We start from the raw sequence: 72,089 nt of genomic DNA on the forward strand, positions 1-72,089 counted from the left end.
CATTCTATTTACTGTCATTCTAAAACGTTCTCATTCTATTACATATCAATTCTAAAACTGTTCTTATTCTATTTCCTGTCATTCTAAAACTGTTCTCATTCTATTTCCGATCATTCTAAAACTGTTCATTCTATACTATATCTAAAACTGTTCTCATTCTATTTCCTTGTCATTCTAAAACTGTTCTATTCTATTCCTATCATTCTAAAACGGTTCTCATTCTATTACGATCATTCTAAAAACGGTTCTCATTCTATTATTACCTATCATTCTCAAAACTGTTCTCATTCTATTTCCTATCATTCTAAACACTTCTCATTCTATTCCTATCAATTCTCAAACTGTTCTCATTCTTTACCTATCATTCTAAAAAACTGTTCTACATTCTATTACCTATCATTCTAAAACTGTTCTTATTCTATTACCTATCATTCTCAAACTGTTCTCATTCTATTTACTATCATTCTAAAACTGTTCTTATTCTATTACCTATCATTCAAAACTGGTCTCATTCTATTCCTATCATTCTCAAATGTCTTATTCTATTACTTATCATCCTAAAGCAGTTCTCATTATATTTCTATCATTCTAAAACTGTTCTTATTCTATTACCTATCATTCTAAAACTGTCTCATTCTATTCCTATCATTCTAAAACTGTTCTCATTCTATTTCCTATCATTCTAAAACTATCATTCAAAACTGTTCTCATTCTAATTCCTATCATTCCTAAAACTGTCTCATTCATTTCCTATCATCTCAAACTGTTCTCATTCTATTTCCTTTCATTCTAAAATGTTGTCATTCCATTTACTATCATTCTCAAACTGTTCTCATCATTTTCTATTATCCTCAAACTGTTCTTATTCTATTCCTATCATTCTAAAAAGTTCTCATTCTATTTCCTATATCTAAAACTATATTCTAAAAATGTTTCATTCTATTTCCTATCATTCTAAAAGTTCCATTTATGTCATCATTTAAAACTGTTCATTCTATTCCTTTCATTCTAAAACTGTTCTCATTCTATTACCTATCTTAAACTGTTCTCAATTCTGTTTCACCATCATTCATAAAACTGTTCTTATCTATTTCCTATCATTCTAAAACTGTTCTCATTCTATTTCCTATCATTCTAAAACTGTTCTTATTCTAATACCTATCATTCTAAAAAACTGTTCTCATTAATTTCTATCATTCTAAAACTGTTCCTCTATTCTACATTACACCTTATTCTTAAAAACGGTTTCATTCTAATTTCCGATCATTATCAAATGTTCGCATTATATTTCCTGTCATTCTAAACTGTTTTTTATCTATTACCTATCATTCTAAACTGTTCTTATTCTATTTTCCGATCAGTTCTAAAAACTTTCTCACTTCGATTACTGTCATTCTAAAACTGTTTTCATTCTATTTCCTATCATTCTCAAACTGTTTCATTCTATTACCTATCATTTTCAAATTGTTCTCATTCTATTCCTATCATTCTCAACTGTTCTTATTCTATTACCTATCATTCTCAAACTGTTCTTATTCTATTACCTATCATTCTCAAACTGTTCTCATTCTATTTCCTATCATTCTAAAACTGTTCTTATTCTATTACCTATCATTCTAAAACTGTTCTCATTCTATTTCATATCATTCTCAAACTGTTCTTAATCTATTACTTATCATTCTAAAGCAGTTCTCATTCTATTTCCTATCATTCTAAAACTGTTTCTCATTCTATTACCTATATCTCTAAAACTATTCTCATTCTATTACCTATCATTCTAAAACTGTTCTCACTCTATTTCCTATCATTCTAAAACTGTTCTTATTCTATTTCCTATCATTCTAAAACTGTTCTCATTCTATTTCCTATCATTCTAAAACTGTTCTTATTCTATTTCCTATCATTCTAAAACTGTTCTCATTCTATTTCCTGTCATTCTAAAACTGTTCTTATTCTATTACCTATCATTCTAAAACGGTTCTCATTCTAATTTCCGATCATTATCAAACTGTTCGCATTATATTTCCTGTCATTCTAAAACTGTTTTTATTCTATTACCTATCATTCTAAAACTGTTCTTATTCTATTTCCGATCATTCTAAAACTGTTCTCATTCTATTACCTGTCATTCTAAAACTGTTCTCATTCTATTTCCTATCATTCTCAAACTGTTCTCATTCTATTTCCTATCATTTTCAAATTGTTCTCATTCTATTTCCTATCATTCTCAAACTGTTCTCATTCTATTACCTATCATTCTCAAACTGTTTTTATTCTATTACCTATCATTCTCAAACTGTTCTCATTCTATTTCCTATCATTCTAAAACTGTTCTTATTCTATTACCTATCATTCTAAAACTGTTCTCATTCTATTTCATATCATTCTCAAACTGTTCTTAATCTATTACTTATCATTCTAAAGCAGTTCTCATTCTATTTCCTATCATTCTAAAACTGTTCTCATTCTATTACCTATATCTCTAAAACTATTCTCATTCTATTACCTATCATTCTAAAACTGTTCTCACTCTATTTCCTATCATTCTAAAACTGTTCTCATTCTATTTCCTATCATTCTAAAACTATCATTCTGAAACTGTTCTCATTCTAATTCCCATCATTCTTAAACTGTTCTCATTCTATTCCCTATCATTCTAAAACTGTTCTCATTCTATTTCCTTTCATTCTAAAACTGTTCTCATTCCATTTCCTATCATTCTAAAACTGTTCTCATTCCATTTCCTATCATCCTCAAACTGTTCTTATTCTATTTCCTATCATTCCGAAACTGTTCTCATTCTATTTCCTATCATTCTAAAACTATCATTCTAAAACTGTTCTCATTCTATTTCCTATCATTCTAAAACTGTTCTCATTCTATTTCCTATCATTCTAAAACTGTTCTCATTCTATTTCCTTTCATTCTAAAACTGTTCTCATTCTATTTCCTATCATTCTAAAACTGTTCTCATTCTATTTCCTATCATTCTAAAACTGTTCTTATTCTATTTCCTATCATTCTAAAACTGTTCTCATTCTATTTCCTATCATTCTGAAACTGTTCTTATTTTATTCCTATCATTTTAAAACTGTTCTCATTCTATTTCCTATCATTCTAAAATTGTTCTCATTCTATTACCTATCATTTTCAAATTGTTCTCATTCTATTACCTATCATTCTCAAACTGTTCTCATTCTATTTCCGATCATTCTAAAACTGTTCTCATTCTATTACCTATCATTCTAAAACTGTTCTTATTCTATTTCCTATCATTCTAAAACTGTTCTCATTCTATTTCCTATCATTTTCAAATTGTTCTCATTTTATTACCGATCATTTTCAAATTGTTCTCATTCTATTACCTATCATTCTAAAACTGTTCTTATTCTATTTCCTATCATTCTAAAACTGTTCTCATTCTATTTCCTATCATTCTCAAACTGTTCTCATTCTATTTCCTATCATTCTAAAACTGTTCTCATTCTATTTCCTATCATTCTAAAACTGTTCTCATTCTATTTCATATCATTCTCAAACTGTTCTTATTCTATTACTTATCATTCTAAAGCAGTTCTCATTCTATTTCCTATCATTCTAAAACTGTTCTCATTCTATTACCTATCATTCTAAAACTGTTCTCATTCTTTTTCCTGTCATTCTTAAACTGTTCTCATTCTATTTCCTGTCATTCTAAAACTGTTCTTATTCTATTACCTATCATTCTAAAACTGTTCTCATTCTATTTCCTATCATTCTAAAACTGTTCTCATTCTATTTCCTATCATTCTAAAACTATCATTCTAAAACTGTTCTCATTCTAATTCCCATCATTCTTAAACTGTTCTCATTCTATTCCCTATCATTCTAAAACTGTTCTCATTCTATTTCCTTTCATTCTAAAACTGTTCTCATTCCATTTCCTATCATTCTAAAACTGTTCTCATTCTATTTCCTATCATTCTCAAACTGTTCTTATTCTATTTCCTATCATTCTAAAACTGTTCTCATTCTATTTCCTATCATTCTAAAACTATCATTCTAAAACTGTTCTCATTCTATTTCCTATCATTCTAAAACTGTTCTCATTCTATTTCCTATCATTTTAAAACTGTTCTCATTCTATTTCTTTTCATTCTAAAACTGTTCTCATTCTATTTCCTATCATTCTAAAACTGTTCTCATTCTATTTCCTATCATTCTAAAACTGTTCTCATTCTATTTCCTATCATTCTCAAACTGTTCTTATTCTATTACCTATCATTTTCAAATTGTTCTCATTCTATTACCTATCATTCTCAAACTGTTCTCATTCTATTTCCGATCATTCTAAAACTGTTCTCATTCTATTACCTATCATTCTAAAACTGTTCTTATTCTATTTCCTATCATTCTAAAACTGTTCTCATTTTATTTCCTATCATTTTCAAATTGTTCTCATTCTATTACCGATCATTTTCAAACTGTTCTCATTCTATTTCCGATCATTCTAAAACTGTTCTCATTCTATTTCCTATCATTCTAAAACTGTTCTCATTTTATTTCCTATCATTTTCAAATTGTTCTCATTCTATTTCCTATCATTTTCAAATTGTTCTCATTCTATTACCTATCATTCTCAAACTGTTCTTTTTCTATTACCTATCATTCTAAAACTGTTCTTATTCTATTTCCTATCATTTTCAAATTGTTCTCATTCTATTACCTATCATTTTCAAATTGTTCTCATTCTATTGCCTATCATTCTCAAACTGTTCTCATTCTATTTCCGATCATTCTAAAACTGTTCTTATTCTATTACCTATCATTCTAAAACTGTTCTTATTCTATTTCCTATCATTCTAAAACTGTTCTCATTCTATTTCCTATCATTCTAAAACTGTTCTTATTCTAATACCTATCATTCTAAAACTGTTCTCATTCTATTTCCTGTCATTCTAAAACTGTTCTTATTCTATTACCTATCATTCTAAAACGGTTCTCATTCTAATTTCCGATCATTATCAAAACTGTTCGCATTATATTTCCTGTCATTCTAAAACTGTTTTTATTCTATTACCTATCATTCTAAAACTGTTCTTATTCTATTTCCGATCATTCTAAAACTGTTCTCATTCTATTACCTGTCATTCTAAAACTGTTCTCATTCTATTTCCTATCATTCTCAAACTGTTCTCATTCTATTACCTATCATTTTCAAATTGTTCTCATTCTATTTCCTATCATTCTCAAACTGTTCTTATTCTATTACCTATCATTCTCAAACTGTTTTTATTCTATTACCTATCATTCTCAAACTGTTCTCATTCTATTTCCTATCATTCTAAAACTGTTCTTATTCTATTACCTATCATTCTAAAACTGTTCTCATTCTATTTCATATCATTCTCAAACTGTTCTTAATCTATTACTTATCATTCTAAAGCAGTTCTCATTCTATTTCCTATCATTCTAAAACTGTTCTCATTCTATTACCTATATCTCTAAAACTATTCTCATTCTATTACCTATCATTCTAAAACTGTTCTCACTCTATTTCCTATCATTCTAAAACTGTTCTCATTCTATTTCCTATCATTCTAAAACTATCATTCTGAAACTGTTCTCATTCTAATTCCCATCATTCTTAAACTGTTCTCATTCTATTCCCTATCATTCTAAAACTGTTCTCATTCTATTTCCTATCATTCTAAAACTGTTCTCATTCTATTTCCTATCATTCTAAAACTGTTCTCATTCCATTTCCTATCATCCTCAAACTGTTCTTATTCTATTTCCTATCATTCCGAAACTGTTCTCATTCTATTTCCTATCATTCTAAAACTATCATTCTAAAACTGTTCTCATTCTATTTCCTATCATTCTAAAACTGTTCTCATTCTATTTCCTATCATTCTAAAACTGTTCTCATTCTATTTCCTTTCATTCTAAAACTGTTCTCATTCTATTTCCTATCATTCTAAAACTGTTCTCATTCTATTTCCGATCATTCTAAAACTGTTCTTATTCTATTTCCTATCATTCTAAAACTGTTCTCATTCTATTTCCTATCATTCTGAAACTGTTCTTATTTTATTCCTATCATTTTAAAACTGTTCTCATTCTATTTCCTATCATTCTAAAATTGTTCTCATTCTATTACCTATCATTTTCAAATTGTTCTCATTCTATTACCTATCATTCTCAAACTGTTCTCATTCTATTTCCGATCATTCTAAAACTGTTCTCATTCTATTACCTATCATTCTAAAACTGTTCTTATTCTATTTCCTATCATTCTAAAACTGTTCTCATTTTATTTCCTATCATTTTCAAATTGTTCTCATTTTATTACCGATCATTTCAAATTGTTCTCATTCTATTACCTATCATTCTCAAACTGTTCTCATTCTATTTCCGATCATTCTAAAACTGTTCTCATTCTATTTCCTATCATTCTCAAACTGTTCTCATTCTATTTCCTATCATTCTAAAACTGTTCTCATTTTATTTCCTATCATTCTAAAACTGTTCTCATTCTATTTCATATCATTCTCAAACTGTTCTTATTCTATTACTTATCATTCTAAAGCAGTTCTCATTCTATTTCCTATCATTCTAAAACTGTTCTCATTCTATTACCTATCATTCTAAAACTGTTCTCATTCTTTTTCCTGTCATTCTTAAACTGTTCTCATTCTATTTCCTGTCATTCTCAAACTGTTCTTATTCTATTACCTATCATTCTAAAACTGTTCTCATTCTATTTCCTATCATTCTAAAACTGTTCTCATTCTATTTCCTATCATTCTAAAACTATCATTCTAAAACTGTTCTCATTCTAATTCCCATCATTCTTAAACTGTTCTCATTCTATTCCCTATCATTCTAAAACTGTTCTCATTCTATTTCCTTTCATTCTAAAACTGTTCTCATTCCATTTCCTATCATTCTAAAACTGTTCTCATTCCATTTCCTATCATCCTCAAACTGTTCTTATTCTATTTCCTATCATTCTAAAACTGTTCTCATTCTATTTCCTATCATTCTAAAACTATCATTCTAAAACTGTTCTCATTCTATTTCCTATCATTCTAAAACTGTTCTCATTCTATTTCCTATCATTTTAAAACTGTTCTCATTCTATTTCTTTCATTCTAAAACTGTTCTCATTCTATTTCCTATCATTCTAAAACTGTTCTCATTCTATTTCCTATCATTTTAAAACTGTTCTCATTCTATTTCCTATCATTCTAAAATTGTTCTCATTCTATTACCTATCATTTTCAAATTGTTCTCATTCTATTACCTATCATTCTCAAACTGTTCTCATTCTATTTCCGATCATTCTAAAACTGTTCTCATTCTATTACCTATCATTCTAAAACTGTTCTTATTCTATTTCCTATCATTCTAAAACTGTTCTCATTTTATTTCCTATCATTTTCAAATTGTTCTCATTCTATTACCGATCATTTTCAAACTGTTCTCATTCTATTTCCGATCATTCTAAAACTGTTCTCATTCTATTTCCTATCATTCTAAAACTGTTCTCATTTTATTTCCTATCATTTTCAAATTGTTCTCATTCTATTTCCTATCATTTTCAAATTGTTCTCATTCTATTACCTATCATTCTCAAACTGTTCTTTTTCTATTACCTATCATTCTAAAACTGTTCTTATTCTATTTCCTATCATTTTCAAATTGTTCTCATTCTATTACCTATCATTTTCAAATTGTTCTCATTCTATTGCCTATCATTCTCAAACTGTTCTCATTCTATTTCCGATCATTCTAAAACTGTTCTCATTCTATTACCTATCATTCTAAAACTGTTCTCATTCTTTTTCCTGTCATTCTTAAACTGTTCTCATTCTATTTCCTGTCATTCTCAAACTGTTCTTATTCTATTACCTATCATTCTAAAACTGTTCTCATTCTATTTCCTATCATTCTAAAACTGTTCTAATTATATTTCCTATCATTCTAAAACTGTTCTCATTTTATTTCCTATCATTTTCAAATTGTTCTCATTCTATTACCTATCATTCTCAAACTGTTCTCATTCTATTTCCTATCATTCTAAAACTGTTCTTATTCTATTACATATCATTCTAAAACTGTTCTCATTCTTTTTTCTGTCAGTCTTAAACTGTTCTCATTCTATTTCCTATCATTCTCAAACTGTTCTTATTCTATTACCTATCATTCTAAAACTGTTCTCATTCTATTTCCTGTCATTCTAAAACTGTTCTCATTCTATTTCCTATCATTCTCAAACTGTTCTTATTCTATTACCTATCATTCTAAAACTGTTATCATTCTATTACCTAGCATTCTAAAACTGTTCTCATTCTATTTCCTGTCATTCTAAAACTGTTCTCATTCTATTTACTGTCATTCTAAAACTGTTCTCATTCTATTTCCTATCATTCTAAAACTGTTCTCATTCTATTTCCTGTCATTCTAAAACTGTTCTCATTCTATTTCCGATCATTCTAAAACTGTTCTCATTCTATTACCTATCATTCTAAAACTGTTCTTATTCTATTTCCTGTCATTCTAAAACTGTTTTCATTCTATTTCCTATCATTCTAAAACGGTTCTCATTCTATTACCTATCATTCTAAAACGGTTCTCATTCTATTACCTATCATTCTCAAACTGTTCTCATTCTATTTCCTATCATTCTAAAACTGTTCTCATTCTATTTCCTATCATTCTCAAACTGTTCTTATTCTATTACCTATCATTCTAAAACTGTTCTCATTCTATTTCCTATCATTTTCAAATTGTTCTCATTCTATTACCTATCATTCTGAAACTGTTCTCATTCTATTTCCTATCATTCTAAAACTGTTCTCATTCTATTTCCTATCATTCTAAAACTGTTCTCATTCTATTGCCTATCATTCTAAAACTGTTCTCATTCTATTACCTATCATTCTAAAACTGTTCTTATTCTATTACCTATCATTCTCAAACTGTTCTCATTCTATTTCCTATCATTCTCAAACTGTTCTCATTCTATTCATAGAATATTAATATATTCATATTATATAGTATGTATGCACTGTGCTGCTTGTTGAGTTTTGTGCTGTTCTTCCATGTTTCTTGTTTGTGATCTTATGATTTATGTCCAGGGCCATTAAACCGGGTTTATGTTTGGACCTTTTGGCAGTTTTTGTTAATAAGCTAGTTTCTGTAGCTTTTCGCATAAATATTCATTTGTATGTATTTGTGTTTTGTGTAATTGTTTAGTCTAAAAAATACTGGTTAAACGAAAGGAAAACACTCTTATTATGTACCAGTATAGTGTAAGTAAGCACAATACGAAAATGCAATGTTAATAATACGTTACTCACATTTAAATATCTTAAGTGCTTTAACGTTAGCCGATCAATGCATTTTTGTCATGCATAATCTAGCAGATCTGGCAAATTCTATTTAAAGCTATTATTTTTCATTTTCTTTATTTAGCATTCGGAAGCGCACGCCTGCCAAATGGGATGGAAACAGCTGGGCGGGGTCTGTTACAGCCTGACGGCCGGCACATTCTCATGGACGGCTGGAGACAGCTACTGTAAAGGCATTGGTGGCAGCCTCGCATACATCACCGGTAACTAAAAATGTGATTGTATACCTCAGACCTAGTGATTATTCATTAAAACAAATATGTGCATATATAGCTTTGAAAATATCGAATCTAATTGAACCTATGTTAATAATTTCACTTCTACCCCTTTATAAGGGCCCTGATTACAAACTTGCTGAACTCTGTCATATGTATGTCTCCACAGGCGATGCCATCAGCTTCATACGCGGCATGCTCTTTAAACACGTCTTGAACGACACGGGAGTGTGGATTGCGTCGCCCGGAAACCAGCATGGCTGCTACGTCATGACGGGTCCTGCCGGGGCGTTCGGAAACAGGTCGTGTGAAGAGAATCACCGTCTCGTCTGCCAGATATCGCCGTGATCGCGGGTCGTGTATAGCTGACAATTAGATTTTTTTTGTATTTTTTATATGAACTCTGATTGAATTGATGCACAAATAATGATTATGACTTTGTTATTTTTATATTACAAACGTCCTTTATTCATTTTTTTTTTAAATCCTTTTAATATTTTTTTACAGTTGTAGTATATAACGGAAACTGTTGTCTGTTTCTAAAGTTTAGCAATTTCGGAATAAAATCAACTTTTATAAAGCAATCCTTTCGTGTATTCGTGTGAATTCAAGAATATTGGTTTGAGGTTGGTTACGGTTCACGGGGTGTCATCTATGATTAGTGATGCGATCTGGTGCATTTCGGAACTCTTGATTACTTATACAACCATTAAATAAACTCACAAGTTGATTTAAATAATACTACATTTGCAGTATGAAATAAATAAAGACAAGATCCCAAAACGCATTAAACTTACAAACTTAAAACTTACAGTAATTATTACACAATTAACATTCTACCTTATCATAGTTTAGCAACGTGCTACACCTCTATCGATGGTTTACATTATTCTATCACCAAGTTGACCTGCAACTGACGCCGGCTGTATGGCCGTAATTGATGAACACCGTATTGTATCAGCAGCGGCCACCGTCCCTGACCTTCCAGATGATTATGATGATGATGATAATGATGATGATGATGATGATGATGATGATGATGATGATGATGATGATGATGATGATGATGATGATGATGATGATGATGATGATGATGATGATGATGATGATGATAATGATGACCTAGACGTAACAGTGGAACATCAGCATAGTATAATACACTTTGCATTCAATAAGCTCTGGGCGACGCAAGAAATTACTGGACTGTAGAGATAATCCTAAGCTATTCTGGGATAATATCAAACGTGCCAAGGGGATTACTCTAAATTCAAATGACTTAGTTTCTAGCGGTGAATGGTATACATATTTTGAAAAACTCTTCTCGATCAACATAGACAATAATAATGCTAATACGTTGAACGAAGATTTTGCCCCTTTACAAAGGGAGGTAAATTCAAATGTGTTAAATCTACCAATTTCCCATTGCGAAATTTTACACAGTATTCGAACATTAAAACAAAATTGTTCGACAGGGACTGATGGCATAGGAATAGAAATGTTCAAATGTACTATTCATAAAACATTGTCTTACCTGCACAAACTTTTTAATGGGATTTTTGAATGTGGCGATTTTCCAGAAAGTTGGAGTGAAAGCATAATCACCCCGATTCACAAAAAAGGAACTAAATCAGATCCAAACAATTACCGTGCTATATCGTTAAGTAATACGATAAGCAAGATATTTATAAATATCTTGTCTAAAAGACTAATGAACTGGTGTAATGAAAATGATATTATAGACGAGTCACAAGCTGGATTTAGGCGTGGGTATTCAACCAGCGATAATATATTCAACCTACAGTCAATTATACAGAAATATATTACTCGAAAGAGGGGGAGATTCTACGTATTTTACGTCGATTACTATAAGGCCTTCGACAGTTGTGATCACCATAGACTCTGGGAGTGTCTCTCACGTTACACCATAAATGGGAAATTTCTTAATTTTTTTTCAATCCATGTATAGCAGAATGAAAGCGTGTGTTAAAGTCGCAAATGGTCTGACAGGCTTCTTCGCGTGTAATATAGGCACAAAACAGGGGTGTTTGAGCTCGCCGATAATTTTTGCATTGTTTATGAACGATTTAGTTCATTATTTACGAATAAATACTAACAATGGCATCTTTATCTGTGAGGAAGTTGATAAACTGTATGCTTTTATGTACGCTGACGACGTCTCAAGCTTCGCAGAAACGGCTGTGAATTTGCAACGCATTATTAATAATATAGCGGACTTCAGCGATAAGGTTGGCATGAAGGTTAATACAGAAAAATCACAAGTTATGGTCTTTCGAAATGGCGGACCACTGCGATATTACGAGCGGTGGAAATATAAAGGGGCGCAACTAGAAGTGGTACCATATTACAAATATCTTGGCGTTTTTTTCACACCCAAACTATCTTGGACAATGACGAGAGAAACATTGGCTAAGCAGGCTCAAAATGCAGTTTATAGCATATTTAACAACCGTAAACACTTCGGTTTCTTTGGACCAGATGAAGCATTTAAACTATTCGACGCGATGGTTGTACCTATTTTATGCTATTCGTCAGAAGTATGGGGTTATGAACTGCCAGACTGTACGGAAAGAATACATATAAACTTTTGCAAATATGTGTGTGGATTAAACAAAAATGTAGCAAACTTCTTTGCTTTAAGTCAATGTGGGCGATTGCCAATTTCAGTGACCTATCAGACACGTTGTGTTAAGTATTGGCTTCGACTTACGGATATGCCAGAACATCGGTATCCCAAACAGTTTTATAACTTGCTCAGAAACCATGTCAATTCTGGTAGATCCAACTGGGCTACAAATGTAAAACGCATGTTATATAAGTATGGATTTGGATTTGCTTGGCTAGCAGATGGTGTTGGAGACTCAGTGATATTTCTAGCAAAGTTTAAGAACAGGCTAAAGGACTGTGCATTTCAAGACATACATTCGAAAATAAACAGTTCACCCAAAGCATTGCATTACAAGGAATTTAAGACTATGCTTGACACTGAAAGATATTTAACATTGGAGTTACCTTTCTTACTGAAAAGATCACTGTCAAATTTTAGATGTTCAGGGCATAACTTGATGATTGAAAGAGGCAGACATTTAAATGTTGACAGAGAATTTCGATTTTGTGCATTTTGTTTAACACGTAACGTGTATATCATTGAAGATGAGTTTCACTTTCTTGTCATATGTCCACTGTATGAATCGATAAGGCTAGAATGCTTTGAAACTGTATGGTTTCATAGGATTCGAACTCTTGCATTATTTTACTGTATGATGTCTGATGTTAGAGAGAGACAAATATTTTCACTAACAAAGTTTCTACATAAAGCCAACATGTTGAGGCAAACTTTTATTGAGTGTGATAGACGTGGCTAGTCTAGTCTGTACCTGTTGTATTTTGAACAATAATTAATATATGCTACAACGAAATGGAAACTGAATATGTTAAGACAATATGTATTTAAAAGCAATAACATTTCTATATATGCATGTTGTATATTGAAGTTTGTAAATATGAGTATACAAGTCATTGACAATATGTTGTTGATTAATCTCTTCTGTTCTATATCTAAAATGCATATAAATATATATATAAACCTGTGTATTTTGGGCCGGTGGCCTTTAATTGCAAATAAACACGTATCGTATCGTATCGTATATCGTATTCCCCATTACATTGAAGCTTTTAATCTTCGTCTCCGTGCAACATAATTAAGTACAGTGTCGTTTTGCCAACAGTACCTTGCAGTACTTTCAGTGCTTTGATAATGTTCTACTTCCTTCCCTAAGCATGTGTTGCATGAGAAGCGGTAAACAAAGCAATACGAATAAAGGGATTCGTATATTGTATTTGTCAATTACACAGCGCTGGTCTTTTTATATACATGAGTGTGTTCTTACGATTATAAGCAGTGTACATTCTACGGCACCATATCATTTAGTTGGCTGAAACAACTAAGTCGAAAAACATTTTTAGAATTTATTTAGTATAACAGAGGCAAATCAGAATCAAACTTACATAAATAATATAAAAATAAAAATAAAACATATAGAAGAAGCATTGAAAAGGCACTATAACACATATTTCAAAACACAGATATGTTGTCTATCATGATCGGTGCAAGTGGGGTAAAGTATTAAAATTACAACTGCTTTCAACAATCAACGTGACAGCGGTGAGACGTTACCGTAACGCTGCTGTCTACGACACGTTCATGGCGCTCATAAAACTTATAGACTCCACGTCACCTGAAAAGTCAGTAATTTTAAAAATACATTCAAAAAGGCATATTTTCTCGGATTAAAATGAACGCATCAAAGTATTAAATAATGATATATTGATATATTTTCGCATTAAATAATAATTTATTAAGTAATTTGTTACACTGACAGGAAAAGTACACGCCCAGTAGTGAATGTGAAACAAGTTCAAAGATGAATCCTACAAAAAGCGCCTTCAGCCCTCGATGTGTAAGTCTTATATGAACAGGCGAACCCCGTTGGCTCAAACTGACTAGGTACTACACTGTGCACCGGTCTCAGAACTGACCATGTACTACACTGTGCAGCGGTCTCATAACTGACCTGGTACTACACTGTGCACCGGTCTCAGAACTGACCATGTACTACACTGTGCACCGGTCTCATAACTGACCTGGTACTACACTGTGCACCGGTCTCAGAACTGACCTGGTACTACACTGTGCAACGGTCTCATAACTGACCTGGTACTACACTGTACACCGGTCTCATAACTGACCATGTACTACACTGTGCACCGGTCTCAGAACCGACCATGTACTAAACTGTGCACCGGTCTCATAACTGACCTGGTACTACACTATGCATCGGTCTCATAACTGACCTGGTACTACACTGTGTACCGGTCTCAGAACTGACATGGTACTACACTGTGCACCGGTCTCAGAACTGACCGGGTACTATACTGTGCACCGGTCTCAGAACTGACCTGGTACTACACTGTGTACCGGTCTCAGAACTAACCGGGTACTACAATGTGCTTCGGTCTCAGAACTGAACTGGTACTACACTGTGCACCGGTCTCAGAACTGACCTGGTACTACACTGTGCTTCGGTCTCAGAACTGACCGGGTACTACACTGTACACCGGTCTCATAACTGACCATGTACTACACTGTGCACCGGTCTCAGAACCGACCATGTACTAAACTGTGCACCGGTCTCATAACTGACCTGGTACTACACTATGCATCGGTCTCATAACTGACCTGGTACTACACTGTGTACCGGTCTCAGAACTGACATGGTACTACACTGTGCACCGGTCTCAGAACTGACCGGGTACTATACTGTGCACCGGTCTCAGAACTGACCTGGTACTACACTGTGTACCGGTCTCAGAACTGACCGGGTACTACAATGTGCTTCGGTCTCAGAACTGAACTGGTACTACACTGTGCACCGGTCTCAGAACTGACCTGGTACTACACTGTGCTTCGGTCTCAGAACTGACCGGGTACTACACTGTGCACCGGTCACAGAACTGACCGGTTACTACACTGTGCTTCGGTCTCAGAACTGACCGGGTATTACACTGTGCACCGGTCTCAGAACTGACTTGGTACTACACTGTGCTCCGGTCTCAGAACTGACCTGGTACTACACTGTGCACCGGTCTCAGAACTGACCGGATACTACACTGTGCACCGGACTCAGAACTGACCGGGTACTATACTGTGCACCGGTCTCAGAACTGACCATGTACTACACTGTGCAACGGTCTCATAACTGACCTGGTACTACACTGTGCACCGGTCTCATAACTGACCTGGTACTACACTGCGCACCGGTCTCATAACTGACCGGGTACTACACTGTGCACCGGTCTCAAAACTGACCATGTACTACACTGTGCACCGGTCTCATAACTGACCTGGTACTACACTATGCATCGATCTCATAACTGACATGGTAATACACTGTGCACCGGTCTCAGAACTGACCTGGTACTACACTGTGCACCGGTCTCAGAACTGACCTGGTACTACACTGTGTACTGGTCTCAGAACTGACCAGGTACTACACTGTGCACCGGTCTCAGAACTGACCTGGAACTACACTGTGCTTCGGTCTCAGAACTGACCTGGTACTACACTGTGCATCGGTCACAGAACTGACCGGTTACTACACTGTGCTTCGGTCTCAGAACTGACCGGGTATTGCACTGTGCACCGGTCTCAGAACTGACCTGGAACTACACTGTGCTTCGGTCTCAGAACTGACCTGGTACTACACTGTGCACCGGTCTCAGAACTGACCGGTTACTACACTGTGCTTCGGTCTCATAACTGACCGGGTATTACACTGTGCACCGGTCTCAGAACTGACCGGGTACTACACTGTGCACCGGTCTCAGAACTGACCATGTACTACACTGTGCAACGGTCTCAGAACTGACCTGGTACTACACTGTTCACCCGTCTCAGAACTGACCGGATACTACACTGTGCACCGGTCTCAGAACTGACCAGGTACTACACTGTGCTTCGGTCTCAGAACTGACCGGGTACTACACTGTGCACCGGTCATAGAACTGACCGGGTACTACACTGTGCTCCCGTCTCATAACTGACATGGTATTACACTGTGCTCCAGTCTCAGAACCGACCTGGTACTACACTGTGCACCGGTCTCAGAATTGACCTGGTACTACACTGTGCACCGGACTCAGAACTGACCTGGTACTACACTGTGCACCGGTCTCAGAACTGACCATGTACTACACTGTGTACCGGTCTCATAACTGACCTGGTACTACGCTGTGCACCGGTCTCAGAACTGACCTGGTACTACACTGTGCACCGATCTCAGAACTGACCTGGTACTACACTGTGCACCGGTCTCAGAACTGACCTGGTACTACACTGTTCATCGCACTTACCGTGTACTACACTGTACATCATCTCAGGACTAACCTTGTACGACAATGTACATCGGTCTCAGAACTTACCAAATACTACACTGTACATCGGTCTCAGAACTTACATCGGTCTCAGAACTAACCGTGTAATACACTGTACATGATCATCTTTGTGACAACTGTCTCGGCTGTACATTTTTTTTGTAGTAACACATCATCCAATATTTCATGTTTAAAAGTTAACAACGATGTCTTTAATCACGTTAATGTTAACAAAATCTTGAACAATCGGCCCATTTGGTGCTAGTTACGTTTTGTCGCATAAACCGTTCATACATCAGACTACGTTGACTTACCTTCATCTAAGTACACTTTGATCGTGCGTTATTTCCCGTATATTGTATATCTATTATTAAAAAGTATGATAAATGTACACTACGATTATACTCACGTGATAGCCTGTCCTGGCGGTCAGAGCGAAGAAGTCGAGCGAGGGTGGCGATGGTGGCCTGATCTCCGGCAGACGCCGACCACTTCTCGAGGCTGGAGTAGCACATCTCCTGACCGGAACCGCCACGGGACTCGATACCCTCTATATCTGTCTTAGGCACACCCTGATATACAAGCGGTTCATGTATTTTTAAATGTTATGGTGGGTTTGGCTTCTATGCGTCTCCCTTGAATTGGCTTGAAGTTTAATGTCATTGTATATAATAATATATAAACTTTGTACCTTATTTCAAATAAAGATAAGTGCATCCACGCAACAATGATAAAATATGGTTTTATGAAATTACAGAAAATATATGAAAAGTACGATATTTATGTTCAAAATCTAGGATTTGAAACATGTATAAACAAATATACATACACTCTTACAAGACAAATACTTTTTTAAATTATAATGAACACAATACATACCAGTTTGTTTGCGAACTGCTTCCATTTCTGGAACACGTCGTGTGATTTTGCTACTTTTACAAACGCCTGTTTCAGATGAGAGGCTGAAAAAATGGGTCACGTTTGGATGCAGTTAAATAGCAAGGTCCATACTGATGAAATAATACAAAACTGCCCACACCTGTAGGCAGTAAATGACTGCTGAGTATACTCTTTGGCCTACCGAGGTTCTTCCAAGACAAACTCATTGTTGTATTGCGTGGCTTTAGGGAACACAATTATGTCGGAAAAAAACAAAAGTTTTTTTATCATATACCCGACTTTAAATAAAGATTCTTGTATATTGTATATAGGAAAACATGGCACCAGGATAACAATCGAAATCAAACAGCACGTGTCTTACTTCTGGCTCCATTCGCTCGCTCCTCCCGGTAGCGGATGCCCTTCTTACGTACGTCCTCCGCGAGGTCCTTCCGACCGACCGCCTCCAGCGCGTTTACAAGGATCTGGACCTGTCAACACACTCTAATACTAAAGTTTGGCAAACAAAAAAGGCTTAGGGTCAGTTGAAGCAGAGTTTGATGTTGCCGAAAAGGTTTTGTACTGTGTACAGACATGACGACAGTTTGCACCAGGTCTGTGTAAAGTGTTTGTTTTCAATAAATCAGGTTCTCAGGGAGGTGGCAACATTAAGAAAGATTTATGAAAAAATGGCGGTACATATCATAAGTTTCGACTGTACTATATGTTTGAGCATTGACCATAGGTTTTGCACGCGACTCACCTTCTCATCATATTGACTTTCCGAACATTTGTGACCTTGACCTATGGTCTAAATAGCTAGGTTTTGCACGCGACTTGCCTTCTCATCATATTGACTTTCCGAACATTTGTGACCTTGACCTATGATCTAAATAGCTAGATTTTACACGCGACTCGCCTTCTCATCATATTGACTTTCCGAACATTTGTGACCTTGACCTATGGTCTAAATAGCTAGGTTTTGCACGTGACTCGCCTTCTCATCATATTGACTTTCCGAACATTTGTGACCTTGACCTATGGTCTAAATAGCTAGGTTTTGCACGTGACTCGCCTTCTCATCATATTGACTTTCCGAACATTTGTGACCTTGACCTATGGTCTAAATAGCTAGGTTTTGCACGTGACTCGCCTTCTCATCATATTGACTTTCCGAACATTTGTGACCTTGACCTATGGTTTAAATAGCTAGGTTTTGCACGCGACTTGCCTTCTCATCATATTGACTTTCCGAACATTTGTGACCTTGACCTATGGTCTAAATAGCTAAGTTTTGCACGTGACTCGCCTTCTCATCATATTGAATTTTTGTGGTAAATTAATCTTAAAACTTCAACGCATGATGACAAATGTTATTTACAAGTGAGTTCATCAAGTTAACAGAAAGTATAACCGTCTTTTATTAACAGTAGAGTGTTATGAATGGCACAATATCGCCATCCTATAGAAATCATGTGTCAACTTATATTAAACTTTATTCTAATTTTCAATCAAGACACTGGTCAAACGGAGCGATGCATGGACAAACGAACTGTAACATATTCTCTGCTGTCCCAAACGATAAAGGGCCACCACCGTCTATAATCAACTGAACATTGATTATTGCATTAAACTTATATACATATTCATAGACAATACAATATATGCAAAGTCATACATTTAGGCAATTTTTTTAACAGAAGAGTTAAACAATATTACGGATAAAAAAGAGAGAGTAAAAAAAGTTTCCTTAGCTATTTGCATTTTATATGAACTTTTACAGTTTAATTAGAGTTTTCCTCGAATTTTCTGATAATGAATTGACAAATGAATTTTTGCTTTGGTTGCCCACGTGTTTTTATGTCTTTTTATATATTTGGTTTTTAAGTCTGAATATTTAATAAAAATTGGTAACTGTGAATAATCGTGCTACCCGAGTACCTTATCTACTGCCCGGGGCACGCGCTTGGCCCACGTGAGTAGCATATCGTATCTGGTGTCCGCCGTGTTCTTATTCACGTGCTGGCGGAGGATGGCTTGAATGCGCACGGGCCGGAGGGAGAGCTGCGCCGCAAGATCCCGCCACTCCTGCCCAAGCTGGCCCGCTATTAGCCGCAACACACCGTTTGTCAATGGACCTGAAAACCCACCGGACATATATCATACATAATGTGGAAACCCACCGGACATATATCATACATTATGTGGAAACCCACCGGACATATATCATACATAATGTGGAAACCCACAGGACATATATCATACATTATGTGGAAACCCACCGGACATATATCATACATAATGTGGAAACCCACCGGACAAATATCATACATTATGTGGAAACCCACCGGACATATATCATACATTATGTGGAAACCCACCGGACATATATCATACATTATGTGGAAACCCACCGGACATATATCATACATTATGTTGAAACCCACCGGACATATATCATACATTATGTGGAAACTCACCGGACATATATCATACATAATGTGGAAACCCACCGGACATATATCATACATAATGTGGAAACCCACCGAACATATATCATACATTATGTGGAAATCCACCGAACATATATTATACATTATGTGGAAACCCACCGAACATATATCATACATAATGTGGAAACCCACCGAACATATATCATACATAATGATGGACCTGGAAACCCACCGGACATATATCATACAAAATGATGGACCCGGAAACACACCGGACATATATCATACATAATGATGGACCCGGAAACCCACCGGACATATATCATACATAATGATGGACCTGGAAACCCACCGGACATATATCATACATTATGTGGAAACCCACCGAACATATATCATACATAATGTGGAAACACACCGGACATATATCATACATAATGATGGACCTGGAAACCCACCGGACATATATCATACATAATGATGGACCTGGAAACCCACCGGACATATATCATACATAATGATGGACCTGGAAACCCACCGGACATATATCATACATTGTGCTCACATCTGCATGGAGAAGCTAGGGTGTACGATTGATTTTGACGTTATATATAGTCATTCGGATTTTCATTACGTTTCCATGTACATGTAATTATTTCTTGAGGTGTTTATTGATGTTGTTTTTGCTATTTTTTGTGTCACTTTTTCTATATCCAGGTTGTAAAAGTGAAGGATATCGTGAAAGCAATGTCAATTGAAAAGAGTATGAACAGAAATAGTAACATTCATTTATCGTAGGGGCGTCTCGATATTATTAAATTATTGTGTAAAAGTTTTAGCTTTTGAAAGGCTATCAATGGTATACCTTCTTTCAAGAACAACGGCGCCTGGTCAAGCGGCTTAGGAGGCCCGGCCTCAGGCTGTTGTGGATATACAAAATAGCACGTAAATACACAGATAACCACACTGATAACTGCACGGGTTAATACACTACGGATTAGGATTGAGAAGGTTGATACTAAACTGATTTGATACTCTTGATAACATAGAGCCATGGCGTACATGGATAAACTATTTAGCTTAAATGTTGATATATAACATAAACGAATATTGATAATATGCAGAAGAATGTGGCTTCTGCAAGAATACTTCTCGCGTCTTGGCATACCTTAGGCAACTCCACGAGTAGCTCGGCAAGAAGGATTTCAGCCTCAACCATTTCTGGTGGAGTGTTCTTGGGTGCGCCCGGCGTGGGTGGTCTTGGTATCAGTGCCGTGGTCAAGATCTGTTTAGGGGTAATACATGTCTATATTAAACTGCAGAGTGATGTCATGCTCAGTCCATGTTACACTATAAAGTGGTGGTATATTTGGTGCATATTTAATTTAAGTTACACTAACTGAACTAGTTGCTTCCGAAAGGCAGCGATTTACGCGTTTTTTAACGACAATATGAATCGATAAGTTTAAACATAACCCCCTTTGAGTTACCTGGACAAAGCCGCGGAAGCATTGCAGCCCCTTCTGGGCGAAGACGTCTAACTCGCACACCAGGAAGTCGCGAAACGTCCGTATGTTGCTGTTGAAGATAAATGAGAGGCGGGGTGATTTGCTCGTGCAGGTCAGGTTACCCCTGAACTTAATGTACAGCTGCTGTCCCTCGTGGAGCTGAACGTCCGTGCTTGGGGCCGGCCCCTCCGTGTACCCAGCCTCCTCAAGCGTCTGTAGAGAGAAAGGGCGGCCAGAGCCCACAATGGCATAAATGATGACATAAAATGATTTAGCTGATAACATAAAAACATACAAACAGGACTAACATTATCATACGTAATAATAAACGCATTTAGGTAATCTAATTGAAATACATATTTATATAGAAGAAGAAAGTTTATTCAAGGAAAATTCATATTATAATAACGTATTTGCCATTTGATATTCGTTTATTTACACTCGTTATAACTCGCCATTCACAAAATGATCAAGTCGTCCATTAAACCGTTGCTTTATCTCATGTTTGATGCTGACCTTTAACGTCCTGTCGGTCTTGTTTGAGAGCGTGCACGCCACCCGCACGTCTAGGACGTTAGACTGACGTTGACGTAATATAATTTTGACGTTACGTCTCTTCGACGCCTGCTCGAGTAAAGTGGCCATCGTCTCAACAGCGCGGAGCTTCTTTCCGGGCTTCGTCCGCAATAACAACAACCTAACAAATAAAAGATAAGTAGTAAAAGTACTTTAGCAAAAACACGTTGAGAAAATTATACGTAACAAAAGTCATGTTTATATTGAAGTAAACCACTGAACATCGTCCACACGCATGCATAACAGCGAAGCAAATGCAATTTTCTGATAAAACAATTTCAGGACATATATATTAGTGAACTACCTGTCGTGTGGCTTAGTTATGTCGAAATAGACGACGTCCTTGCTCTTTGGTTGAACGAGCATGACGTCATTTAGGACGCTCCATGCGCCATTTTCTTCCCTTGTGAGAACGTGCACGTCGTCGGTCGACTCTTCTGTAATTACCATCAAACGTTTACATGTAAATACGCAAACACTCGTATGCTGTAAAGTCATCTTATAGCAATGGTACTTCTACTCAACGACGTTTACCAACGAATTGTTTATTGCTATGGACCAAATAGGGTACACAACCAGCATACCTTCCTTCGTTACCGAGGCCCGGGCGGTTGCCGGGCGGGAGTCGACGGCCTTGGTCTCACGGACACCGGCTGTGGCGGGCCGCCTCTGTACTTGTGGCAGGGGAACAGTGACGGTAAGAGGCTTGAGTAGGTGCGAGGCGGGTGGCAGACGAAAGTTGACGAAGGGGCTGGCCGTCAGCAAGTCTTCGCACTCCTGGGGAGCCCTTGTCCGAATATCCGTCACCGCGTTCATGTCTAGTGTGTTCACCTATATAGTTAATATAGAAGAATAATGTATTTAGGGGTCTTTCTAGAATTTTTTTTTATCTTTTGTGATGTACTGAACGGGAAACAAATATCTACTCAGAATTGTTTAAGATAATAGGCATTTCAGCTGCCTTTACATTAGTTAAATGTTTCTTTACATCTAACTGGGGTCTACCTCCAGCGTTGCGTTCACGTTGGACCGGAACGTTCCGGCGCGGTTCAGGAAGAAAAGGCGGGAGTCGAAGCTGCACGTGGGTTTGTTACCGCGCCGCGTGAACGTCAGAGTGTCACGCTTCGGTCGCATCACGACGGCGAACGTCCCCAGCTCGCGACATCGGCATTCAACAAACCGTACTTCCTGGGCAATCAAATCAAGACATGTGCTTAGCATGGTATTTAAATGTTTTATAAGAGGATTTGTTTTGGCGAATTGTTGTATAATAAATACGTTTAAAATAACATAATTCTATAAGAACTTATATGATTGCATTTCCTTTCCTCCACATTTGTTATACACAAAACCTGTTAAATTACAGAGTATTGATATCCGCTTAATACAGTTAAATATCAATACGATATTTGAACTAACTCTGTACTCGTCGAAATACACGTCGTTGGTTGGCAAGACGAGCCACTTTCCTTGCGGTGTGAGACAGCGGACGGCCGTCTCCTTGCCCGTGGGCAGTCGCGAAAAGCTCACCGGAAATGAGATCGACATCGGCTCGTCAAACTGGAAAACACAACGGTTGTCGTACCGGGTGCTATAAAGTGTCCTAATTATACAATCATACATTGATATCGTGTAGGAAACATAGTTTTGTAAATGCTTAATTAAAACATTGCAATATCAACATCAATTTAATTTCAATTTTACGAACTTGAATACTGCATGGGTGCTTGTGTGGCTTTAAAATATTGTTAATTCTAAACTGTTTAACATTTTCGCTCAAATGAAGATGAACATGGTTATGCCACATACAGAAAACTTCATCTCTGGGTCTGTCTGTTTGATGTTTACAATATTGCTGACGAGCTCCTCGGCCTCGTTTAACACCAGCACGCCAGTTGATTGGTCGAAAACCTCACACTTGACATCTGATTTGCGCATGCTTCCCTCGATGGACCGGATGATAACACCGATAGGTGGCCGAAAATCAAAACCCTTCGCGTCGAATCTGCAATGCATTGATCAAACAGCAGAAATAAATATTGAGCAATTGTCAAACAGTAGCTGGAAGACGAAGTCGATGGACAAAACAATATGAAAGAGGGTAACGGTTTAACTCACGAGAAAATTGGCCAGTTTTTCGGATTTTTCCTTTCTAGTTCCTTCCTCTCTTTTTCCTGCATGAACGTCCGTCTCTCGTCAGCCACATCTGTGCCTTTCCTCGCAGCCTCCTGATGGATCTTCATTTCTTCCTGGGCTTTCCGTTGTGCGTCCTGTTCAGCCTTTACTCGCGCCCGCTCCTCTGCCCGCCGCTTGGCCGCTTCCTCCGCCTTGCGTCTTTCCTCCGCCGCTATGCGGGCCTCTTCAGCTGCGGCTATGGCAATTTCCGCCTGTGCCTCTGTACGTCGTGACAAGGCTTCCGCCTCGGCAGCCTGGGTCTCCATTTCCGCTGCCAGTTGCTTAGCCTCCGCCACTCCTTTGGTTGCCACCGCCACCGCGTGTCGCGCCTCCGCCGCCTTTGCCATCGCAGCCTTTTCCTCGGCATTGGCAACATCTTGTAGCCTATCTTTTTCTGTAGGTAAAGAGAAAGGAATATTAGGTATAGGGGGCTCATCATAAGAATAATTATCAAAATAAGAATGGAATATTTGTTCTGTTCAAATGGTATGGAGTTACACCGTTAATTGTTTTCACTTACAATTCAGGAGTACCTAATGACGAGCGTACAGTTTAAAAGATTCTGTACTTATCCCATCTGAAAAGGTACACTACTAGTTTTACACAAACACAAATTGATGTACCTTTCTCCTTTTCTGGTGTTTGGTCAATCCAGGTACTAAGGTCTTCTTGTTGAAACTTTCGTGTTATCTGGGATCTTACTTCCTCGGTATCTTGTCTAAGTTCCTTTAAGTGTTTATTAATGTTAGAAGACATTACACCAGCTTTCTTTAGAGCTTCATTTACTGAGAGAAAATCGCCTCTAAATTTCCCTAAATCCACTGTAAAATCCTTCAACGTCTGTACTTTTAAAATGTCCGAGTAGTGTTTCATCACCATTGTCATGCTTTTTAACAGCGATGTAACCTGCGTCTCCAGCTCTGGTATGCTGTCAATATTTCCATCAATTTCTACATTTCTTTCCAATAGCTGTTCTAATGGACTTAACTGTTTGACTGGTTCTGGAGATGGTTCTTGTTTCGTTGGTTCCGGGGATGGTGGCTTTTCAACGACCGGCAAATTTTCATTGGTCACATGTCCATCTGATGTGTCTTTCGTTACAGACTCTTCTTTCATTTCAGGCGGCCGATCTTTGCTTTCAGAAGTCTGTAAATCATTTGCATTTTTTGTCTCAGATGTATCTTCGTTAGTGGAATTGTGGTCAATGCTTTCTGTATTAGCTTGTCCTTGTTCGGTCTGATCAGAAATTACTGTTTGCTCGTTTTCGCTCTTAATTGCTTCTTTAGGTTCTTCAATTTCCTTTGTTTCACTCACTGGTAATTCCTTATCCTTTTCTACCACAGCGGATTGTATATCTTCATTTTCCCTAGTTTCATTCAAAGGTGTTTCTTCAGTTTTTTCTGCCATGTCTGATTTATCCTCGTGGTCGTTATCTTCACTATACGCCTCTGAATGCACTGATCCTGTCTCCTCTCTTTCGTCTATATTTTCCTCTATCTCTTTGTCCTCTGTTTCCTCAACTGTATCCTCTGGTTTGTCTTCGGAAGGTATAAGATCTTCTTCTACCTCCCCAACTGAGTTCCTTTCGTCTGTAGACCTTTCTTCCGATATTTCTTCAGGTATTTCTTGTCCGTTTGGGTTTCCAGATAAGTCCGCCTCATGTGACGAACTAGGAGCTTGAAAATTTGACTCAGATAGTTCACTCTCTGTTATACTTTTCTTGATGTTTGTTTGTGACACTGTAGGTATTCCTTCTTCTGATATAACAACTTTCGTCAAATTGTCATCAACTTCTTGACCGGTCACTTTTTCAACTGTTTCGTTACTGTCATGCGTCTCAGAATCGTCATGTTGTATACCATCAAGTGATTCACTTTCGTCATTTTCTTTAGATATGTCACTATTGTCTAGTTTTGTTTCTTTAAATATTTCAACGCTTTCTATTGCGTTCTCAGTTTTTAAATTATTTTCACCTTGCTTGTCTATTGTAGTATGCGGTTTCTCTGTCACATTTGAAACCTCGTCATTTGTGTCGGATTTGTCACTAACAGGCTGTGTAAGGGATTGCTCGGGTAATGGAATATTACCTACATCAGTAGAACCATTTTGAGCACCGTTTCCATCATTTGCTGCTAAAGCAGGGTCCCTCGATTCCTTTAGATCATCTCGTAAATCAGATTTCGTGTTCACCGATTCCGCACACTGTGGACCGTTGTCGTTCTTCTGATATTGGTTCTTATCGATCCTTGCAGTTCCCTCTACGTCGGTGTCTTCGGTAGGTAGAACCTCTTCTATATGGCCAGATTGAGAGGTACTTTCTTTGTCTATATTATTTGATTCAACTCCACTGATTTCATTGATGAAATCTGATTGCTCGTCAGATGTGAGGTTTTCTTTAAGGAGTTTTTCGTCTGAATGAGTTTCTGTTTCTGGCACTGGTTTTGGAGAATAGGCAATTGCTTGAGCCTGTGAATCAGCTAAACATTCTGAGTCGCTATTAGGTACGCCATGATCTTCGTTTTCGTATTTCTCCGACGACAACTCCGGTGTGTGTTTAAGTTTTGCACTGTCAGTGTTTGTTTGTTCCTGTTCAGGCGTTTGACGTCCACCATGTGCTTTCGTGTCAACGTCGGTCTCTTCTGTGGAGATTTTGTCATCGAGTGAATTATTGTGATCGAGAGGTCCGCTTTCAAGACGTTCAGACGGTTTACTAGTTTCACTATCAGCTTGAGAAGGGTTGACAGTAACAGGAGCTGTCTCAAGTAAGCCTTCGCTGTCTGTGTTAGCGTTTTCACCTAAGGTCTGTTTAGTATCACTGGCGATGTTGTTACCTACTACTGGTACACTCGCTTCCTCATCTAATACTGCGGAATGTCCAGGATCATTTAAAGGTCCAGTGTCCAAGTCTTCATTTATACGTGCTTCCTGTTGCTTCTGTTCTATTCCACACCCACTAGACGTCAAGGCTGAATCCTTAGCTTGATTTTCTGATTTAATATCTATATCGCTATTTACATTATTTAACTCTTCACTCGCAATATTTAATTCAGGATTTTCCGACAATTGATTTTCATTGATGATATTATCATTTTGGTTCAATAACTGATTGCGCACTTCACCGGTATCACTCGTTAAAGAGGCACCTGTGTTACTGTGAGACACGTTTAAACTGTCGTCGTTGGATAACTGGTCTGTTTGTCTATTGGAGGTCGATTTTAAACTTTCTTCTGCCATTATTAGAAAAATTTCTATTCAAAGATAGTCAATAGATTTCCAATTGATACCAACAATCAACAATCACACTTCTTTAAGAAAACCTCCATTGTATTCCGAAGTATACATCTACGAAGTTTTACTTTTATTGGATCAGTCATAAGAATTAAACTGAACATGGTACTTTAGTTTTAATCTAGGAGAACTAATGCAATTAAACAATGAGGCCCAAACAACGCAATTAAAAATAAATTCAAACTTAATTAAAGAACCTAATTGCAGTGATTGCAGTAATTTTGTGACGAAGATACAACGGAGAAAATTAAGCGAATTTGTTTCCTTTAATTTGTAAAAAATGACTTTACGCTTTCTATACCCCAGTGGTAAATTGAGTTATTTAGTCTCAAACGGAACTTTATGGCAAGTTCTATGTAAGCATTTAAACATGAAATACATATTGAATGTTATCATATAAATCTTACTCGTTTAATGAAAACGAACCATTACTATGCGTTTAATGGCAAGTCGTACATAAAACAAGACATTTAAAGCGGTTCTGCTTTTGATCAAAAGAAAATATGATTAAGATATATATAATTGTGAGGGAAACTACCGACGACGCAGAGCAGGGTCGATGATAAACACATTCCCCAGAATATCTATCTGATCGCTTAATGCCGGTGCAGACAAATATAGTTTGGCCATAATTCAGTTGACAAATGAGTTTTAAATATTTGCATAAGTGTTTCATTAAACGGATCGCTAAAGAAACATGAAATTACAATTAGTGGTCAATACTTTATTAATTGATATTTTAATATTTCAATACCGAAGGAAATTAAACATTACAGCGAACAGAGGCGATACCTCTACATGAAGAGTTTAGAAATATCGTTTATATGGACTGGAGTACGACTTTGCGTTGCCAATATTAATATAGATCTGGTAAGACTGTGCAAATATTGTTTTTTCGCCATTAAAGGGACTCTCTCACATTAAAAGCGACCAGACATCGAATTGTTTAAGTTTGTGACTAGTAATGTAAAGAATTTACTTACACCATTAGTAAACCTTTTTCGAAATAAGTTTAGTAGCATAAGTAGTGATTGTATGGAGCCATTGGTAACAATGTTTAATAACGATGCGTGGTAACCCCGCGTTAATCATGTTCAACGGCGTTGCTTTCTTGGGCCTCATTCAATAACCAACATATATTGAACATAAGTTTAAGATTAGAATCAAAGTGTTTTGATTGGCCTGTATATTTAGCTGACCAATAGGCTAAGAATCTCTGAGTCATGTCTAAGAATAAGATCAATACAGAATTCCGGCCCTGATCACTCACATGTAGTATATTTCAACTAAATAACTTAATGTTCACTCAAATAGTTTATAAAAATGACTCAATTTAAACAAAACTGCTTCAAGTCGCACGATCGAGTCCCTTTAAATACGCACACGAGAGACTCCCCAGGCAAATCTATATAAGATGACATTTGAAACAGTTAAACTTGAATGATCATTCAATGCTTTTCACTTGGGCCTCCAACGCTACTGTATAACAATACACTGTGCTACTCTGTGAACTTTTAACACCAAAAAATCCACCCCAGGCCGGTGTTGTTCTTGTCTGATAGCCAGTTAAGCCTTTCCGTACATTTACAAATCACTACCCCGCTGATCCGACGGCGATTTCTTGATCTTTTAATCCCGACATGCTATAATCGATCATTTCAGTGCCCGACATCAACTAAGGCTATACGGTGTTTGTGTTATGTGTATACGCTGCTATCTGAAAGCATAGTAGGTAGCCTGCACGGGATCTCATAAATCATCTTAAGTGATTTCCTTAAATCGCTTTTCTAAATTTTTTTTATCATAATCAAACTAAAAGAATTCAATGTTTTCAGCAAAAAAGGGGCGTTTTCAGTAATGCCGATGGAAACAAAGCACTTCAGATACAAGTTATCATACCACATAACCAGCGAGGTGTAGATATAAACAAAGTGAGTTAAGCTAGGAAATGACTTATGATATTTTATGAATACCGGGCATGTATTTAGATTTCCAGAAGCAATCTACATGTCGTGAAAAACAAATCAAGTTTTATCGTTTTTAATACATTCAAATTGACACTTGAATCAATACAGATAGATAAATTCTACACCTAAATGCTGCTGCTCGATAGTATGACAAAAACACAGTTTGACAAGTACACATAAAATAAAATAATCGACAACACAATGCCAAGCTGTAGTAGCCCATGCTTTAAAAACTGTTTAACCCTGCATGTATAACAATAAACTCAATTTTAGTATTACATGAAGCACTCAAGTAATTAAAGGAGGACTTTTATTCCAACTGAACACCTTTCGGTGGGCTAACAAGCAAAAATGGGAATGAAATGAGCATAACTAAATGTTAGTTGAAAGACACCGAACACAATAACTAGCTATACCACATGGATGAATCAGGGATCGTATTACAGAAGCATCTAAAGTTAAAATTGTACCCCTTCCTGAAATTCAACAATTTTCTTAACTGTTCTATTTCACTGGTGGAAAGTGTAACACTGAGAGTATATTCTGCAATAACAATATGGAATCTAAGTATTTAAAAATAAAACAAAACACTATTTCAAAAAGTGTAAAAAAGATACAATTTTTCACTTAAGTTAAACTGACAAGTATTTTTTTCTAAGATGCTTTTGTAATACGGACCCCTATGCGGAGTTGAAGCTCAATATACCTTGTTTCACAGGCGGGTTATTTACACTGTATAGTTGCCATAGGCCAAAAATAACAACAAGAATAAACATTTACATCAACAAAACTGAAATCGAAACTTTTACACAGAAAGAACTCGAAAACAACATAAACATATTCATGTAGGCATGTCACAACCAGCACTACATAGTAGCAAATCATCCAGCAGTGAACACCTAACTCGGCCTATGTGATACTTATACAATGTGCAATCATTGAACGTTCATGAATTACCATAACGAATATAGTTCATAGTGTGACGTCATGAATCCGCATTGACTCGAGACGCACGAACCAGGTCCATCACTGAGGTTGTGTCTGAGGGTTCTCCTCGAGCGCCTTTCTTCCTGATGACGTTCCCGTCTCCTTCCTTTCTTGTGTCCCGTCTACTCTCTTCCATTTCGTCACTTTCGTTCCACTCCACCTTGACGTCATCATCCTCCGCCGCCTCAAGCTTGACGCCGCCCTCTCCCATGGCCTGCAGATAGCTACAGACGCCGCTGTGTTCCTTGGAGATTGTGATCTCCCCGAACCTATTGATGACGCGGCCCCGGCAGCCCGGCGACTTGCACTTCCAGTAGACCGTGCCGCTCTTACCCACCTTGTCCCGGATGTAGAAGAAGCCGTCGTGCACAAGGTTGTAGTGACCAGCCTTCGACGCCCGCGTGTACGAGAGACCGCAACCTTAAATAATACATATGTACACTATTGGTGATGTCATTCAGTAACTGAATAAAACATGGCATGCTTGCGTTTCGTTTTATTCAAATATCATATTGATATAATGTACGTAAAGTCAATATTAAATAAATTTGTGAAAAAAATGTTTGATGATTGCACGTTATAATTGTACAAAGGGAAGCAACTAGCACATTGTATGAAAGCAGTTCAACATGCTCCTTGTTTACGTTTTACGTTCCTGCATTTGTTTGCTATGTTTATTCAATCTACTCTGAGCAGGTTGTCTTACCGTCCTGGTTATCGACAACTCCATAGCCAACTCTCTTCCGTGGGAAGTTCATCCGCCGTCGAAACTTGTTTCCCGTAACAGCCTCCTCGCTGCTGCCGAAGTACGTCGTGTAATAATCCTCCACAAACGGTAGGTCAATATCGTCCTCCTCGATATGTATAGTCTTATGAGCAACAGAAGTCCTACTTTCATCCGACAGTTCGTCTGAAGTTGTTTTTGATCCAGCACTATTGAGCCTCGTTTTACTTATATCTTGTTTCCTGCGATTACTTTTATCGTCCTCACAAGCAGTGTCTTCATTGACATCATCTTCAGTTCCATTAGCATTACTTTGTGAATCTAGTTTGTCAGAATGTTTATTAGAAACCTCGCCAACGTTTTTATCTAACACATATTCATACTCTGTGTCTGATAGCGGCTCTGTCTTGACCACAATGGTGCTTTCTACGGAGCTACCTACCTCGGAAGCCTGCCCTACACTGTTGTTATCGTCAGTATTCCTAGTATTGTCATTATCCCACAGTCGTTCACTTCTTACATTCACAATACCCGCATCAGGAGAACTTAACTGGGACGATATAGCGGGGAAAAACTCTGCAATTCTCATTTTCTTCCCACAACTGTCTCTATCAGCAAGGTCAGGGTGGCCGTCACCCAGCTTGCGCTTGTGCTGGTATTCTGGTTGGTCGCTGCGTCTCTCGTACTCAAACATGCTTTCCTGTTCCCGGCGCCGCCCCTCGGTTAGAATATTTTTCACTAATATGGACACAGTTTTGTCAATGACGGTATCTGTCTTCTGTTCCTGCCCGAACTCATCCAGTTTTGCGAACCTCTCCGAGTTTGGCGGACGGCCTCGTGGCCTAGGAGTGGGTGGCGACTGGGAAATACAGCGCACTGGTTTCCGGTCAGTGCTAGATTCTGTCTCCCTATTGCTGTTGACGTGCTGGTTACTTTTGTCTGTAAAACATTGAACGGCTTGTATTAATGTATCAGCGGTGCGTTCGTGTGGACAATTAATTATGCTGTGATTTACTGGAAATTGTACATGGACGCAACATAAATCTAAGTATTCTAATTGTATAGAATTAAACAACCATTCTACGTTCACTACCAGCAGTGCCCCAGCTAGGCCTAGATAGCAGGGTGGGGCAACCCGCTACCCTTTTCCAGTACCCTGCTTCCCTTTACTACACCCTGCTGTGTCCTTTCTTGTTCTACAGAGTCAGTTTTCAGATATAAGTATAAGAATAATAAATATACATAATTTTTACACGAAAGTAAAGATAACAGCTAACGTATTCATAACTATGAGTAGTTACGTCACATACTCAATAAGAATTGAAGACTGACCATACAAATGCCCAGTTAAGGCTCATTCTATTCGCATCAAAAGTGCACTTTCTCACCTAGCACCCTGCCCTTTTCAAATCCTGGCTAGAGCACTGACTAGTAACAACTTTCACAGTATAATAGAAGAATGATATAGCTACCATGTTGTAGATGTAGGTACTCGATGAACTGCTTCATACACACGGAGACAACTCCACCCGTAACTGTGGCAGGCTCTCTGACAAAATGTTGTCCCCTGGTGGAGGCAAGGACGGATCGGGAGCCATCCTGGACGCCCGCAACCAGCAGCACACTCTCCTCGCCCGCATCCGACAGCCTCTGCAGCTACAGGAAACAAGTAAGTTTATGCTACTTTTATAGGGACCATACATCGTTTGGCTTGAGTGTGTTTGTTCATGTAATTGGCCTGAAGAAGTTTCCTGCACGGGTTTATATGAGACTGGCTAAGAAATGCCGAGGTTAGTATGTTTTTATTAAAAGGACAACGAAGGCCTGAGTGTTTATACTCAAATGTGTACGTTTTCCTCTGTGTGTGTATGTGTTTTCGTGCGTGCGCGCGTGCGTTTGCGCGCGCGCGCGCGTGTGTGTGTGTGTGTGTGTCTGTGTGAACGTACATGTGTACTTGTCTGAATGTGTTACGTGTTGCCTGAATAAGTGTTTGAAGCCAGTGAAGGCATTTGCTTGTTGTATTTGCCTTTGTTTCAAACAGTTTGTTTCTGCAAGTGTTTGCTTGTGTAATTTCCCAAGTGTATTTGCCTATCATTCTCATTATTTTCGAAGTGTATTTGCCTGAAAGTGTTTCTCAAAAGTGTTTGCCTGAGTGTGCTTTCTAAGTGATTTAATGGGACTGTGTTTCCCAAATATGTTTGCCAAAATGTGTATTGAACCCAAAAGTGAGGTCTTCAAGTGTGTAATTCAAGTATGTTCGTTAGAGAGTTTTCGTCAGTGTACAGTATGTTTATGAAGTGTTTTGCCGGAGAGTGTTTACAAGAGCGGGTGTCACCGTGTGTTTTGTAAGTACATGTATAATCTAGTATTCACAGTTAAAAGTGCGATACTCGAGTATGAGTGTGTTTGATTGGACATGGCAAACCTGGGTGTTGGCCATAGTGTGGTTGCGAGAGTGTGTTTTCTATGTCAATCACAAGGAATTAATAATCAGATAAGATAAAACAGAACTAATAATTACATCAAAACAAAACAAAAAATATTGATGGCGTCAACGGAAATTGTAGCAATGACAAAGGGAGAGGCAATAACGAATACGTGAGTTCAGTGAAGTTACGGCCACGGCACTTGGACAATAACGGATTTACAGCTAACAGCGACGGAAAACGTAGTAACGCCTACATGAGTGGTAACAACGACGATAAAAGAAATGACGGTGGGAGGAGGAGTTTACGGCGACGGCAGTTAAAATAACGACGTCGGGAGGAATAATTAAAGGCAGATAACTAAAACAACGACGGCAAGATGGAAGTTACGGCGACTAGGTAACGGTAAAAACGGAGACTAGAAAGAAAAAAACGGAAACATGAATGAGATCAACGGCGATGAGATGGGCAACGACGATGATAGGAGGGGAAAAAAGTGCAACGTGCGTGTAAACCACGGCGATTGGAGGGGTAACAAGTGCAGCGTGCGTGTAAACCACGGCGATTGGAGGGGTAAGAAATTCAACGTGCGTGTAAACAACGGCGATTGGAGGGTAAATAACGGAAACAGGAATAAGTCCAACGGCGACGGGATGGCAACGACGATGCTAGAATGCGTAACAACGGTGATTGGAGGGGTAACGAGTGCAGCGTGTAACGAGTGCAGCGTGCGTGTAAACAACGGCGATTGGAGGGGTAACGAGTGCAGCGTGCGTGTAAACAACGGCGATTGGAGGTGTAACGAGTGCAGCGTGCGTGTAAACAACGGCGATTGGAGGGGTAACGAGTGCAGCGTGCTTGTAAACAGCGGCGATTGGAGGGGTAATGAGTGCAGCGTGCGTGTAAACAACGGCGATTGGAGGGGTAACGAGTGCAGCGTGCGTGTAAACAACGGCGATTGGAGCGGTAACGAGTGCAGCGTGCGTGTAAACAACGGCGATTGGAGGGGTAACGAGTGCAGCGTGCGTTTAAACAACGGCGATTGGAGGGGTAACAAGTGCAGTGTGCAAGTAAACAACGGCGATTGGAGGGTAAATAACGGAAACAGGAATAAGATCAACGGCGACGGGATGGGGAACGACGATGCTAGAATGGGTAAAAACGGTGATTGGAGGGGTAACGAGTGCAGCTTGGGTGTAAACAACGGCGATTTGAGGGGTAATTAGTGCAATGTGGGTGTAAGGGGTAACAAGTGCAACGTGCGTGTAAACAACGGCGATTGGACGGGTAACGAGTGCAGCGTGCGTGTAAACAACGGCGATTGGAGGGGTAACGAGTGCAGCGTGCGTGTAAACAACGGCCATTGGAAGGGTAACAAGTGCAGCGTGCGTGTAAACAACGGCGATTGGAGGGGTTACAAGTGCAGCGTGCGTGTAAACAACGGCGATTGGAGGGGTAACGAGTGCAGCGTGCGTGTAAACAACGGCGATTGGAGAAGTAACAAATGCAATGCGGTATAACATGGGTGAACAAAGGTACTATGGGTGAAAACAACGGCATTTGAGGGGGTAACAACGTTTGCAAGGGTGTAAACAACGTTGATTGGAGGGGAAACAAAGGGTACATGGGTATAAACAACGTCGATTTGAGGGGTAAAAATGGCAACAAAAAACAGTCTGAATGATGACTGGTGTAATCAACAGCGATGGCAGGGGTAACAATGGCGATGGAGCGTGTCTCAACAGTACCGGTGTGTAAAAAATTGCAACCCGAAGTGGGAACGACATAAAGAATTGTAATAAAATTAGAATTCCTAATAAAATTTAAACAAGACGAAAGACATAACATCATAAACAAAATGACTTCTGGTGCTGTCACATGCATACATTTTGTTTAAAATTCCAAGAAAAGTCCTTAAAGCTGCACTCTCACAGATTGAACGTTTTGACAACATTTTTATTTTTTGTCTTGGAACGAGCCAATTTTGGCGGAAAACCATGGAAACCAGTTATATAAGACTGCTGACAAAAATTTAGATCCCAGATTTATATATTGAAGTTCAAAAATTGATGTTTTATGCATTTTTCTTAAACAGTTAGTAACGGTTCTGATCTGATCTTTTGTCAGCAACCTTATATCATTGGTTTACTGATATTTGCTAAAAAATTTGCTCTTTCCAAGATAAAAAATAAAAAAAAAGTTGTAAAAATGGTATACATGTGAGAGTGCAGCTTTAAAGCCAAACCTGGAAAAAGTCATCATTTTGGGTCTTATTGAAGCTCCGTTAAGTGTTTTATGCTCAACAACATTCCTGACTGTCTTTACCTCAATCAGCCAGTGTTTTTCTAGGCACATGACAGTTGTTCTTACCAGGTGGAGAATCTCCTGTTTAAGCACAAGCTGGAGCACTTTCCGACATGCTGCAGTGTCTGTCAGGGCACCAAGGTTTTGACGTAACTTGTCGTCACTGTATAGTAGCATCTCCTGAAGAGCAAAATATATACTGGTATATATGTGTCAATGGTTCTTAAACTGTTAAATAATGAATTCTATCAAAACATTGTTAAATTATACTAATACTTACACAGTACACTCCTTTAGGGTCGATCGAGGCACTCAAGCCTTTCCGCCTGACACCAGTAAAGTAAATCGGAGAAGAAATTCATGCCCATGGAGAGTTCTACAACCCACTGAAAACCAGTAAGGTGCTCTGTTGTCCAAGTTAACTGGTAGCATCTGGCCTTTAGCCACGCACTTCAAATCTTAACTTCATATCTTTCTGTTCAAGCATATATGAGTCATAATGTATCACAGTTGTGGTACTGAACAACAGAACTGACATACAGTCAGGCACAAACTTATACCTGCTTACCATGTATATATATATAAACCATATAATTCTTAGCAGAACTTAATATCACATTTATTTGTTTACAATTAAAAAATAACACCCTTGTAGTCTTACGTTGACCTCGGTTCTATGTGGCTTTTGAAAAGAAGATGAAAATTCCAATCAGAAAAAAGCTGTTGATTAAAGATTTAAACACAAACGATTAAACGATAGTTATTACCTTATCCGAAAACGTTTTATCCGAATAACGAAGTTATTTGCCGAATATTGCCTTAAAATCTGCAAAATTAGGCCAGATATTGCCAACCTTTTATGTTAAGCATAATAAATTCGCTATGGCGTCGCTAAAATGTAGCATGCATTAATCCTCTCTGTTGAGTACACACAAAATTCGATAACATTATTGGAAAATCGATTTCCCGATGTTCGTGATCCGCCCAAGCCTAATAGTGTAACGTAACCACTGACCGGTTGGAAATAACCAAGTTTTACGCATTGAAATTATTTGTACTGGTTGTGTCCCTTGTGTAGTTTTTGTTAGAGAGGAACGGCAAAATTAATATACTACGTACAGCATGTTTGCCATTTTCCCGTTATATCCTATTTGGACAAGAATATAACTGTCACGAAATATTAGCTTCGATGACACGTGCGCAAGAACGACTCTTGCTGCATTACGGACAACGATTCGTGCCGGATATTTCGATCTATTATGCATACACGTGTATGATACCTAAAGCTTCATCTACGTAATGGTTGTCGCTGTTAAATGCTATTTTATACATATAATGAAAATAGCACGTGCATATAGGTTAATAGACTTCAGTGTCATAACGCGCATTTCATTTGAAGCCAGCGTCAAATAGTTATCAAGTATGAAGATTAAAGTTTATTGATTATTTGTTTTTATATTTCACAAATGTGTTTTATTTTGACAGTGTTCTTATGAAACCGTTGTTATACTAAACGTGGACCACCATGAACTAAACTATCACCATCAGGCAGTGTGCTGTAGCACGTGAGTTCAACGGTATTACCCCGGGAGGGTGAAATATATAGATAGCCATGCAGGCCATATTTACAAACAGGAACACATTTGTTTTTGTAAACAAAAAGGTTTATGGTATTCGATATGTTATATGTATTAGGTACAGCCATTATTCTTTCAATCGGATCACGTTCGGCTATTTCGTGTGATGTCGTTAATGATGAATGTTGATCCATGCTAACTATATTGCATTGTTTAGAAGGGTATTGCTCGATATATATCAACTGGATGGCCGAGAATGAAAAAAGTCACCACAGTTGGTTGTGCTAGAATAATGTAAATTTTTATGATCATTAATATTTCTGACAGACACTTCTAAATTAGCATTACAATTGTCTGCAAAACCATGTTGATGTTTCATGGTTTGCCAGCGCTTATACAATACACCATGTCTGTGGGTTGTCTGTGTAAAACGTCGTGTCACCTTGTCCTTTTACTTTTCCGTCGTTTTTCCCCAGTCAATTACTGCGACATTGATCCTTCGTCATGTTAGTTAACTTGAAACATAACGGACTGAACGTACGACCCGTGCGCGGTAAGAACATTAATAAATGTTCAGAATTTGTGTATCAAGTTAATGATAGTGTCACTGACTTAAAACGCATCTTAAGTTGTCGCCTGACATTTGATACTCGATATCTTTGATCAATGAATGATTGTTCACAATTTGAATGTTCATACATAATTAGACCAAAGTGGTCCTGGTCGAGACGTTGACACTCAATACCTCTCAAAATTTGTATATATATTTGTCGCTATATATCAATGCTATTAAATCTAAAAAGGCAATGTTTAATGTAAACAGAGATCGTTATACTTGAACAATTCGTAAAGCTTTAAATGAAATTAAATAGCTGATTTTGTAAAGTAAAATTAATTTAGGAACTATTGACTCCGTCTGGCAGAGGAAAAAAACTGAAATGAATTGAAGTCTTTAAAAGTTCATAACTCATGGCATTGTTGTCGTTACGAACTCGATCACTGCCATTTAAAGCATTTAATTAAATTCATAATTGATCAAGGTTGCAATGCACATCTATCAAATGGGCTCTGTGCATTTTAACTTAACAGTGTACATTTCTTTATTTCTTCCATGTATATATATATGAAGTGCAATCGCATACGATTTATGATACCTTAAATACATAGAATTGACAATTTAATATGTTTCTGTTACGCATTCGGCTGTTTTCTTAGAGATTAAGGAATCTACAAATGATTTACACCTGCTGTAAGTTGCTATGTTCGCAGATAACGGACTAGCATTGTCGCATGCTCGTAATCCCACTAAAGACACAGAGATTACAATGACTCTTGTATTTCTAGATCCATATTCATGCTCGAGCTACGGAATAGTTATTAACTTCTCCAAGTTGCACCGTGCCTCGGGGAAGTTGAAATATCCAGGCTATGTCTTATATTTGACGTTGATTTATGAGATTGTATGTCTACTTTGCTTGATTTCTTATTTATTAATGCTGATGTTGGTTCAAATGAAATAATGCATACCAGTTTAGTCAGAATAAACTCCCTTATAAATAATAAAAATAATAATGTTAGTATCTATACCTACAAAAATAAATGGTATGATGCGAAGCATCATTACTGGTCAACATTATATATTTTGTCCAATGAGAAGGCAGTATTTCTAAAATTTTCAAATTCATTCATTTCATCAAATCAACATTAAGCTGTTACCGATTTTAATCAGTCAAGCGGTAGAAATAAACAGTGGCTGGCGCAATCAGTGGGAAGTTTGTGGTATCTATGCAGGTTGTGTGTGTTATCATGTGTAACATCCATGTTGTTTATGTGTGTTTTCATGTGTGGTATCTATGCGGGTTGTGTGTGTTATATTGTTTGGTATCCATGCGGGTTGTGTGTGTTATATTGTTTGGTATCCATGCGGGCTGTGTGTGTTATCTTGTGTGGTATCCATGCGGGTTGTATGTGTTATCATGTTTGGTATCCATGCGGGTTGTGTGTGTTATCTTGTTTGGTATCCATGCGGGTTGTGTGTGTTATCTTGTTTGGTATCCATGCGGGTTGTGTGTGTTATCATGTGTGGTATCCATGCGGGTTGTGTGTGTTATCTTGTGTGGTATCCATGCGGGTTGTGTGTGTTATCATGTGTGGTATCCATGCGGGTTGTGTGTGTTATCATGTGTGGTATCCAAGCGGGTTGTGTGTGTTATCATGTGTGATATCCGTGCGGGTTGTGTGTGTTATCATGTGTGATATCCGTGCGGGTTGTGTGTGTTATCATGTGTGATATCCGTGCGGGTTGTGTGTGTTATCATGTGTGATATCCGTGCGGGTTGTGTGTGTTATCATGTGTGATATCCGTGCGGGTTGTGTGTGTAATCATGTGTGATATCCGTGCGGGTTGTGTGTGTAATCATGTGTGATATCCATGCGGGTTGTGTGCGTAATCATGTGTGATATCCATGCGGGTTGTGTGTGTAATCATGTGTGATATCCATGCGGGTTGTGTGCGTAATCATGTGTGATATCCATGCGGGTTGTGTGTGTTATCATGTGTGGTATCCATGTGGGTTGTGTGTGTTATCATGTGTGATATCCATGCGGATTGTGTGTGTTATCATGTGTGATATCCATGCGGATTGTGTGTGTAATCATGTGTGATATCTATGCGATCTGTGTGTTAGTATAAGTGATATTCATGCACTTTCTGTGTGTTTTCAACTGTGGTATCCATGCGTTGTGTGTTTGTGTGTGTGTGTGTGTGCGTGGGTGCGTGCGTGCGTGCGTGTGTGTGAGAATCCAAGTTTTGGAACCTGAGCATCAAACTCAGACCCTAGATGATATTCAATATGAGCCCAAATTACCATCATCATAAAACTATTAATCTTCTAACAACAATTTAACGATGTTTTAAAACTTGCCATTTGGAGTATTGAGTCTCTAACTCAGACTCAATATTTTAAAGCCATATGATTTCGACTGGTCTAACAAATGGGGGTCGAGGAAAAATGAAACATAAATCACGCTACTCCATCTTTTATCGGTCTGAACAAAATATGGTGCAATACCAAATTTGAAAATACACCTATACACATAACACATTTGTGATATATATATTCAATAACCGAGGATTAATTTATAATATTCAATATCAATTAAACACTGATTATCAATAAACTGAAATGAAATGTTTGAAACTGATCTGTAAGAAGTCATAAATACTAAAGACAACACAATATACGTGCAAATTCCACTAAAAACGCACAAGCTATACTGCATATGTATTAATTTTTACACGTGACTTCATTTTTGAAAGACTAGACACAAACACGTGTGAAAAATTCCTTGAAGTAATATTCTAATGTATGTGGCACAATGTGGAAATAACATAACGTCTATGCATGTAACTACGAGTGTCCTACACCTCTAGCCATTTACAGCAGCTACCTGAGGTATATTGTCTGACGTCAAAAACGTCCTACCACTAGCATCTATGTCCTTGTCTGGTGACGAGTTCAATGACGCTACATCATGTGCCTGCATCACTTGGCCACTGACGTGTTGTTCATCCGTTTTATCCTGCTCCTTGCCATGGGAAATCACGATGGGTTCCTCTTTGCCATGGGAAATCTCGATGTGTTCCTCCTTGCCATGGGAAATCTCGATGTGTTTCTCATTGCCATGGGAAATCTCGATGCTTTCCTCCTTGCCATGGGAAATCTCGATGTGCTCCTCCTTGCCATTGGCGATCTCATTCTGCCCACCGTTGCCATGAACAATGGCGCGCTGTCCCTCCTTACTACGAACAACGGCTTGTTGCTTTGTGGTTCTAGGCGTCTTCTCCTCCTTCACAGACCTAGGTGTTTTGGCTCCCTGGGAAAATGTTTGTATCGAAGTTTCAGTTTTCCCTCTGATAATTATCGGCTCTTTGCGTACATGATTCTCACTGTATTTTCGGTCATTTTTCCGCATTTCCTGTGCCAGTTCTTTAACAGGTTCGTTATGGAGTTTTGCGTGCTGCTCTGAGACCCTGTAGCTGAAGCGCGAGTCTACACGTGACCGCGGCGTGTCATGAGGCACCGAGGGTTCGTCACCGGGTGACCTGGTCAAGTCAGACCGGTCCTGCTCGTATGAAGGTCCATTCTGCAACTTTTGCGGTAAATTGTCAAAAGTGTCTATATGCTCAATCTCATTAAATGTTTGCCGAAGATGCGAGATCTGACTACTTGTACCAGTAGTAGTACGAGTTGGGCCTGCAGCAAGGACCTGTCGATACTTGGTAGGTCTGGAGCCGAACTTTGCAGAGATGCCTTTTCTGGATGGCAGACGAGCGTTGGATTGTTTAGCTTGTTGTATGTACATTTCACCTTGTGTCATATTGAATGAAGGTGAAACACCAGGATAGTATTTGGCGATTTCAGCAGGGTTCACTTCAAAAGGCGAATAGTCCTTTGACCTTCTGAACCTACTAAGATTGTTTTCTAATTCCAGTGTGAGCTGCCTCTCCAGTTTTGTCGGTTTGCCGTATTTGCTTAAAATGTCGAGGGAGTTCTCTATGCCTCCTATGCTGTGTTTCAATGTTGGGTCGTACACTTCTCTGTAGTCAACGTAATCCTCGCTGTCATCGTCCTCATTCCGACGGGGACGGTGCTTGAGCGCCGTGGCGTGGATAGATAAAGACGGGAGAACGCCGGAGCGGTCAATGTGGTCATATAGAGGTGTTTTCACTCGTTTGACCCGCGATTCGCGTATCTGGCGTGTGGTGTTATACAGAAGGCTGGCAGGACTGCCATGCCGAACCGCCGGCGTGTGCCAGAGGTTTGGGCTCCGGCTTACCGGAGTCGGTGTGCACTCTACCGGCTGCTTCGTGCCTGGACGAAAGGGCTCCCCTGACACCCGGAGCATCTGCTGCCTCTGAAACTCTTCGCCCGTCACCGGCTTGAAGGTACGGTGAATCTTAGGCTCGTGATCCGTTATCTCCGTTAACGTTGTTTTCACCCTGTCATCTCTGGTAATAAATCCAGGTATGATACTCACTGAATGCTCCAGAACCATTTTGTGTTTTGATTGCGCTATTGGATGTAGTCTTTGCTTCCGTTTTAGGTCCGATTCCCCTACCAAATGATTTAGATGTTCCTTCTGTGAATGGAAGTCCTCAAACTCGTTTACATAAAAACTAAACGTACGTGGAGAATTGAAACTAACTGGAAGTGAATACGAAGTGCGAGGCGGCGGTGAAAGGGACCCCTCGACCACTTCATATTCCGAAACAACATCCAGTTCCCGTATTCGACTGTTGTCAGATGTCATCGATTGTTCGGATCGTTCCGCCTTTTCGCTGACGGACGGGACACTTGAACCTCGGTCCATGGGAAGCGCGAAACTCTTTTCCCGCCTCCATACTTTCTGCACGAAAGGTTTAAGCTCGACAATGGGGAGGGGGTCGTTGTCCCTTCCGTTGACCCCGTCATCTGCTCCATTTTCTCGATCCTCCACGTTAAACGACACCTTCTGGCGCCGTATGTGGGTCCGTACTGGGCCCGTCGTTAGGGACATGGTCATTAAACCACACCGCTACGAGCCTCTACGATATTTGTTACGCTTGTTATGATGATTATGGAATTATTCGCTATTCAATATTTTCGAATATATTTTTATGCAAGCATTGTCTGTCCAAATGAATAGAACCGCGTCTGTTGAAAAGCCTGTTTAAATCCCATATGTAAATCCAATCAAAAGGCACATAAAAATCTCAGTTGTACAATGATCCCGGAGGTAATCTTTTTATTCCGTTCATGTGGTTGTTAACATTGTCAGCCCGCTCATTCCCGCTCGCTTCAGTGAGTGTCGCAGCCTTTCCACTTCATCCTTTATTCACCCATTATAAGCCTTCACAATCTTCCGCAAAAAACATCTTTTCACTTATTTGAATCGGATAAAAAGGCGTATTTGGTAAATTCTAAATCAATTCCAACGCTAATTTCAAGTCACAAAGAGCGAGAAGGATAAACTTTTGTAAACATCCAATTATTCTCCAATGTACATAGTTCCGTGGTATTCTAATATTATTTCAATATATTATGCTATCTCTTGATTTGTTTTTATTAACTGCATACACGATTTAGATAAATTTTAACAATCCTATACTAAAACAATTATTAACAGCTATTTGACCTAAAGTCAACGCAGCAATGGCTGGTATTGTCTATAAACGGGTGTCAATATATGATTTCAATGTGTGATTCGATAGATAATGTATCGAATGACTGCGCTGTGCAAAAATCATATATCAATAAATTTTATTTCAATTGTATAACTTGTCCATTCAGTCAATTCTTTTAGTTTTCAAATGCGTCATTCAATTATTGAATCTCAGACTCTCTAAACAGAGAAAAAAGACCAAGTTTCTTGTAACAGGTATTTACCCGGGTGTTCGATTCAATGTTTAAAGAATGAAAAAGGAGAAACTAAAGGAATACGCCGAGAATAGACGTCTTGTTTACTGGCACACGGATCTTATAAGGTTAAAACACAACCATAGGTGGCAGTATCGGCCAGGGTTTAACGCTCGCAAATTGGGTAACTACCGTTGAATTCCCCACATAACGCTGACCGAACGCTCGAAAATTGGGTTACTTTCGTTGAATTCCCCACAAGACTCTGACCGAACGCTCGAAAATTGGGTTACTACGGTTGAATTCCCAATATAACGCTGACCGAACGTTCGATAACTGGGTTACTACCGTTGAATTCCCCACATAACGCTGACCGAACGCTCGAAAATTGGGTTACTATCGTTGAATTCCCCACAAAACTCTGACCGAACGCTCGAAAATTGGGTTACTATGGTTGAATTCCCAATGTAACGCTGACCGAACACTTGAAACTGGGTTACTATCGTTGAAATCACCATATAACGCTGACCGAACGCTCGAAAATTGGGTTACTACCGTTGAATTTCCCACATAACGCTGACCGAACGCTCGAAAATTGGGTTACTACCGTTGAATTTCCCACATAACGCTGACCGAACGCTCGAAAATTGGGTTACTACCGTTGTATTCCCAATATAACGCTGACCGAACGCTCAAAAAGTGGGTTACTACCGTTGAATTTCCCACATAACACTGACCGAACGCTCAAAAAGTGGGTTACTACCGTTGAATTCCCAATATAACGCTGATCGAACGCTCGGAAATTGGGTTACTACCGTTGAATTCCCAATATAACGCTGACCGAACGCTCGAAAAGTGGGTTACTACCGTTGAATTTCCCACATAACGCTGACCGAACGCTCGAAAATTGGGTTATTACCGTTGTATTCCCAATATAACGCTGACCGAACGCTCAAAAAGTGGGTAACTATCGTTGAATCCCCAATATAACGCTGACCGAACGCTTGAAACTGGGTTACTACGGTTAAATGCCAATATAACGCTGACCGAACGTTCGATAACTGGGTTACAACTGTTGAATTCCCAATATAACTCTGACCGAACGCTCGACAATTGGGTTACTACCGTTGAATTTCCCACATAACGCTGACCGAACGCTCGAAAATTGGGTAACTACCGTTGAATTCCCAATATAACGCTAACCGAACGCTCGAAAAGTGGGTTACTACCGTTGAATTTCCCACATAACGCTGACCGAGCGCTCGAAAATTGGGTTACTACCGTTGTATTCCCAATATAACGCTGACCGAACGCTTGAAACTGGGTTACTACCGTTGTATTCCCAATATAACGCTGACCAAACGCTCGAAAATTGAGTAACTACCGTTGTATTCCCAATATAACGCTGACCGAACGCTTGAAACTGGGTTACTACCGTTGAATTCCCAATATAACGCTGACCGAACGCTTGAAACTGGGTTACTACGGTTGAATTCCCAATATAACGCTGACCGAACGTTCGATAACTGGGTTACTACTGTTGAATTCCCCATATAACGCTGACCAAACGCTCGAAAATTGGGTTGCTATCGTTGAATTCCCCACAAAACGCTGACCGAACGCTTGAAACTGGGTTATTACCGTTGAATTCCCAATAAAACGGTGACCGAACGTTCGATAACTGGGTTACTACCGTTGAATTGCCAATATAATGCTAACCGAACGCTCGCTCGAAAATTGAGTTCTTATCGTTGAATTCCCCACGTGACGCTGACTGAACGCTCGAAAATTGGGTAACTATCGTTGAATTCCCCACGTGACGCTGACTGAACGCTCGAAAATTGGGTTACTATTGTTGAATTCCCCACATAACGCTGACCAAACGCTCGAAAATGGGTTACTACCGTTAAATTCCCCATACATCGTTGGCCGAAACGCTGAAAGTGATTTACTACCGTTGATTTCCCCACATATCGATGTACGTTCGGAAATGGTAACCCCAATATATGTAGGATTGTAGCGTTCTGAGATGGCAACCCCAGTATGTGTGGACTTTTAATCAACGTATGAATGAAAACAGCAGGAGTTCGTTTGTCCCTGCAGTTTTCATTGCATTATTTTAAACTTGAGATCTTAACTATTCTAATCTATTATTTCACCAAATACTGCGATAACATATTTGAATGATCTTGTGAAACTACTTCTTCACTGCCATGTTAATCTATAGAGTGTCTATTGTGATACTAGATACGCTTTTATCTTTTGATACGACAGAAATCTATCGATCTCAGAGGAACGTGCACACTATCTAATACTTACTGCAATAAACAGTCCAACAGCAGGGTTCAAAACTGAATGCTTACGACGATAAATGTCGAAATAATTCTGTCTTTAAAAGTTACTATTGTGTGCCATTTTGTCAAGCTTACCGTTCAATAAGAAGCTTGCGTATATTGAAATATCGTTGTTATTCATCCACAGGCTGCTCATTGCACTGTACTACTAGTTACCGTTCTAATAAGATACAAATGAAAACAACGAAAACACTCTTCAATCTGGTCCATGAATATTTTTAATAAAAACGTTGTAAAGCAACACCCGTTTTATACAACACCAGCTTAAGATTTAAGCAAGTATCCAATTAAGATTCTTTGTCTCTAATGTCACTCTCTCACTGTATGTTTCTGTAAGGTAAACTGTTCTCAAGAAGCTTTTCAACCTCTCATGAATCGAACAGTTAGTTTCGAGTTGACATAACATAATTTTGTATAAAACTACTCGATTCCGTTTGGTATTTAAAAGGTAAATAAGGTAAGGCAAGATTAGTATTGACTATGGGAAAATAGGCGTTGAATACTTAGCAAGGGCACAAGTATGTATCTACTTTCAATTCTTCATTTCATGAGTAACGTCCCTTTAGTTTAAAAATCCTCACTTTCCCCGTATTGCTCACCACCGTCCCGATAGGTCAATGGTAGAGAGTTCGCTTCGCGTGCGGAAGGTCGGGGATATTTCTTCCAAAGTCTGGATTTGACTGCATATTGCTGTCACTTCTATCTTATGTCACTTATGGCATTTAAACACAATTTAAGTCGTGATGGTGTCACAGCGGGGTCAGGCCTCTATGCAGCCAATGGGCGCGGGCAGACCTTGGTAAACTCAAATAAACAAATAAGCATTGTTCACTGTTTGACTTTGAACAGACTTAATAAGATAGCAACAGGTTAAAATAGAGGCAGCAATCACAGCAACGGATGTTTACCTACCTTTTTACCACACAAGGAAAAAATCTTAAACGTGAAAAAACGGAAAGATAAAGGCGACGCAGAACAATATTTAAATCATATGGAATAACAATCTTTGCACTCACCTCGAAATAAGCGACATATTTGATTGAGACTGTTGACAATAATTAAATGTGCATACTATATTTAAAACACCTGCGTAAGTAATGTGACCCCCACATGAGCCAAGTATATAACAGAAAATCCAACTTTTATATTGGAATCTTAATGACGAATATTTCAACATTTTAAGGCCAAACGGCTTAAATATAATAGTATAAATAATTTATTTAGCATTTGCTTTATCTATATTCGTGATATATCATACTTATTTTACTACAAAGTAGTTAAAACATTTGCATCATAGATACCTTCCGTCATTCTGTCGTTGCGTGAACGTACATAAACGTACATGCCGTATATTCATATTATGAACGTTAATATTTTCATCTTTTTCGTCAGAATTCAAACCATATCTACAATATACACTAACACATTACGAAGGCTTAGTTAACCTGTTTAAAACTGTGTGCTTTTATACATAAATGTCATGTACTTCAAGTTAGATACTCTCAACTCAAAACTTGTTTTATTTACTAATTCAGGTTACAATGTATGCAACAACATGAATAGGATATATATAAAACGCATGTTAAATTATTGGTAATCGCGTGCAGGAATTCGAAATAAGTGATAAATAGTACATAAAATAATAATCATCTATACATGTATGTGTGTAAAAGCTTAGCAGGGCCACTGTTGTTTTATCCCGTCTACAAAATAGAGCAGTATCACACCGTGTCAACTATTTTATTCAGACAGCGGTATAAAAACACTAGGGGCTCTGTTTGGCTATGTATTTTTCGTGAAAACATACAAGCACAATGCTATACAGTGTGATAGTTATATACAGATAGTAATTTACATGTCACACAAGCAAACGTAATTATTTATTAGGTAAATTATAAATTATGTTACAGAAATAGTCAATTTATACATATCATTACGATACTGAAGGCATTTTGGAGACAAATACATCTCAAGTGTACGAATCAGTTAATATTTAGTGTAGTAGATATATACTTGTATTGGCAAGACATTTCCGGGGGAGGTTGGGGGCGTTCTTATTCGTTTTGGATAAGATATAAACAATACTAGACATTTGGGATAAGATTGGGTTATACCATAGTGAATAAGGTTGCAGTTATAATTGATAAACGGCGGAAGAGTTAACAAAGTTACATTGCATTTGTTGTGGACGTTTTAGAGCACCTTTAAGAAGAACATTTTACAGAAATGAGATTTTTACGAAATGGTTTGTTTTAATATTGAACACTCATTGTCCAAATAATGAACATACATTATTCAAATAATGAACAGTCATTGTCCTAATCATGGATAGTCAGTAGAAGTAGTAGTATGGTGTGAATAGCGTACTGTAAAATCAAGACGTGTGTTGACAAGCTTTTTTCTTGTATTGTGTAAAACTATGCACTTATTTGATGAAAAAATAATTAAGATATGACTGAAGTTTTTCAGCCTGTAGGGAAAAGGAAACTGTTTATTTGTTTATGTCCCTTAAAGAGTAGAAAACAAAATAAATCTTTAACTTCATTACATATGAAGCGAAAAATGTACAATGATAACATACTTTGCACGTATTGTTTGTCCCTAGAAGTTGAATTTTTAAAATGATTATTTTAACTAAAAACCAAAATAAATATTTTCAATTTAGAAGCACATGTATATAAGCGCAAACAGCGGATTTTCTCTGGGTTATCCAGTTTCCTTCACAACACAAGACCACACTCTCATGTGAAATCGTGCCAACAAGAGAAATTAGTATAATGTTGTTATAACTTGTCTCACAATTATTGTAAAATAAACATGTTTAAACTACAGTACATCCGAGGCGAATGACTATTTATCACGATTGTGCATGTTTATATGTTTATTTTCAAAATATGATTGTTATTTCACTGATGGTATAGGACCCTGTTATGTTCAGACGGATAAAATATAAAATATGGAATAGCGTTATGTATGTCCTCGAATCCAAGGTTGTTTGGCTCTCTGGAAGAACAGTCCAGGATCGGAATCACAGACTTCATGCCATATAAAATCAAGATATGGTTATCCGAACATTTATCTGGGAACAGTTGTATTGTTTCTGCTCTTGTTATTTATTCTTACGTACAATTATTTATGTCAAATGTGTATTCTTTTATGTATATCGTTGCTGTTGCTTTTTGATCATTGTATTAGTATATGTAGCATTTTTTCTTCTCCTGGGCTTGTTTGCAATTTTAATTTCCATGTGATCTATACATTTTACGAACTTAGACGCAAAAAGCTCACTTAAACCGCCCTAACTCACTTACGGTAACACCCCGCCCCTTCCCCTGTTATTGTTACAAGCTCATAGTCAACTGTTTGACTGATAAGCTTTTCTATGTCGGTATCAATGTTTTATTGACAAGGAATGGAAAACAAGGAAATATTGTTGTTTCTATTTGCTCCATCTCTCAATCCTCAACGCCATGCACTTCGACCACACAATCTGGCTTCGGCATCGACGCGTCTGGTTGTACTTCGGAAGGTAACTTGACTTTTAGGGTACCACAGGTTTCCCTGTAGGTTACAAAGCACAACACGGGTCTGGTTCCCCTTGTAGAAGATTGGAACTCCCCGGAAGGTTATTTTCTTGTAGGTCCGTCCCTGGTTTAGCTATTCCAAGGATATTTTTTTTTCATTCGTCTGATGGACGAGGCGTCACTCCTTGTAGATGGCCGTACTTTTGGTATCTTCGCCCTTCAGAAGCGTCCCACTTTTCCATTCACAGCCGTGGCAGTGTCACAAGTCAAGGGTGAGTCGTTTTCGGCTACTCACAAGGCAGTTTCCGAGTTGAAAGGCAACTTGTACTATTCCGGTGATGTTGGAAATACCAAAAGGTATTTCAGAATTTTGCGAGACCAGCGTGTCAACACTAGATCAATAATCTACCTCTTAATGAAAATATCGTTACAAGAACAATATGGGTGAGTTTTCGCTTAACTGTCACTCTCACAGGAGTTTATTTTAACAATCACATCAATGAATACATGCATTGTCTTCATTTTAATTCAGTCATCCTGAAACTTTATATCTTGTCAAATAGGTAATAATAATGCTCGATCGGTTTTGATGTATCTTATACATATTCGTATATAAGGCTATTTATTACTAACGTACTACTATGGAAACATTAGAAAACAGGTCGAAGGACTCTTTATCCCTACCCGAACAATTAGTGCATATTAATTTAAATACATGTTTATATAATCCTTTAAAAGACAAAATACAGCAGTATATAACAAACTGCATCATGTTCCGTTTGGTCGCTAATTACTAAAAGAAATTAAAAGAAATAAAAATTATGCATGTATATATGATGCAATATTCATCTACTGTAAGCGGGTAACTAATGAAAACAAAACCCGTTTCAATAAAATACTTTTTTGTCGACACACATCTTAAATCAGAAGAAACATAAACGAAGACAACAAGCAGACATGTTTTTTTTATTCTCCAACACTGTTTTCAATATCAATTACTGTCTGAAGTTCAATTGACTAGACAATATAGCAATTTTATGAAAATGTATGAAATAACTGAGCTTAGTTCATCTCCTCTTTTACATTCTAACACAGTGGGCTTTACCAGGCACACCAAAGCGAGAAACAGTTTTGTCACACAGGGTCTAAACATAGCCAGCGCAAACGTGAAATCAATATCGAAACAGTGGGCATTACCAGATCCAGCGTCAACGTAAGAAACAGCATTGAAACAGTGGGCCATGCCAGAGCAAGCACCAACGTAAGAAACATCATTGAAACAGTGGGCCATACCAGAGCAGGCACCAACGTAAGAAACAGCATTGAAACAGTGGGCCATACCAGAACAGGCACCAACGTAAGAAACATCAGTGAAACAGTGGGCCATACCACAACAGGCACCAACGTAAGAAACAGCATTGAAACAGTGGGCCATACCAGAACAGACACCAACGTAAGAAGCAGCATTGAAACAGTGGGCCATACCAGAACGGGCACCAACGTAAGAAACAGCATTGAAACAGTGGGCCATACCAGAGCAAGCACCAACGTAAGAAACAGCATTGAAACAGTGGGCCATACCAGAACAGGCACCAACGTAAGAAACAGCATTGAAACAGTGGGCCATACCAGAACAGGCACCAACGTAAGAAACAGCATTGAAACAGTGGGCCATACCAGAGCAAGCACCAACGTAAGAAACAGCATTGAAACAGTGGGCCATACCAGAGCAAGCACCAACGTAAGAGGCAGTATTGAAACAGTGGGCCATACCAGAACAGGCACCAACGTAAGAAACATCATTGAAACAGTGGGCCATACCAGAGCAGGCACCAACGTAAGAAACAGCATTGAAACAGTGGGCCATACCAGAGCAGGCACCAACGTAAGAAACAGCATTGAAACAGTGGGCCATACCAGAGCAAGCACCAACGTAAGAAACATCATTGAAACAGCGGGCCTTACCAGAACAGGCACCAACATAAGAAACAGCATTGAAACAGTGGGCCTTACCAGAGCAAGCACGAACGTAAGAAACAGCATTGAAATAGTGGGCCATACCAGAGCAAGCACCAACGTAAGAAACATCATTGAAACAGTGGGCCTTACCAGAACAAGCACCAACTTAAGAAACATCATTGAAACAGCGGGCCTTACCAGAGCAAGCACCAACGTAAGAAACAGCATTGAAACAGTGGGCCATACCAGAGAAAGCACCAACGTAAGAAACAACATTGAAATAGTGGGCCATACCAGAGCAGGCACCAACGTAAGAAACGGCATTGAAACAGTGGGCCATACCAGAGCAAGCACCAACGTAAGAAACATCATTGAAACAGTGGGCAATACCAGAACAGGCACCAACGTAAGAAACATCATTGAAACAGTGGGCCATACCAGAGCAAGCACCAACGTAAGAGGCAGTATTGAAACAGTGGGCCTTACCAGAGCAAGCACCAACTTAAGAAACAGCATTGAAACAGTGGGCCATACCAGAAGAGGCACCAACGTGAGAAACAGCATTGAAACAAAGGGCCATGCCAGAGCAAGCACCAACGTAAGAAACAGCATTGAAACAGTGGGCCATACCAGAACAGGCACCAACGTAAGAAACAGCATTGAAACAGTGGGCCATGCCAGAGCAAGCACCAACGTAAGAAACAGCATTGAAACAGTGGGCCATGCCAGAGCAAGCACCAACTTAAGAAACAGCATTGAAACATAGGGCCATACTAGAACAGGCACCAACGTAAGAAACATCATTGAAACAGTGGGCCATACCAGAGCAAGCACCAACGTAAGAGGCAGTATTGAAACAGTGGGCCATACCAGAACAGGCACCAACGTAAGAAACAGCATTGAAACAGTGGGCCATACCAGAGCAAGCACCAACGTAAGAGGCAGCATTGAAACAGTGGGCCATGCCAGAGCAAGCACCAACGTAAGAAACAACATTGAAACAGCGGACCTTACCAGAGCAAGCACCAACGTAAGAAACAGCATTGAAACAGTGGGCCATACCAGAGCAGGCACCAACTTAAGAAACATCATTGAAACAGTGGGCCATACCCGAACAGGCACCAACGTAAGAAACATCATTGAAACAGTGGGCCATACCAGAGCAAGCACCAACGTAAGAGGCAGTATTGAAACAGTGGGCCATACCAGAGAAAGCACCAACTTAAGAAACAGCATTGAAACAGTGGGCCATGCCAGAGCAAGCACCAACTTAAGAAACAGCATTGAAACAGTGGGCCATACCAGAGAAAGCACCAACTTAAGAAACAGCATTGAAATAGTGGGCCATGCCAGAGCAAGCACCAACGTAAGAAACATCATTGAAACAGTGGGCCATACCAGAGCAAGCACCAACGTAAGAGGCAGTATTGAAACAGTGGGCCATACCAGAACAGGCACCAACGTAAGAAACAGCATTGAAACAGTGGGCCATACCAGAGCAAGCACCAACTTAAGAAACAGCATTGAAACAGTGGGCCATACCAGAGCAGGCACCAACGTAAGAAACATCATTGAAACAGTGGGCCATACCAGAGCAAGTACCAACGTAAGAGGCAGTATTGAAACAGTGGGCCATACCAGAACAGGCACCAACGTAAGAAACATCATTGAAACAGTGGGCCATACCAGAACAGGCACCAACGTAAGAAACATCATTGAAACAGTGGGCCATACCAGAGCAAGCACCAACGTAAGAAACAGCATTGAAACAGTGGGCCATACCAGAGCAAGCACCAACGTAAGAAACAGCATTGAAACAGTGGGCCATACCAGAGCAAGCACCAACGTAAGAAACAGCATTGAAACAGCGGGCCTTACCAGAGCAAGCACCAACGTAAGAAACAGCATTGAAACAGTGGGCAATACCAGAGCAAGCACCAACGTAAGAAACAGCATTAAAACAGTGGGCCATACCAGAAAAGGCACCAACGTAAGAAACAGCATTGAAACAGCGGGCCTTACCAGAGCAAGCACCAACGTAAGAAACAGCATTGAAACAGTGGGCCATGCCAGAGCAAGCACCAACGTAAGAAACAGCATTGAAACAGTGGGCCATACCAGAGCAAGCACCAACGTAAGAAACAGCATTGAAACAGTGGGCCATACCAGAGCAGGCACCAACTTAAGAAACATCATTGAAACAGTGGGCCATACCAGAACATGCACCAACGTAAGAGGCAGTATTGAAACAGCGGGCCTTATCAAAGCCAGTGCCAACGTAAGAGTAAGTATAGAAACAGTGGGCCATACCAGAGCAGGCACCAACGTAAGAAACATCATTGAAACAGTGGGCCATACCAGAGCAGGCACCAACGTAAGAGTAAGTAATGAAACAGCGGGCCTTATCAAAGCCAGTGCCAACGTAAGAGTAAGTATAGAAACAGGGGGCCTTACCAGAGCCAACGCCAACGTGAGAAGCAGTATTGAAACAGCGGGCTTTACCAGAGCCAACGCCAACGTGAGAAGCAGTATTGAAACAGCGGGCCTAAAGAGAGCCAGCGCCAACGTAAGAAACTGTTTTGAAACCATGGGCCTTATCAGAACCAACGCCAACGTGAGACAAAGTATTGAAACAGCGGGTCTAAACAGAGCCAGCGCCAACGTGAGACATAATATTGAAAAAGTGGGTCTAAACAGAGCCAGCGCCAACCTGAGACATAGTTTTGAAACAGAGGGCCTTACCAGAGCCAGCGCCAACGTGAGAAATAGTATTGAAACAGCGGTCTTTACCAGAGCCAGTGCCAACGTAAGAGTAAGTATTGAAACAGCGGGCCTTACCAGAGCAAGCACCAACGTAAGAAACATCATTGAAACAGCGGTCCTTACCAGAGCAAGCACCAACGTAAGAAACAGCATTGAAACAGTGGGCCATACCAGAGCAAGCACCAACGTAAGAAACAGTATTGAAACAGTGGGCCATACCAGAGCAAGCACCAACGTAAGAAACATCATTGAAACAGTGGGCCATACCAGAGCAAGCACCAACGTAAGAGGCAGTATTGAAACAGTGGGCCATACCAGAGCAAGCACCAACGTAAGAGGCAGTATTGAAACAGTGGGCCATACCAGAGCAAGCACCAACGTAAGAAACATCATTGAAACAGTGGGCCATACCAGAGCAAGCACCAACGTAAGAAACAGCATTGAAACATAGGGCCATACCAGAACAGGCACCAACGTAAGAAACATCATTGAAACAGTGGGCCATACCAGAGCAGGCACCAATGTAAGAGTAAGTATAGAAACAGTGGGCCATACCAGAGCAGGCACCAGCGTAAGAAACATCATTGAAACAGTGGGCCCTACCAGAGCAGGCACCAACGTAAGAGTAAGTATTGAAACAGCGGGCCTTATCAAAGCCAGTGCCAACGTAAGAGTAAGTATAGAAACAGGGGGCCTTACCAGAGCCAACGACAACGTGAGAAGCAGTATTGAAACAGCGGGCTTTACCAGAGCCAACGCCAACGTGAGAAGCAGTATTGAAACAGCGGGCCTAAACAGAGCCAGCGCCAACGTAAGAAACTGTTTTGAAACCATGGGCCTTATCAGAACCAACGCCAACGTGAGACAAAGTATTGAAACAGCGGGCCTATACAGAGCCAGCGCCAACTTGAGACATAATATTGAAAAAGTGGGTCTAAACAGAGCCAGCGCCAACCTGAGACATAGTTTTGAAACACAGGGCCTTACCAGAGCCAACGCCAACGTGAGAAATAGTATTGAAACAGCGGTCTTTACCAGAGCCAGGGCCAACGTAAGAGGCAGTATTGAAACAGTGGGCCATACCAGAGCAAGCACCAACGTAAGAGGCAGCATTGAAACAGTGGGCCATGCCAGAGAAAGCACCAACGTAAGAAACAGTATTGAAACAGCGGGCCATACCAGAGCAAGCACCAACGTAAGAAACATCATTGAAACAGTGGGCCATACCAGAGCAGGCACCAACGTAAGAAACAGCATTGAAACAGTGGGCCATACCAGAGCAGGAACCAACGTAAGAAACATCATTGGAACAGTGGGCCATATCAGAGCAAGCACCAACGTAAGAGGCAGTATTGAAACAGTGGGCCATACCAGAGCAAGCACCAACGTAAGAGGCAGTATTGAAACAGTGGGCCATACCAGAGCAAGCACCAACGTAAGAAACATCATTGAAACAGTGGGCCATACCAGAGCAGGCACCAACGTAAGAGGCAGTATTGAAACAGTGGGCCATACCAGAACAGGCACCAACGTAAGAAACATCATTGAAACAGTGGGCCATACCAGAACAGGCACCAACGTAAGAAACATCATTGAAACAGTGGGCCATGCCAGAGCAAGCACCAACGTAAGAAACAGCATTGAAACAGCGGGCCATACCAGAGCAAGCACCAACGTAAGAAACAGCATTGAAACAGCGGGCCTTTACAGAGCAAGCACCAATGTAAGAAACAGCATTGAAACAGCGGGCCTTACCAGAGCAAGCACCAACGTAAGAAACTGCATTGAAACAGCGGGCCATACCAGAGCAAGCACCAACGTAAGAAACAGCATTGAAACAGTGGGCCATGCCAGAGCAAGCACCAACGTGAGAAACAGCATTGAAACAGGGGGCCTTACCAGAGCAAACACCAACGTAAGAAACTGCATTGAAACAGTGGGCCATGCCAGAGCAAGCACCAACGTAAGAAACAGCATTGAAACAGTGGGCCATACCAGAGCAAGCACCAACGTAAGAAACAGCATTGAAACAGCGGGCCTTACCAGAGCAAGCACCAACGTAAGAAACAGCATTGAAACAGTGGGCCATACCAGAGCAAGCACCAACGTAAGAAACAGCATTGAAACAGCGGGCCTTACCAGAGCAAGCACCAACGTAAGAAACAGCATTGAAACAGTGGGCCATACCAGAGCAGGCTTCAACTTAAGAAACATCATTGAAACAGTGGGCCATACCCGAACAGGCACCAACGTAAGAGGCAGTATTGAAACAGCGGGCCTTATCAAAGCCAGTGCCAACGTAAGAGTAAGTATAGAAACAGTGGGCCATACCAGAGCAGGCACCAATGTAAGAGTAAGTATAGAAACAGTGGGCCATACCAGAGCAGGCACCAACGTAAGAAACATCATTGAAACAGTGGGCCATACCAGAGCAGGCACCAACGTAAGAGTAAGTATTGAAACAGTGGGCCTTATCAAAGCCAGTGCCAGCGTAAGAGTAAGTATAGAAACAGGGGGCCTTACCAGAGCCAACGCCAACTTGAGAAGCAGTATTGAAACAGCGGGCTTTACCAGAGCCAACGCCAACGTGAGAGGCAGTATTGAAACAGCGGGCCTAAAGAGAGCCAGCGCCAACGTAAGAAACTGTTTTGAAACCATGGGCCTTATCAGAACCAACGCCAACGTGAGACAAAGTATTGAAACAGCGAGCCAAAACAGAGCCAGCGCCAACGTGAGACATAATATTGAAAAAGTGGGTCTAAACAGAGCCAGCGCCAACCTGAGACATAGTTTTGAAACAGAGGGCCTTACCAGAGCCAGCGCCAACGTGAGAAATAGTATTGAAACAGCGGTCTTTACCAGAGCCAGTGCCAACGTAAGAGTAAGTATTGAAACAGCGGGCCTTACCAGAGCAAGCACCAACGTAAGAAACAGCATTGAAACAGTGGGCCATACCAGAGCAAGCACCAACGTAAGAAACAGCATTGAAACAGTGGGCCATACCAGAGCAAGCACCAACGTAAGAAACAGCATTGAAACAGTGGGCCATACCAGAGCAAGCACCAACGTAAGAAACATCATTGAAACAGTGGGCCATACCAGAGCAAGCACCAACGTAAGAAGCAGTATTGAAACAGTGGGCCATACCAGAGCAAGCACCAACGTAAGAAGCAGTATTGAAACAGTGGGCAATACCAGAGCAAGCACCAACGTGAGAAACATGATTGAAAGAGTGGGCCATACCAGAGCAGGCACCAACGTAAGAAACATCATTGAAACAGTGGGCCATACCCGAACAGGCACCAACGTAAGAGGCAGTATTGAAACAGCGGGCCTTATCAAAGCCAGTGCCAACGTAAGAGTAAGTATAGAAACAGTGGGCCATACCAGAGCAGGCACCAATGTAAGAGTAAGTATAGAAACAGTGGGCCATACCAGAGCAGGCACCAACGTAAGAAACATCATTGAAACAGTGGGCCATACCAGAGCAGGCACCAACGTAAGAGTAAGTATTGAAACAGTGGGCCTTATCAAAGCCAGTGCCAGCGTAAGAGTAAGTATAGAAACAGGGGGCCTTACCAGAGCCAACGCCAACTTGAGAAGCAGTATTGAAACAGCGGGCTTTACCAGAGCCAACGCCAACGTGAGAGGCAGTATTGAAACAGCGGGCCTAAAGAGAGCCAGCGCCAACGTAAGAAACTGTTTTGAAACCATGGGCCTTATCAGAACCAACGCCAACGTGAGACAAAGTATTGAAACAGCGAGCCTAAACAGAGCCAGCGCCAACGTGAGACATAATATTGAAAAAGTGGGTCTAAACAGAGCCAGCGCCAACCTGAGACATAGTTTTGAAACAGAGGGCCTTACCAGAGCCAGCGCCAACGTGAGAAATAGTATTGAAACAGCGGTCTTTACCAGAGCCAGTGCCAACGTAAGAGTAAGTATTGAAACAGCGGGCCTTACCAGAGCAAGCACCTACGTAAGAAACAGCATTGAAACAGCGGGCCTTACCAGAGCAAGCACCAACGTAAGAAACAGCATTGAAACAGTGGGCCATACCAGAGCAAGCACCAACGTAAGAAACAGCATTGAAACAGTGGGCCATACCAGAGCAAGCACCAACGTAAGAAACATCATTGAAACAGTGGGCCATATCAGAGCAAGCACCAACGTAAGAGGCAGTATTGAAACAGTGGGCCATACCAGAGCAAGCACCAACGTAAGAAGCAGTATTGAAACAGTGGGCAATACCAGAGCAAGCACCAACGTAAGAAACATGATTGAAACAGTGGGCCATACCAGAGCAGGCACCAACGTAAGAAACATCATTGAAACAGTGGGCCATACCAGAGCAGGCACCAACGTAAGAGGCAGTATTGAAACAGTGGGCCATACCAGAGTAAGCACCAACGTAAGAGGCAGTATTGAAACAGTGGGCCATACCAGAGCAAGCACCAACGTAAGAAACATCATTGAAACAGTGGGCCATACCAGAGCAGGCACCAACGTAAGAAACATCTTTGAAACAGTGGGCCATATCAGAGCAAGCACCAACGTAAGAGGCAGTATTGAAACAGTGGGCCATACCAGAGCAAGCACCAACGTAAGAAGCAGTATTGAAACAGTGGGCCATACCAGAGCAAGCACCAACGTAAGAAACATGATTGAAACAGTGGGCCATACCAGAGCAGGCACCAACGTAAGAAACATTATTGAAACAGTGGGCCATACCAGAGCAGGCACCAACGTAAGAAACATCATTGAAACAGTGGGCCATACCAGAGCAAGCACCAACGTAAGAAACAGAATTGAAACAGTGGGCCATACCAGAGCAGGCAACAACGTAAGAAACATCATTGAAACAGTGGGCCATATCAGAGCAAGCACCAACGTAAGAAGCAGTATTGAAACAGTGGGCCATACCAGAGCAAGCACCAACGTAAGAGGCAGTATTGAAACAGTGGGCCATACCAGAGCAAGCACCAACGTAAGAAACAGCATTGAAACAGTGGGCCATACCAGAGCAAGCACCAACGTAAGAAACAGCATTGAAACAGTGGGCCATACCAGAGCAGGCACCAACGTAAGAAACATCATTGAAACAGTGGGCCATATCAGAGCAAGCACCAATGTAAGAAACAGTATTGAAACAGTGGGCCATACCAGAGCAGGCACCAACGTAAGAAACATCTTTGAAACAGTGGGCCATACCAGAGCAGGCACCAACGTAAGAAACATCATTGAAACAGTGGGCCATATCAGAGCAAGCACCAATGTAAGAAACAGTATTGAAACAGTGGGCCATACCAGAGCAAGCACCAACGTAAGAAACATCATTGAAACAGTGGGCCATATCAGAGCAAGCACCAACGTAAGAAACAGTATTGAAACAGTGGGCCATACCAGAGCAGGCACCAACGTAAGAAACATCTTTGAAACAGTGGGCCATACCAGAGCAGGCACCAACGTAAGAAACATCATTGAAACAGTGGGCCATATCAGAGCAAGCACCAATGTAAGAAACAGTATTGAAACAGTGGGCCATACCAGAGCAGGCACCAACGTAAGAAACATCTTTGAAACAGTGGGCCATACCAGAGCAAGCACCAACGTAAGAGGCAGTATTGAAACAGTGGGCCATACCAGAGCAAGCACCAACGTAAGAAGCAGTATTGAAACAGTGGGCCATACCAGAGCAAGCACCAACGTAAGAAACATCATTGAAACAGTGGGCCATACCAGAGCAAGCACCAACGTAAGAAGCAGTATTGAAACAGTGGGCCATACCAGAGCAAGCACCAACGTAAGAAACATGATTGAAACAGTGGGCCATACCAGAGCAAGCACCAACGTAAGAGGCAGTATTGAAACAGTGGGCCATACCAGAGCAGGCACCAACGTAAGAAACATCTTTGAAACAGTGGGCCATACCAGAGCAGGCACCAACGTAAGAAACATCATTGAAACAGTGGGCCATATCAGAGCAAGCACCAATGTAAGAAACAGTATTGAAACAGTGGGCCATACCAGAGCAGGCACCAACGTAAGAAACATCTTTGAAACAGTGGGCCATATCAGAGCAAGCACCAACGTAAGAGGCAGTATTGAAACAGTGGGCCATACCAGAGCAAGCACCAACGTAAGAAGCAGTATTGAAACAGTGGGCCATACCAGAGCAAGCACCAACGTAAGAAACATCATAGAAACAGTGGGCCATACCAGAGCAAGCACCAACGTAAGAAGCAGTATTGAAACAGTGGGCCATACCAGAGCAAGCACCAACGTAAGAAACATGATTGAAACAGTGGGCCATACCAGAGCAGGCACCAACGTAAGAAACATCATTGAAACAGTGGGCCATACCAGAGCAGGCACCAACGTAAGAAACATCATTGAAACAGTGGGCCATATCAGAGCAAGCACCAACGTAAGAAACAGAATTGAAACAGTGGGCCATACCAGAGCAGGCACCAACGTAAGAAACATCATTGAAACAGTGGGCCATACCAGAGCAAGCACCAACGTAAGAGGCAGTATTGAAACAGTGGGCCATACCAGAACAGGCACCAACGTAAGAAACAGCATTGAAACAGTGGGCCATACCAGAGCAAGCACCAACGTAAGAGGCAGCATTGAAACAGTGGGCCATGCCAGAGCAAGCACCAACGTAAGAAACAACATTGAAACAGCGGACCTTACCAGAGCAAGCACCAACGTAAGAAACAGCATTGAAACAGTGGGCCATACCAGAGCAGGCACCAACTTAAGAAACATCATTGAAACAGTGGGCCATACCCGAACAGGCACCAACGTAAGAAACATCATTGAAACAGTGGGCCATACCAGAGCAAGCACCAACGTAAGAGGCAGTATTGAAACAGTGGGCCATACCAGAGAAAGCACCAACTTAAGAAACAGCATTGAAACAGTGGGCCATGCCAGAGCAAGCACCAACTTAAGAAACAGCATTGAAACAGTGGGCCATACCAGAGAAAGCACCAACTTAAAAAACAGCATTGAAATAGTGGGCCATGCCAGAGCAAGCACCAACGTAAGAAACATCATTGAAACAGTGGGCCATACCAGAGCAAGCACCAACGTAAGAGGCAGTATTGAAACAGTGGGCCATACCAGAACAGGCACCAACGTCAGAAACAGCATTGAAACAGTGGGCCATACCAGAGCAAGCACCAACTTAAGAAACAGCATTGAAACAGTGGGCCATACCAGAGCAGGCACCAACGTAAGAAACATCATTGAAACAGTGGGCCATACCAGAGCAAGTACCAACGTAAGAGGCAGTATTGAAACAGTGGGCCATACCAGAACAGGCACCAACGTAAGAAACATCATTGAAACAGTGGGCCATACCAGAACAGGCACCAACGTAAGAAACATCATTGAAACAGTGGGCCATGCCAGAGCAAGCACCAACGTAAGAAACAGCATTGAAACAGTGGGCCATACCAGAGCAAGCACCAACGTAAGAAACAGCATTGAAACAGTGGGCCATACCAGAGCAAGCACCAACGTAAGAAACAGCATTGAAACAGCGGGCCTTACCAGAGCAAGCACCAACGTAAGAAACAGCATTGAAACAGTGGGCAATACCAGAGCAAGCACCAACGTAAGAAACAGCATTAAAACAGTGGGCCATACCAGAAAAGGCACCAACGTAAGAAACAGCATTGAAACAGCGGGCCTTACCAGAGCAAGCACCAACGTAAGAAACAGCATTGAAACAGTGGGCCATGCCAGAGCAAGCACCAACGTAAGAAACAGCATTGAAACAGTGGGCCTTACCAGAGCAAGCACCAACGTAAGAAACAGCATTGAAACAGTGGGCCATACCAGAGCAGGCACCAACTTAAGAAACATCATTGAAACAGTGGGCCATACCAGAACATGCACCAACGTAAGAGGCAGTATTGAAACAGCGGGCCTTATCAAAGCCAGTGCCAACGTAAGAGTAAGTATAGAAACAGTGGGCCATACCAGAGCAGGCACCAACGTAAGAAACATCATTGAAACAGTGGGCCATACCAGAGCAGGCACCAACGTAAGAGTAAGTAATGAAACAGCGGGCCTTATCAAAGCCAGTGCCAACGTAAGAGTAAGTATAGAAACAGGGGGCCTTACCAGAGCCAACGCCAACGTGAGAAGCAGTATTGAAACAGCGGGCTTTACCAGAGCCAACGCCAACGTGAGAAGCAGTATTGAAACAGCGGGCCTAAAGAGAGCCAGCGCCAACGTAAGAAACTGTTTTGAAACCATGGGCCTTATCAGAACCAACGCCAACGTGAGACAAAGTATTGAAACAGCGGGTCTAAACAGAGCCAGCGCCAACGTGAGACATAATATTGAAAAAGTGGGTCTAAACAGAGCCAGCGCCAACCTGAGACATAGTTTTGAAACAGAGGGCCTTACCAGAGCCAGCGCCAACGTGAGAAATAGTATTGAAACAGCGGTCTTTACCAGAGCCAGTGCCAACGTAAGAGTAAGTATTGAAACAGCGGGCCTTACCAGAGCAAGCACCAACGTAAGAAACAGCATTGAAACAGCGGTCCTTACCAGAGCAAGCACCAACGTAAGAAACAGCATTGAAACAGTGGGCCATACCAGAGCAAGCACCAACGTAAGAAACAGTATTGAAACAGTGGGCCATACCAGAGCAAGCACCAACGTAAGAAACATCATTGAAACAGTGGGCCATACCAGAGCAAGCACCAACGTAAGAGGCAGTATTGAAACAGTGGGCCATACCAGAGCAAGCACCAACGTAAGAGGCAGTATTGAAACAGTGGGCCATACCAGAGCAAGCACCAACGTAAGAAACATCATTGAAACAGTGGGCCATACCAGAGCAGGCACCAACGTAAGAAACAGCATTGAAACATAGGGCCATACCAGAACAGGCACCAACGTAAGAAACATCATTGAAACAGTGGGCCATACCAGAGCAGGCACCAATGTAAGAGTAAGTATAGAAACAGTGGGCCATACCAGAGCAGGCACCAGCGTAAGAAACATCATTGAAACAGTGGGCCCTACCAGAGCAGGCACCAACGTAAGAGTAAGTATTGAAACAGCGGGCCTTATCAAAGCCAGTGCCAACGTAAGAGTAAGTATAGAAACAGGGGGCCTTACCAGAGCCAACGACAACGTGAGAAGCAGTATTGAAACAGCGGGCTTTACCAGAGCCAACGCCAACGTGAGAAGCAGTATTGAAACAGCGGGCCTAAACAGAGCCAGCGCCAACGTAAGAAACTGTTTTGAAACCATGGGCCTTATCAGAACCAACGCCAACGTGAGACAAAGTATTGAAACAGCGGGCCTATACAGAGCCAGCGCCAACTTGAGACATAATATTGAAAAAGTGGGTCTAAACAGAGCCAGCGCCAACCTGAGACATAGTTTTGAAACACAGGGCCTTACCAGAGCCAACGCCAACGTGAGAAATAGTATTGAAACAGCGGTCTTTACCAGAGCCAGGGCCAACGTAAGAGGCAGTATTGAAACAGTGGGCCATACCAGAGCAAGCACCAACGTAAGAGGCAGCATTGAAACAGTGGGCCATGCCAGAGAAAGCACCAACGTAAGAAACAGTATTGAAACAGCGGGCCATACCAGAGCAAGCACCAACGTAAGAAACATCATTGAAACAGTGGGCCATACCAGAGCAGGCACCAACGTAAGAAACAGCATTGAAACAGTGGGCCATACCAGAGCAGGAACCAACGTAAGAAACATCATTGGAACAGTGGGCCATATCAGAGCAAGCACCAACGTAAGAGGCAGTATTGAAACAGTGGGCCATACCAGAGCAAGCACCAACGTAAGAGGCAGTATTGAAACAGTGGGCCATACCAGAGCAAGCACCAACGTAAGAAACATCATTGAAACAGTGGGCCATACCAGAGCAAGCACCAACGTAAGAGGCAGTATTGAAACAGTGGGCCATACCAGAACAGGCACCAACGTAAGAAACATCATTGAAACAGTGGGCCATACCAGAACAGGCACCAACGTAAGAAACATCATTGAAACAGTGGGCCATGCCAGAGCAAGCACCAACGTAAGAAACAGCATTGAAACAGTGGGCCATACCAGAGCAAGCACCAACGTAAGAAACAGCATTGAAACAGCGGGCCTTTACAGAGCAAGCACCAATGTAAGAAACAGCATTGAAACAGCGGGCCTTACCAGAGCAAGCACCAACGTAAGAAACTGCATTGAAACAGCGGGCCATACCAGAGCAAGCACCAACGTAAGAAACAGCATTGAAACAGTGGGCCATGCCAGAGCAAGCACCAACGTGAGAAACAGCATTGAAACAGGGGGCCTTACCAGAGCAAACACCAACGTAAGAAACTGCATTGAAACAGTGGGCCATGCCAGAGCAAGCACCAACGTAAGAAACAGCATTGAAACAGTGGGCCATACCAGAGCAGGCACCAACGTAAGAAACAGCATTGAAACAGCGGGCCATACCAGAGCAAGCACCAACGTAAGAAACAGCATTGAAACAGTGGGCCATGCCAGAGCAAGCACCAACGTAAGAAACAGCATTGAAACAGCGGGCCTTACCAGAGCAAGCACCAACGTAAGAAACAGCATTGAAACAGTGGGCCATACCAGAGCAGGCACCAACTTAAGAAACATCATTGAAACAGTGGGCCATACCAGAACAGGCACCAACGTAAGAGGCAGTATTGAAACAGCGGGCCTTATCAAAGCCAGTGCCAACGTAAGAGTAAGTATAGAAACAGTGGGCCATACCAGAGCAGGCACCAATGTAAGAGTAAGTATAGAAACAGTGGGCCATACCAGAGCAGGCACCAACGTAAGAAACATCATTGAAACAGTGGGCCATACCAGAGCAGGCACCAACGTAAGAGTAAGTATTGAAACAGTGGGCCTTATCAAAGCCAGTGCCAGCGTAAGAGTAAGTATAGAAACAGGGGGCCTTACCAGAGCCAACGCCAACTTGAGAAGCAGTATTGAAACAGCGGGCTTTACCAGAGCCAACGCCAACGTGAGAGGCAGTATTGAAACAGCGGGCCTAAAGAGAGCCAGCGCCAACGTAAGAAACTGTTTTGAAACCATGGGCCTTATCAGAACCAACGCCAACGTGAGACAAAGTATTGAAACAGCGAGCCAAAACAGAGCCAGCGCCAACGTGAGACATAATATTGAAAAAGTGGGTCTAAACAGAGCCAGCGCCAACCTGAGACATAGTTTTGAAACAGAGGGCCTTACCAGAGCCAGCGCCAACGTGAGAAATAGTATTGAAACAGCGGTCTTTACCAGAGCCAGTGCCAACGTAAGAGTAAGTATTGAAACAGCGGGCCTTACCAGAGCAAGCACCTACGTAAGAAACAGCATTGAAACAGCGGGCCTTACCAGAGCAAGCACCAACGTAAGAAACAGCATTGAAACAGTGGGCCATACCAGAGCAAGCACCAACGTAAGAAACAGCATTGAAACAGTGGGCCATACCAGAGCAAGCACCAACGTAAGAAACATCTTTGAAACAGTGGGCCATACCAGAGCAAGCACCAACGTAAGAGGCAGTATTGAAACAGTGGGCCATACCAGAGCAAGCACCAACGTAAGAAGCAGTATTGAAACAGTGGGCAATACCAGAGCAAGCACCAACGTGAGAAACATGATTGAAAGAGTGGGCCATACCAGAGCAGGCACCAACGTAAGAAACATCATTGAAACAGTGGGCCATACCCGAACAGGCACCAACGTAAGAGGCAGTATTGAAACAGCGGGCCTTATCAAAGCCAGTGCCAACGTAAGAGTAAGTATAGAAACAGTGGGCCATACCAGAGCAGGCACCAATGTAAGAGTAAGTATAGAAACAGTGGGCCATACCAGAGCAGGCACCAACGTAAGAAACATCATTGAAACAGTGGGCCATACCAGAGCAGGCACCAACGTAAGAGTAAGTATTGAAACAGTGGGCCTTATCAAAGCCAGTGCCAGCGTAAGAGTAAGTATAGAAACAGGGGGCCTTACCAGAGCCAACGCCAACTTGAGAAGCAGTATTGAAACAGCGGGCTTTACCAGAGCCAACGCCAACGTGAGAGGCAGTATTGAAACAGCGGGCCTAAAGAGAGCCAGCGCCAACGTAAGAAACTGTTTTGAAACCATGGGCCTTATCAGAACCAACGCCAACGTGAGACAAAGTATTGAAACAGCGAGCCTAAACAGAGCCAGCGCCAACGTGAGACATAATATTGAAAAAGTGGGTCTAAACAGAGCCAGCGCCAACCTGAGACATAGTTTTGAAACAGAGGGCCTTACCAGAGCCAGCGCCAACGTGAGAAATAGTATTGAAACAGCGGTCTTTACCAGAGCCAGTGCCAACGTAAGAGTAAGTATTGAAACAGCGGGCCTTACCAGAGCAAGCACCTACGTAAGAAACAGCATTGAAACAGCGGGCCTTACCAGAGCAAGCACCAACGTAAGAAACAGCATTGAAACAGTGGGCCATACCAGAGCAAGCACCAACGTAAGAAACAGCATTGAAACAGTGGGCCATACCAGAGCAAGCACCAACGTAAGAAACATCTTTGAAACAGTGGGCCATACCAGAGCAAGCACCAACGTAAGAGGCAGTATTGAAACAGTGGGCCATACCAGAGCAAGCACCAACGTAAGAAGCAGTATTGAAACAGTGGGCAATACCAGAGCAAGCACCAACGTAAGAAACATGATTGAAACAGTGGGCCATACCAGAGCAGGCACCAACGTAAGAAACAGAATTGAAACAGTGGGCCATACCAGAGCAGGCACCAACGTAAGAGGCAGTATTGAAACAGTGGGCCATACCAGAGTAAGCACCAACGTAAGAGGCAGTATTGAAACAGTGGGCCATACCAGAGCAAGCACCAATGTAAGAAACATCATTGAAACAGTGGGCCATACCAGAGCAGGCACCAACGTAAGAAACATCTTTGAAACAGTGGGCCATATCAGAGCAAGCACCAACGTAAGAGGCAGTATTGAAACAGTGGGCCATACCAGAGCAAGCACCAACGTAAGAAGCAGTATTGAAACAGTGGGCCATACCAGAGCAAGCACCAACGTAAGAAACATGATTGAAACAGTGGGCCATACCAGAGCAGGCACCAACGTAAGAAACATTATTGAAACAGTGGGCCATACCAGAGCAGGCACCAACGTAAGAAACATCATTGAAACAGTGGGCCATATCAGAGCAAGCACCAACGTAAGAAACAGAATTGAAACAGTGGGCCATACCAGAGCAGGCAACAACGTAAGAAACATCATTGAAACAGTGGGCCATATCAGAGCAAGCACCAACGTAAGAGGCAGTATTGAAACAGTGGGCCATACCAGAGCAAGCACCAACGTAAGAGGCAGTATTGAAACAGTGGGCCATACCAGAGCAAGCACCAACGTAAGAAACAGCATTGAAACAGTGGGCCATACCAGAGCAAGCACCAACGTAAGAAACATCTTTGAAACAGTGGGCCATACCAGAGCAGGCACCAACGTAAGAAACAGCATTGAAACAGTGGGCCATATCAGAGCAAGCACCAATGTAAGAAACAGTATTGAAACAGTGGGCCATACCAGAGCAGGCACCAACGTAAGAAACATCTTTGAAACAGTGGGCCATACCAGAGCAGGCACCAACGTAAGAAACATCATTGAAACAGTGGGCCATATCAGAGCAAGCACCAATGTAAGAAACAGTATTGAAACAGTGGGCCATACCAGAGCAAGCACCAACGTAAGAAACATCATTGAAACAGTGGGCCATATCAGAGCAAGCACCAATGTAAGAAACAGTATTGAAACAGTGGGCCATACCAGAGCAGGCACCAACGTAAGAAACATCTTTGAAACAGTGGGCCATACCAGAGCAGGCACCAACGTAAGAAACATCATTGAAACAGTGGGCCATATCAGAGCAAGCACCAATGTAAGAAACAGTATTGAAACAGTGGGCCATACCAGAGCAGGCACCAACGTAAGAAACATCTTTGAAACAGTGGGCCATATCAGAGCAAGCACCAACGTAAGAGGCAGTATTGAAACAGTGGGCCATACCAGAGCAAGCACCAACGTAAGAAGCAGTATTGAAACAGTGGGCCATACCAGAGCAAGCACCAACGTAAGAAACATCATGGAAACAGTGGGCCATACCAGAGCAAGCACCAACGTAAGAAGCAGTATTGAAACAGTGGGCCATACCAGAGCAAGCACCAACGTAAGAAACATGATTGAAACAGTGGGCCATACCAGAGCAGGCACCAACGTAAGAGGCAGTATTGAAACAGTGGGCCATACCAGAGCAGGCACCAACGTAAGAAACATCTTTGAAACAGTGGGCCATACCAGAGCAGGCACCAACGTAAGAAACATCATTGAAACAGTGGGCCATATCAGAGCAAGCACCAATGTAAGAAACAGTATTGAAACAGTGGGCCATACCAGAGCAGGCACCAACGTAAGAAACATCTTTGAAACAGTGGGCCATATCAGAGCAAGCACCAACGTAAGAGGCAGTATTGAAACAGTGGGCCATACCAGAGCAAGCACCAACGTAAGAAGCAGTATTGAAACAGTGGGCCATACCAGAGCAAGCACCAACGTAAGAAACATCATAGAAACAGTGGGCCATACCAGAGCAAGCACCAACGTAAGAAGCAGTATTGAAACAGTGGGCCATACCAGAGCAAGCACCAACGTAAGAAACATGATTGAAACAGTGGGCCATACCAGAGCAGGCACCAACGTAAGAAACATCATTGAAACAGTGGGCCATACCAGAGCAGGCACCAACGTAAGAAACATCATTGAAACAGTGGGCCATATCAGAGCAAGCACCAACGTAAGAAACAGAATTGAAACAGTGGGCCATACCAGAGCAGGCACCAACGTAAGAAACATCATTGAAACAGTGGGCCATATCAGAGCAAGCACCAACGTAAGAGGCAGTATTGAAACAGTGGGCCATACCAGAGCAAGCACCAACGTAAGAGGCAGTATTGAAACAGTGGGCCATACCAGAGCAAGCACCAACGTAAGAAACAGCATTGAAACAGTGGGCCATACCAGAGCAGGCACCAACATAAGAAACATCTTTGAAACAGTGGGCCATACCAGAGCAGGCACCAACGTAAGAAAGATCATTGAAACAGTGGGCCATATCAGAGCAAGCACCAATGTAAGAAACAGCATTGAAACAGTGGGCCATACCAGAGCAGGCACCAACGTAAGAAACATCTTTGAAACAGTGGGCCATACCAGAGCAGGCACCAACGTAAGAAACATCATTGAAACAGTGGGCCATATCAGAGCAAGCACCAATGTAAGAAACAGTATTGAAACAGTGGGCCATACCAGAGCAAGCACAAACGTAAGAAACATCATTGAAACAGTGGGCCATATCAGAGCAAGCACCAATGTAAGAAACAGTATTGAAACAGTGGGCCATACCAGAGCAGGCACCAACGTAAGAAACATCTTTGAAACAGTGGGCCATACCAGAGCAGGCACCAACGTAAGAAACATCATTGAAACAGTGGGCCATATCAGAGCAAGCACCAATGTAAGAAACAGTATTGAAACAGTGGGCCATACCAGAGCAGGCACCAACGTAAGAAACATCTTTGAAACAGTGGGCCATATCAGAGCAAGCACCAACGTAAGAGGCAGTATTGAAACAGTGGGCCATACCAGAGCAAGCACCAACGTAAGAAGCAGTATTGAAACAGTGGGCCATACCAGAGCAAGCACCAACGTAAGAAACATCATTGAAACAGTGGGCCATACCAGAGCAGGCACCAACGAAAGAAACAGAATTGAAACAGTGGGCCATACCAGAGCAGGCACCAACGTAAGAAACATCATTGAAACAGTGGGCCATACCAGAGCAGGCACCAACGTAAGAGGCAGTATTGAAACAGTGAGCCATACCAGAGCAGGCACCAACGTAAGAAACAGCATTGAAACAGCGGGCCTTACCAGAGCAAGCACCAACGTAAGAAACAGCATTGAAATAGTGGGCCATACCAGAGTAAGCAACAATGTAAGAGTAAGTATTGAAACAGCGGGCCTTATCACAGCCAGTGCCAACGTAAGAGTAAGTATAGAAACAGTGGGCCATACCAGAGCAGGCACCAACGTAAGAGTAAGTATTGAAACAGAGGGCCTTATCACAGCCAGTGCCAACGTAAGAGTAAGTATAGAAACAGGGGGCCTTACCAGACCCAACGTGAGAAGCAGTATTGAAACAGCGGGCTTTACCAGAGCCAACACCAACGTGAGAAGCAGTATTGAAACAGCGGGCCTAAACAGAGCCAGCGCCAACGTAAGAAACTGTTTTGAAACCATGGGCGTTATCAGAACCTACGCCAACGTGAGACATAGTATTGAAACAGCGGGCTTAAACAGTGTCAGCGCCAACTTGAGACATAATATTGAAACAGTGGGTCTAAACAGAGCCAGCACCAACGTGAGACATAGTTTTGAAACAGAGGGCCTTAACAGAGTTAGCGCCAACGTAAGGGTTAGTATTGAAACAGCGGGCCTTAAGAGCCAATGGTATTGAAACAGTGGGCCTTACCAGAGCCAGAGCTAGCGTAAGAAACACTTTTGAAACCATGGGCCTTATCAGAGCCAGCGTCAACATAAGAGACAGTATTTTAACAGTGGGCCTTACCTGAGCCAGCGCCAACGTGAGACACAGTATTGAAACAGTAGGTCTTACCAGAGCCAGCGCCAACGTAAGACATGATATTGAAACATTGGGCCTAACCAAAGCCAGCGCCAACATGAGACACAGCATTAAAATCGCGGGCCTTACAAGAACCATAGCCGAAGTGAGAAACAAAAATAACACAGTGGTCTTCACCAGAGTCTGCGCCATCGTGAGTATCAGTTTAAACACAACTTATTTAAACTTTGAAGATAAAATTATTTACGTAACGTACTGCTTACATTTGAGCATGACAGAAGATGACAATGAATCCACCGTCAATTTCTGACAGTCTAGAAAGTAAAAACGTTAAACTCATATATTATCTAAAAGTTAGCCTTATTTTCATATACAGTTCAATGGTAACTACGGCCCGAAGCCAAACAGCTAAACATTATACGACTTTCGAAAACGGACTTTAGAACCATAGTCCAACAGACTTTCTAAAAACTTAAAAGCTCACAATCTAACACATATTTCATAATCATTAATATAAAGTTTATATTAATGATTATGAAATATGTGTTAGCTTACAAGCCAATAACTATTTCATAACCATTAATATAAACCGGTTTACGAAACCTAAACAATCAGGACTAATATGTATTGGCTCAGGGAAGAACCTTTTTGTATGTATCGGGAGTACGTACAAAGCTTCGCCCGAGGTTACGCCCACTCTAACTCCAAATCAAGGCACGCATCTTGGGATTACGTATACATTGTACTTTATATGTAATATAGGATGTTATTTGATAACCCGATATGTTTAATCGATACACAATTGTATATGTCTGCTTAGAATATTTTTTTTTACTATGTAATATCCGCCACCTGTTAGCCGAATAGCGTTTGGTAAACAGGACCGACCCAGAGGCAGCGGTTTAACAGTGTTTATTTTTGAGTATCAGCTTTTCCCAAA

General features: G+C 40.7%; 2 protein-coding genes across 4 annotated transcripts; both read right to left on the reverse strand.

Moving 5' to 3' along the window:
* Positions 1-13,623: 13,623 nt before the first annotated feature.
* On the reverse strand, positions 13,624-27,389 carry LOC128237115 (uncharacterized). Its single transcript, XM_052952336.1, has 16 exons — positions 24,779-27,389; positions 24,099-24,549; positions 23,790-23,985; positions 23,400-23,540; positions 22,986-23,168; positions 22,565-22,811; positions 22,285-22,417; positions 21,921-22,101; positions 21,387-21,617; positions 21,065-21,181; positions 20,762-20,816; positions 19,385-19,581; positions 17,826-17,934; positions 17,444-17,526; positions 16,974-17,136; positions 13,624-13,869 (listed from the first exon to the last, which is right to left on the reverse strand). Exons 1-16 carry the CDS (start codon positions 27,387-27,389, stop codon positions 13,823-13,825), a joined length of 5,145 nt encoding a protein of 1,714 aa, XP_052808296.1. The 3' UTR covers positions 13,624-13,822.
* Positions 27,390-29,467: 2,078 nt separating this feature from the next.
* Positions 29,468-36,828, reverse strand: LOC128238644 (uncharacterized). 3 transcript variants are annotated; one of them, XM_052954765.1, is made up of 6 exons: positions 36,619-36,828; positions 36,132-36,237; positions 35,918-36,031; positions 32,594-32,777; positions 31,104-32,060; positions 29,468-30,817 (listed from the first exon to the last, which is right to left on the reverse strand). In XM_052954765.1, the coding sequence occupies exons 3-6, from the start codon at positions 36,026-36,028 to the stop codon at positions 30,396-30,398; spliced, it is 1,674 nt and encodes a 557-aa protein (XP_052810725.1). In that variant the 5' UTR covers positions 36,029-36,031; positions 36,132-36,237; positions 36,619-36,828; the 3' UTR covers positions 29,468-30,395. The 3 variants fall into 3 exon arrangements, with proteins under 3 accessions (XP_052810725.1, XP_052810727.1, XP_052810724.1); XM_052954767.1 differs by having other exon boundaries at positions 36,132-36,326; XM_052954764.1 differs by lacking the exon at positions 36,132-36,237.
* Between the last annotated feature and the right edge of the window lie 35,261 nt (positions 36,829-72,089).

The sequence above is a fragment of the Mya arenaria genome, chromosome 6 (assembly GCF_026914265.1).
Source record: "Mya arenaria isolate MELC-2E11 chromosome 6, ASM2691426v1".
Taxonomy (NCBI): domain Eukaryota; kingdom Metazoa; phylum Mollusca; class Bivalvia; order Myida; family Myidae; genus Mya; species Mya arenaria.

Bases quoted from the DNA above. Each gene is read 5' to 3' on its own strand.
- LOC128238644 (XM_052954764.1), bottom strand. From the start codon at position 36,028: ATGCTACTATACAGTGACGACAAGTTACGTCAAAACCTTGGTGCCCTG. The intron at 32,061-32,593 runs GTAGCTATATCA...AATGTTTTACAG, and splicing joins GTACCTACATCTACAACATG to ACAAAAGTAACCAGCACGTC. The intron at 30,818-31,103 runs GTAAGACAACCT...GTATTATTTAAG, and splicing joins AGTTGTCGATAACCAGGACG to GTTGCGGTCTCTCGTACACG.
- LOC128237115 (XM_052952336.1), bottom strand. From the start codon at position 27,389: ATGGCAGAAGAAAGTTTAAAATCGACCTCCAATAGACAAACAGACCAG. The intron at 22,812-22,985 runs GTAGACCCCAGT...TTAACTATATAG, and splicing joins ACGTGAACGCAACGCTGGAG to GTGAACACACTAGACATGAA. The intron at 17,935-19,384 runs GTACTCGGGTAG...GTGTGTTGACAG, and splicing joins TGCCCCGGGCAGTAGATAAG to GTCCAGATCCTTGTAAACGC.